At 51.9% G+C, this 66,000-nt stretch overlaps 14 protein-coding genes across 20 annotated transcripts in view; 7 read left to right on the plus strand and 7 right to left on the minus strand.

The window, feature by feature from the left end:
- The first annotated feature begins 846 nt into the window (after positions 1-846).
- On the plus strand, positions 847-7,115 carry LOC128275428 (delta-1-pyrroline-5-carboxylate synthase). The gene is made up of 6 exons (XM_053013920.1): positions 847-1,167; positions 4,062-5,052; positions 5,118-5,359; positions 5,421-5,904; positions 5,961-6,242; positions 6,315-7,115. The coding sequence occupies exons 1-6, from the start codon at positions 1,054-1,056 to the stop codon at positions 6,572-6,574; spliced, it is 2,373 nt and encodes a 790-aa protein (XP_052869880.1). The 5' UTR covers positions 847-1,053; the 3' UTR covers positions 6,575-7,115.
- Positions 7,116-7,237: 122 nt separating this feature from the next.
- Positions 7,238-8,285, minus strand: LOC128273365 (uncharacterized). The gene is made up of 2 exons (XM_053011309.1): positions 8,211-8,285; positions 7,238-8,127 (listed from the first exon to the last, which is right to left on the minus strand). The coding sequence occupies exons 1-2, from the start codon at positions 8,232-8,234 to the stop codon at positions 7,429-7,431; spliced, it is 723 nt and encodes a 240-aa protein (XP_052867269.1). The 5' UTR covers positions 8,235-8,285; the 3' UTR covers positions 7,238-7,428.
- Positions 8,286-8,887: 602 nt separating this feature from the next.
- Positions 8,888-12,519, plus strand: LOC128272125 (NEDD4-binding protein 2). The gene is made up of 3 exons (XM_053009872.1): positions 8,888-8,997; positions 9,075-12,105; positions 12,181-12,519. The coding sequence occupies exons 1-3, from the start codon at positions 8,898-8,900 to the stop codon at positions 12,260-12,262; spliced, it is 3,213 nt and encodes a 1,070-aa protein (XP_052865832.1). The 5' UTR covers positions 8,888-8,897; the 3' UTR covers positions 12,263-12,519.
- Positions 12,520-12,695: 176 nt separating this feature from the next.
- On the minus strand, positions 12,696-15,447 carry LOC128274854 (MAPK/MAK/MRK overlapping kinase-like). Its single transcript, XM_053013184.1, has 5 exons — positions 15,435-15,447; positions 13,889-14,093; positions 13,147-13,815; positions 12,954-13,074; positions 12,696-12,863 (listed from the first exon to the last, which is right to left on the minus strand). The coding sequence occupies exons 1-5, from the start codon at positions 15,445-15,447 to the stop codon at positions 12,696-12,698; spliced, it is 1,176 nt and encodes a 391-aa protein (XP_052869144.1).
- On the minus strand, positions 14,413-15,246 carry LOC128273718 (uncharacterized). The gene has a single exon (XM_053011747.1). The coding sequence runs from the start codon at positions 15,244-15,246 to the stop codon at positions 14,686-14,688; it is 561 nt and encodes a 186-aa protein (XP_052867707.1). The 3' UTR covers positions 14,413-14,685.
- Positions 15,448-15,766: 319 nt separating the features above from the next.
- Positions 15,767-19,256, plus strand: LOC128274564 (DCN1-like protein 4). Of its 4 annotated transcripts, none has more exons than XR_008269311.1 (7): positions 15,767-15,905; positions 16,211-16,586; positions 17,262-17,359; positions 17,514-17,767; positions 17,834-18,041; positions 18,118-18,398; positions 18,766-19,256. XR_008269311.1 is itself a non-coding variant. In XM_053012798.1 (6 exons), exons 2-6 carry the CDS (start codon positions 16,495-16,497, stop codon positions 18,183-18,185), a joined length of 720 nt encoding a protein of 239 aa, XP_052868758.1. In that variant the 5' UTR covers positions 15,767-15,905; positions 16,211-16,494; the 3' UTR covers positions 18,186-19,256. The 4 variants fall into 4 exon arrangements, 2 of the variants coding, with proteins under 2 accessions (XP_052868758.1, XP_052868759.1); XR_008269310.1 differs by having other exon boundaries at positions 18,118-18,378; XM_053012798.1 differs by having other exon boundaries at positions 18,118-19,256.
- A 46-nt stretch (positions 19,257-19,302) lies between these two features.
- Positions 19,303-21,232, plus strand: LOC128274565 (DCN1-like protein 4). 2 transcript variants are annotated; one of them, XM_053012801.1, is made up of 5 exons: positions 19,303-19,342; positions 19,497-19,750; positions 19,817-20,024; positions 20,101-20,381; positions 20,749-21,232. In XM_053012801.1, the coding sequence occupies exons 2-4, from the start codon at positions 19,508-19,510 to the stop codon at positions 20,166-20,168; spliced, it is 519 nt and encodes a 172-aa protein (XP_052868761.1). In that variant the 5' UTR covers positions 19,303-19,342; positions 19,497-19,507; the 3' UTR covers positions 20,169-20,381; positions 20,749-21,232. The 2 variants fall into 2 exon arrangements, with proteins under 2 accessions (XP_052868761.1, XP_052868760.1); XM_053012800.1 differs by having other exon boundaries at positions 20,101-20,361.
- Positions 21,233-21,622: 390 nt separating this feature from the next.
- Positions 21,623-22,589, minus strand: LOC128273734 (protein FRG1 homolog). 2 transcript variants are annotated; one of them, XM_053011764.1, is made up of 3 exons: positions 22,478-22,589; positions 21,827-22,408; positions 21,623-21,770 (listed from the first exon to the last, which is right to left on the minus strand). In XM_053011764.1, exons 1-3 carry the CDS (start codon positions 22,534-22,536, stop codon positions 21,623-21,625), a joined length of 789 nt encoding a protein of 262 aa, XP_052867724.1. In that variant the 5' UTR covers positions 22,537-22,589. The 2 variants fall into 2 exon arrangements, with proteins under 2 accessions (XP_052867724.1, XP_052867725.1); XM_053011765.1 differs by having other exon boundaries at positions 21,827-22,406; positions 22,485-22,536.
- A 451-nt stretch (positions 22,590-23,040) lies between these two features.
- LOC128273954 (uncharacterized) lies at positions 23,041-23,874 on the plus strand. The gene has a single exon (XM_053012027.1). It carries the CDS (start codon positions 23,041-23,043, stop codon positions 23,599-23,601), a length of 561 nt encoding a protein of 186 aa, XP_052867987.1. The 3' UTR covers positions 23,602-23,874.
- A 17,656-nt stretch (positions 23,875-41,530) lies between these two features.
- On the plus strand, positions 41,531-49,356 carry LOC128274857 (uncharacterized). The gene is made up of 7 exons (XM_053013188.1): positions 41,531-41,642; positions 41,925-43,031; positions 43,227-43,357; positions 46,831-47,338; positions 47,411-48,160; positions 48,222-48,310; positions 48,379-49,356. Exons 1-7 carry the CDS (start codon positions 41,531-41,533, stop codon positions 49,354-49,356), a joined length of 3,675 nt encoding a protein of 1,224 aa, XP_052869148.1.
- Positions 44,861-46,654, plus strand: LOC128273409 (cilia- and flagella-associated protein 157). The gene has a single exon (XM_053011363.1). It carries the CDS (start codon positions 44,861-44,863, stop codon positions 46,652-46,654), a length of 1,794 nt encoding a protein of 597 aa, XP_052867323.1.
- A 1,044-nt stretch (positions 49,357-50,400) lies between the features above and the next one.
- On the minus strand, positions 50,401-54,225 carry LOC128271724 (actin-interacting protein 1). Its single transcript, XM_053009346.1, has 5 exons — positions 54,083-54,225; positions 53,005-53,126; positions 51,504-52,922; positions 51,288-51,438; positions 50,401-51,213 (listed from the first exon to the last, which is right to left on the minus strand). Exons 1-5 carry the CDS (start codon positions 54,096-54,098, stop codon positions 51,101-51,103), a joined length of 1,821 nt encoding a protein of 606 aa, XP_052865306.1. The 5' UTR covers positions 54,099-54,225; the 3' UTR covers positions 50,401-51,100.
- A 503-nt stretch (positions 54,226-54,728) lies between these two features.
- On the minus strand, positions 54,729-56,273 carry LOC128272671 (peroxisomal biogenesis factor 3). 2 transcript variants are annotated; one of them, XM_053010533.1, is made up of 2 exons: positions 56,173-56,273; positions 54,729-56,094 (listed from the first exon to the last, which is right to left on the minus strand). In XM_053010533.1, the coding sequence occupies exon 2, from the start codon at positions 56,090-56,092 to the stop codon at positions 54,914-54,916; it is 1,179 nt and encodes a 392-aa protein (XP_052866493.1). In that variant the 5' UTR covers positions 56,093-56,094; positions 56,173-56,273; the 3' UTR covers positions 54,729-54,913. The 2 variants fall into 2 exon arrangements, with proteins under 2 accessions (XP_052866493.1, XP_052866494.1); XM_053010534.1 differs by having other exon boundaries at positions 56,180-56,260.
- A 1,558-nt stretch (positions 56,274-57,831) lies between these two features.
- LOC128274860 (protein lozenge-like) overlaps positions 57,832-66,000 on the minus strand; it is a 16,190-nt gene continuing 8,021 nt past the window's right edge. The window contains exons 3-6 of the mRNA XM_053013191.1: positions 65,375-65,488; positions 61,429-61,875; positions 58,965-59,126; positions 57,832-58,850 (exon numbers count right to left, since the gene is read on the minus strand). Coding sequence (XP_052869151.1) covers positions 58,105-58,850; positions 58,965-59,126; positions 61,429-61,875; positions 65,375-65,488 — 1,469 coding nt within the window. The 3' untranslated portion in view covers positions 57,832-58,104. The remainder of the gene's footprint in view (positions 58,851-58,964; positions 59,127-61,428; positions 61,876-65,374; positions 65,489-66,000) is intronic.

Below are 66,000 nucleotides of genomic sequence, written 5' to 3' on the forward strand. Positions count from 1 at the left end.
CACGCTGCGTGGTACGGTTCGGTCTCTTCCGGGACCATCCGACCCGAACCGGCTCCCGAAGCCACCGTGGCCCGTGCTGGGAATCAATCAATGCTGATAGCACCCGGGCGGGCTTCAGCGGGCTCGGAGTGGGAATTACAACGTCCCAACACTCGGGCACCCTCGTTTGTGGGTTATCAACACCCCCGTCCTATCGCGTTCAATTGGTGGGGCCGCGGTTCCCCCGTAATCATTACCACATCACGTGAATTTGAAAGAAATCGCATCAACGCGCGCCGTCGTTCGTGGAAGTCCGATCTCCCCGCCACTCCAAGGCCGACCGCCAGAACGTTGCTTACCCGGCACCACCACCAGTCTGAGGGTTGCCTGATAGTGGCTGTGTTCTAGACCTCGGGTCGCGCGCTCCAATGCGTCACACAGCATGCGTGTGCGTCATCGGTCGAGGATGACCCAAGGCACCAAGATCGTTGCTCCACAATCTCGCGGTCACCGTTTGGCCCAAGCCCCGATCGCTCAACCGCCGTGGTGTGAGTGCCAAAAATTAATGCCGACTAGCGAGACTGCGTACAAAGTTCACTTGAGAGGCTCCTCCTGTCAGGGTTGCTTACAAAATGTGGTCCGTTTCCCAAACACGGATCCTCCTCCAGCTGGGAAAGTGTGGGAAAGGATTTACAAGCGCACACCAGCGACCCAGGAACAGGGCTGATAAGGGATTATCTTGTCGGCGCGCGTTCGACCAGCGATCGCTTATCAGCGGCGGCTCGGGCTGACAAGGAAATAAGTTACCTCCTGAGCCGTCGGACCGGCCAGCGGTCAGTCGAGTGGTGTGCAATCGAACGGATAGACACGGTCTGAGTCGGAACACCCGGACAACGTAGTGCTTGTGACAATGCTGTGATCGTTCCCCCGTACCTGGACTTGGATCTCTTGCTCTCTCGCTCTCTCTCGCTCTATCTCTCTCTCTCTTCATTTTATCGTCTGCGATCGATAACAAATCAGTGCCATAAAACCCGGAAAGCGGTGACAAAAACAAAACAAAGAAACGTCACAACAATGAGCTATCTCCGGGCCGCCGTTCCGTTGCTGATTCGCTACGGCACCGTTCTGCCGAAACGTTACTTCTCCGTCGTCGGTAGTCCCAGCCTCGGTTCCTATCTGGTGCAACAGGTAAGCGTGTGTACCGCCCGGGAACCTTGGTATGCAAATCCGTCGGAACTTCCCGACCCGTCCCTACTTTCGCCTAATCGCCTAATAACCATTTCGTCTCCACATACGCCGTGCGTGTGCATCCACCGTGAAGCCGCGGCCGCGCTCTGCTAATCGCATTTGATTGGCAGTACATCAGGCTCGTCACCGGCCGGGTCCGCAGGGCGCAGGTGCTGGATATTATCACTCCCGATTACACGTCGACTGTAATTAGTATCCAAACCCCCGGTGCTACCCGTCCGCTCGATAGCCGTAAGGGTGTAATCGTGTTTACGGATTACCCTGTACGCAGCATCCGATTGGGGCTCCGCCGGCTTTGTGCCCCGTTAAGCCGCCGTGCTCGGCAGTCCATCGGCAGTGGTTACGGGACGATCCGCACCGCGCAGCCGATAAATCTATGCGCGTAATGCCTAGCCAGAAGCCAGGACTGTGTACCGCTGATAACGCCCCGGGCAGAAGCCAGAGTCCAGCGCCGCCCGTTCGATAGACGTTGAACATTGGACGCCCACCCGATTGATGTGCTGCTGTTTGAGGGGGGGAATGTTATTTGATTTGAAATTTTATTGAAAACAATGATCCGACACCGGTTGCACCGGTTCCCGGAGCACCGATTGATGTCCGATGTCTTATCGAATCGGGCATCACGGGCCCTGACGGGTGCTGCCGGATCTGGGTGAGATTTGTTTTAGCGGACAAGCAAAACAAGCAGTGCCGAGTCAGTCGTATCAGCGAGCAAGAATCTGCGACGGCCCTCCGCAGATACCCGTCCACAACCAGGAAGCCAAGCGTTCCGTCTTAACGCCAACCTGTTGTTGGCCCGCACTGTGCCTGGTCACGTTTGCAGACTTTGTTGATGCCACCCGATGCCCCGATGTTGTGCTAACCGTATGCTGTGTGGTAACCTTTGATTGGCCATCCCCCTCACTGCCTACCCCAGCGACACCGCAGTCCTGCGCCCGCGTAACAGACTAGGTGCTCGTGTAGATTTCCATTCCAACTTATTTCATAAGAGCGTCTTTGATGTGCCCGTGCCCCGAGAGTTGAGAATGGACGACCAATCGATCCGAGGGATCCATCTTTGAACTTCTTGGCTCGACGGAACGTGACCGACGGAATCAGAATCCTGTCCCACCGTTACTCCTCGCAAACACCGGGAACTGATAAAATTAAATTAATTGACATGCCAGCTTGTTGTTGGCAACTTGGGGACCAATTACGACGAACAGGTGGCAATTGCCAGCCGGAGCAGCTTCAATAACTTCTGACCGAGCAGCAGCAGAAATAACGAGATTCTTCCGTTCCGTCACCACCGCGTGTTGTTGTCGGAAATGAAAACCACAGCTGTTGCCAGGGGGAGAGACCCATCGATCCATTCCAATCATTAGACTATGGGTGCATTATTGAGTTTGGCTCGATTCGGTCTTTATTGATATTTGACTATCGGCGCACAGCTTAACCTTTGTACAACAACGAACATTTCAACTGAAATATTTCACCCGTGCAGCGGACCGAAAGTGACACGTTAACCGCGCGCGGTACGTGCGCTTATGTGCAACATTAATCCAATCAAGGTTCAATTATTTTAGTACACACTCTCCCAGTACAGCTTCCCGGTTGATGGCAACCGTTGTTCATAAACGTGGGACGAACATTCGCGAGAGCGAAAAATCGAATAATAATGGAAATAATTTCCGCCTTCCCGAAAGCGGAACGGGTGCACACAGGATTCCCGGACACAATCCCGGGCATCCTGTAGAATGACGGAAAGGCGCAGCACTCGAAAAAAAAAGCGCAACTGAACTCTCCCGGTCCCGGTGCCGTGCCGTGGCGATAATTAACTTTCGTGACAAAACGTGCCCAGCATAGCGGGCATTCAGCGTCAGAGCAGCGAACTGGCGAACTTATGGACAATTTTCCAATTAACTTTCAACTTTCAACCGAGCTGAGCCGGCGGTACTGGCCAGAGCATTAAGCGATCATCTGGCGACCTGCTCCGTGCCATCGTGTCATTATCGTTCGTCGTGTGACAATGTCGAACCATTATTTCACGCGGATGAACCCAATCGGAGGTCCCCCCAGGTCAGCCAGGTTTTCCTGTGACGGACTCCTAGACGAATTAACGACGGTTTTAAGTGTTTTTTTTGTCGCTTTTGGTGCCCGGAAACACTTAACCCCACGACACGACCATAAACAAATTGTCGCTTTTGCTCGATGGGCGGGGAAAAAATGGGCATGTTGGGGCCCAAAATGGGTCCCAATTTTCGCCGGGACCGAGTTCCCAAAACTTGAAGCTGATTGGAGGACATAACTATCTGAAACAACCGCTAGATGGTTGAAAAGCCGACGTCCGACCCGTTCCAGACGCAACCCCAAGCTGGCGGGTGGTGAACCAATGGCGAGACCAAAACCGAAACCCAGCAACAACGGAGACAACAAAAGTTTTCCATTGTCTTCCAATATTGCTGAGCCTTTTTTGGTGCCCGCCGGCGCACCCCATCAGAATATTAAACGAAGTTTCCAAAATCAAATCTTTTTGCTTTGGTTCGATGCTCCGCGCGTTAATGGCCGGCATTGGTATTGTCCGCCGCACATTTCGTTGGGGACCGTTGTTGGCTCCGACAGCTTTTCACCTTCATCCATCGACTTCGTGTTACATTATTCAAAGGGCCATTTTCCTGCTCGCGAGAAATGGGCGTCCACCCTTCCATCTGTGCCCCATTAGTGTTACTTTCCGTTCCTCGCCGAGGGTCACCACTTCCGGTGACGCGAGGGCCGCAAAACGGCCGAATAAGAATCGCACGACCGAAATGGTGCGACCCTTCTTTAATGGGACCTTCGCTTCGTTCGCGCTACAGGCTAATAAAGCGAAAAATGTGAATCGCACTCTGCACGGATTGCACGAGCGGAAGCAGACCACGTTCGGGGAGCGGAGTGAGCTGAAGTACGCGCGCCGGTTGGTGGTGAAACTGGGCAGTGCAGTCATCACGCGCGAGGACGAGCACGGTCTGGCCCTGGGACGCCTCGCGTCGATCGTGGAGCAGGTGGCCGAGTACCACGTCGAAGGGCGCGAGTGCATCATGGTGACCAGCGGAGCCGTCGCGTTCGGCAAACAGAAGCTCACCCAGGAGCTGCTGATGTCGCTGTCGATGCGCGAAACCCTGTCACCGACGGATCACACACGCCAGGACGCGGGCACGATGGTGGAACCGCGGGCCGCCGCGGCCGTCGGCCAGTCGGGGCTGATGTCGCTGTACGACGCGATGTTCGCCCAGTACGGCATCAAGATCGCGCAGGTCCTGGTGACGGAACCGGACTTCTACAACGAGGAAACGCGCAAGCACCTTTTTAGCACTCTCTCAGAACTGATCAGTCTGAACATTGTGCCGATCATCAACACGAACGATGCGGTCGTCCCGCCGATGTTCATCGTCGACCAGGAGCTGTCGGCGACCGGCAAGAAGCGGGGCATTCGCATCAAGGACAACGACAGCCTGGCGGCTCTGCTGGCAGCCGAAATTCACGCCGATCTGCTGATCCTCATGTCGGACGTGGACGGGATCTACAACAAGCCGCCGTGGGAGGACGGTGCCCGGCTGATGCACACGTACACCCACAGCGACAAGGATCTGATCAAGTTCGGCGAAAAGTCCAAGGTCGGCACCGGTGGCATGAACGCCAAGGTGATGGCCGCAACCTGGGCGCTCGATCGGGGCGTGAGCGTCGTCATCTGTAACGGTATGCAGGATAAGGCGATCAAAAACATCCTCACCGGGCGCAAGGTGGGCACGTTCTTCACCGAGTCCACCTCGGAGAAGGCCGCCCCGGTGGATCAGCTGGCCGAGAATGGTAAGTCCCTCGGGGCGGGAAAAGGGGGAAAAGGTGTCTTATCTCACTCGCCGTCCGTCCTGCAGCACGCACCGGCAGCCGGGTGCTGCAGAATCTCAGTGCCACCGAGCGAGCCCAGGCCGTCAACACGCTGGCCGAGCTGCTGATATCGCGCCAACCGTACATCCTCGAGGCAAACGCCAAGGACCTGGAGGAGGCGAAAAAGTCGGGCCTCGCCAAGCCGCTGCTTTCGCGTCTGTCACTGACCGGGCCCAAGCTGCAGAGTTTAGCCACGGGCCTGAAGCAGATTGCTGAAGACAGTCACAGGGTAAGCGGAAGGAAGACACACCGTAATAGGGTTCTAACAGAGTTCCGATTCTCTTCCCAAGAACGTGGGCCGTGTGCTGAAGCGGACGAAGCTGGCCGAAGGGCTCGAGCTGAAGCAAGTGACGGTGCCCATCGGGGTGCTGCTGGTGATATTCGAATCCCGTCCGGACTCGCTGCCCCAGGTGGCCGCCCTAGCGATGGCCTCGGGCAACGGGCTGCTCCTGAAAGGGGGCAAAGAGGCGGCCCACAGTAACCGGGCCCTGATGGAGCTGGTGAAGGAATCTCTCGCCCCGACCGGTGCGGCCAACGCCATCTCGCTGGTGTCGACCCGCGAAGAAATCAGCGATCTGCTCTCGATGGACGAACACATCGATCTAATTATCCCGCGCGGTTCCAGCGACCTGGTCCGCAGCATCCAACAGAAAGCGCAACACATCCCCGTGATGGGCCACGCGGAGGGCATCTGCCACGTGTACGTCGATCGGGAGGCCGACCTCGACAAAGCGCTCAAGATTATCCGAGACTCCAAGTGCGACTACCCGGCCGGTAAGTAGCGTCGCCGTGGCCACCGAACACCGAACAATTCCGAACCTCGCCCACAGCGTGCAACGCCATGGAAACGCTGCTCATCCACGAGGAACTCATGAAGGACGGTGCGTTCTTTACGGACGTGTGCAACATGCTGAAGCGGGAAGGCGTCAAGATCAACTCTGGGCCGAAACTGAGCCAAACGCTTACGTTCGGGCCGCCGCAAGCGAAATCGCTCAAGTTCGAGTACGGCGCGCTGGAGTGTAGCATCGAGACGGTGAAGGACCTCGAGGAAGCCATCCAACACGTGCACACGTACGGCAGCGGGCACACGGACGTTATCGTAACGGAAAATGGTAAAGAAGCAAGCGCTCAACGCGGGCGGATTTAAGTGATTTATTTTAAAACCGATTCTCTCCCTCCGTCAGCGAACGCGGCCAAGTACTTCCAGAGCAACGTCGACAGTGCGTGCGTGTTCCACAACGCCAGCAGCCGCTTCGCCGATGGGTTCCGTTTCGGTCTCGGAGCGGAAGTAGGCATTTCGACCGCCAGAATACACGCGCGCGGCCCAGTCGGTGTGGAAGGACTGCTGACGACGAAATGGATTCTCAGCGGTGTCGATCACACGGCCTCGGAGTTTACCGATGGAACGCGAGCCTGGGTCCACCAAGCGCTTCCCACCGAGTAGTCCCTGCGCCGAAGCAGACTGCCACTGCCCGTTTGAACTGTTCGTTTCTTTGCTTTCGCATTTGTTTGGCCACCGTTCTTCCGGTTCCGGTATAACAGAGTACCAGATGGAACAAAGTGCGCACCAAGTCAACAAATTAATGCCCATTGATTGCCGCTCATTGTAGTGTAGGTACGTGTGTGTGTGTGTGTGTGTGTGTGAGGAGAACTGTTAAATAAACTCATTCCATTATCCGTGTACTCCGTCCGAGGGGCCCAATGTGGGGCGGAAAGTAATCGTTTCATTTTCCGCACGCGCGCCGTGGCTGAAGGAAACCGAACTACGGAACCGCTTCCGATGGCGTTCATGTTCCGGCATGTACCGGTGTGCAAACAGTAACCGTTGTACCGTTTCCGAAGCGACAAAATAAAATTTTAATTAATTCCAACGGCCCGCTAATGAGCGAGCAATAAATTATTGGCCAACTGCATTGCCAACATTACGCACAGGAGTTTGATGACCCGGTATGCTGTTGCTGGCCCAATTTAAAGATTTTACAATTAACAGCCAACAGAAGTTGAAGCCTTTGCTTAATCATTTTGAGATTTATCATTTGCGGAAGCTGTGCTTAGTCATTCAAATAGCTAGTTTGACGCGCTAGTGACTTAGTTACGAACATGGTTTCATTTTATCTTTATTTGCGATGATTAAACAACAACTAACATATCAACCCCGTAAAAGGATTTCATCTACAAAATATTTACATTTCTAGAAGATCGTACATCGCTTGGGATCGCTGCTGCTGCTTCGGTCGTTAAAACAAACTAAGTAATGTTATCACACATCCTACAAAACGGAACAACTGGGCACCGGAATTAATGGGCTTCAAACTCGGATAGATCGAAAACGGGCATCTCGAGCGGTGCCAGTGCAGCCAAGTTGTCGTCCCTGGACGTCGAATCAATATCGCGCTTCGGCACATCGCGATCCTTACCGAGCGCACTGGCCGGCCCTTCCACCTTTCCCTGCGTGCCACTGTCCTTCTCCTTCTCGTAGCAACGCAACTTTTCCCGCAGCATTTCGTTCTCGGTCGCATACTCGTCGATGTTTTGGGCCATCCGCTGTATCAAGATGTGTAGCGAGTGATTGAGGCCAATCAATTCCCCGGCCGCCTTCGGTGCGGTGCCACCATCATTGCCACCGGTTGAAGTTAGGCTTTTGCTCAGTGTCTCCAACAAACCGTCGGTATCGTCGAGATTATGATAGATCGCCACCTGCAGCTCGTTATACTTGTCCATCTTTTCATTTTGCTGCGTCAGCCACTGCGGGTTCTTGCGTCGCTGATAGTCCATGGCTTTGAGGTACCGTTCGTACTGCTGCTTCTTGACACGCAATCGGTCGATCTGCTTCAGGTGATACTTATGCTGCAACTGCAACGACTCCTGAACCACTGGTGAGGCATGGATTTTGAGCGCTTCCTCAAAGTGAAACACGGCCTTCCGGTGGCATTCCGTGGCTTCGTCGTACCGTCGACTTCTGACATAATTTTCTGCCCTCCTACCGTACATGTGTGCCTGGGAAAGGAAACGGGGAACCGGAACATTAAAACGATATTGTGGCCAATAAATCGAACAACCCTCAGAGTAAGCACACTAACCGTATTAAGATGTGAATTTTCCATGTCCCACAAACTAAAAACTTCTGCTTTGTTTACGAACGGAACGTCACAACAAATCTGACAGAAAACGGGCCTGTGAAGCAACAGCTGATCGGAGCAGTGTTGCCAGACAATCGACTGCCGGTGCTGTCAGTTTTGTGTTTCGTATCCTTGAGCGCCGCGGACGTGTTGTCGCGTGGTGAAAGTTGGGACATTGTTAGTTCTACGATCGCGCGTTTCCCATTCTGTTGGTGGTAAATTATTGCACGGTTCCGCTTTTATCGATCTCCTTGTTTTTCTCGAGCCAATCTGACCGCGCAACACCGCCCGGACACGTTGTTGATTCGCGTGACACAGACAACAACACACGGCGACGCAATAGATTGGTTGGTTGGTACCCGTTTGTGTGTTGCGATAAGCGCCTGGGGTTCAGTAGTGTACGATTAAACGATTAGCCTGAAGTGTGTTATGTGCTGTATTCAAGTTTCCTACACAACCCAACACACTGGGCCGAGGACAGGGCGTTGTTATGCTACAACCTTCAGCCGCACACCATACGTAAACAGTTGACCAACGTACGGCCTTCACGGTATTGAGAAACGTTCCCGTCCCCATCCTTCGCCCGTTCGTGCCCGCAGCATAGGGGACTAAAATTGTTAAAACCACACGACGGGCGACGACCAAAAAATGTGTCGGGACGAAATTTTAGCTCAACTCACCGAGTTGTTCGGAGACTACATTGAACAGCAGCGCATTCTCAGCACGATTGACAAACTGGACGGTAACTGTGCGTATCAACTACTTTTACCTTCACAACACGTATACGTTAATGATCAAAGGCGTTTCTTCTCCCCCTTTTACCAGTGGATGCATGTATCGAGGCTCTGCTAGCGAACGACGGACAAGGGTTCCAGTGGAAAAAAGTGCAGGAAAAGCCTCTCTCTAATCTCAACAACCCGGAAAACAGCAATACCCTTCTACCAAGCGATGGGCCCGATCGGTCCACTGGTGCGACGCGAAAAACGAACGTGTCTCCGTCGAAAAGTCGCCGTGAAGAGATGCCGGCGAGCTTCGCCTCGCTTCTACACAAAGGAAGCTTTGCAACGGTTCAGCAGCCAGTGGTTACCAATAGCAACCAGCAGCCGAGCCGAGCTCAAAGGAAATCCCATCCGCCACCGAACCTTCCGAGCAACTTCGGCACCACGGTTGATATGGTGGCGCAAGGTTATCGGGTGATGGTGCTGATGCGCGGTGCCCCGGGCAGTGGCAAGACGCATCTCTCGCGCATGCTTATCGACCGCACATCGGCGGGCGATTATCGAAATCACATTTTCAGCGCCGACGACTACTTCATGGTTAACGGGGTGTACAAGTTTCAGCCCGACGCTCTCGACAGTGCGCATCGGTTTACGCAGAGTAGCGTGCAAGCGAAAGCCCGCGAAGGCTGGAGCCCTATCGTGGTGGACAACACCAACGTGCGGTTGTGGGAAATGTTCCCTTACGTGCAGATAGCGGCCGAACATGGTTACTTCCTCGAAACTCTCGAACCGACCACGCACTGGCGCAACAACAGTCGCAGTCTGGCCATTCGCAATACGCACGGCGTGCCAGAGCCGAAGATTAAGAGCATGCTGCAAAACTTTGAAAAGCTGTCGAGCGTACGCGAACTATACCGTTCGTGTAAGCTCGAGCACATGCTATCCATTCCGCCAAAAATGCGCCACTATCCCATTCTGCCACAGGACTTGGTAATACCGCCCAGTGACAGACCGGGAGACAACGGATCGCATAAAAGTGTCCCCAAATGGAACGAGGACTGGAGAGATCCGCTGGATGGTACCGTTCCGAAAGCGACCAACGGACCAACGACGACACTCGATCTGGCGGCAATTCCCGTACCAAAACCTCCGCGAGACGGACGACAAAGCATACTACCAGCAGCCGCCGCCCGTCAGTCGGCGGCGATGGACGAGGAAGAAGCCGGAGCCACAGGTGGCGGGACGCTGATAGAAGACTTTTCCTGGGACTTTACGGATGACTGGCAAAAGTCCGAACCGAACTGGAAACCGTACGATACGGAGAGCGTCCAGTTCTGGGGCCAACCATCGTCGTCACAGCGGAGCCAAAGTCCACCGAAAGCCTCGCTACTGAGGGCCGCTAATGAAACCAGCACGCCGAAGACAAAGCCAATGAAAAACGCCAGCTCTCGCACCGGTCCGGTTCTTAGCAAGCACCGGCGCGGGTGTGCGAACGAAAACGCGAGCTTTTCGGAAATCTGCAACCTCTATCCGAAGGTGCCGGAATCGTACCTGTGGGATCTGTTCGAAAAGTGCAGTGGCGATGGCGATTGGGTGGCGAACCTGTTGCTGGAAGAGCAAAAGCTAGAAAACTTTGAGAGTGCCACAACGGAGGAGGAAGAAAACGGCGGCGGCTGCACCTCGGCCGGTGGAGCGATGGCCTTGCAGGTGCTGGAGTGCAATTGTGATGGTGAACCGTTCGGGAAGGAAACTCCCAGAGCTACGATGGTCGTCAACAACGTGATGGAAAAGAGTTCCCCTTTGGCTGCTGCTTCGCTGCTGTCAGCTCGTGACTCGATGGCTCGCGACCGCGAGGGACGCGAAGCGGCCAAGAAGAAACTGGAAACACGGTTCGTGCTCGGTAACGAACACTTTTCGGAGCACGTGCAAAAAATACGCCTTGCGCGAGGTATCGTTACGGCGGACCAGCCCGAAAGCGGTTCCTCGCCGGCCGAAGAGGACCTGGAAGTCCTGGACGAGGGCGATGCAAAGGGTAACGACAGTGAGGTGACCGAGCTGCGCTTGGGAGTGGAATTAGTCGAGCAGCTACACTCCCTGTTCCGCGACAAACACTGTCCCAGATCGCTCGATCTAGACAACCTCCCACCGGAACGGACACGGGTCTTTATGGCCACCGAAATGGCCGAACAGCTGTATCTGCTCTTCCTTGACTCGATGTACAGCTACAGCGAGGAGGAGAAGTTGTTAAACATACGCCAGGACGCCCGTATGGCCCGGCTGATGGAGACTAAGGAAAAGTATCCGGCGCTGTTTAAACCGCAAGACCCTACCGCGGCACCCAATCTGCGCGACATTATCGAGATGGAGCAAGCGTTGGCGGCGTACCAGAAAGAAACGAACGAAAGCTGGCAGAAGGCTGGCAGCGCACAGGATCTGGCCCAGCAAATGTCGCAACAAAAACTGCGAGAACTGTATCCGCACGTCAACGGGGACGATCTGCTGCAGATACTGGCGGCGCACAATAATCACTTCGACGAAACGGTGCAGGTTGTGAACGCTTCCATCCCCGCGGACATGCTCCGCCAGATGCAAGAAAGCGAACAGCTCCTGAAACAGCGGGCAGAGAACGAGAAGCAAAAGCTACTGGAACTGTTCGATTCGCCCGTCCCGAGTTCACCGGAGTTGACGGGCGAGGAAGCGATCAACTTCCATCTGATCACGGCCGAAGAGTGTCGCAATCTGGCACAGCATCATCTGGACTTGAAAAACGAATGCCACCAGAAGTCGCGCGTGGCCATCCAACGGGGCGTCCCGGGACTGGCGGACTATTACTCGCAGATCGCCCGTCTGCACCGGACCAAGATTGACATGTACAACAGCCGGGCGTCGAACTGCATCATGGAGGTGCACAAGCTGAAGCTCAACAACTCGGACGTGCTCGATCTGCACTACCTACACTCGCAGGAAGCACTGCGCTGCCTGGAGCTATTTCTGGCCGAGCACGCCTCGCAGTTGCTCAAATCGCAGCAGCGCTTCCGGACACTGTACATCATCACGGGTCGCGGCCTCCATTCGGCCGATGGTAAACCGATCATCAAGCAGCGCGTCAAGGTGCTGCTTCGGGCGAAAAATATAAGGTAGGTCATCGGGGTAGGCTTCGACAATCAAAACCATCGCAGTAACCCTTCTCCACCCCGCGCACACACCGACAGGTACACCGAGCTGAATCCGGGCTTTCTGAAAATCAAACTCTACAACCGTGATGATCTCGAGCAGCTAATGGTCATGGAGTAGAGCACACCACCAACCACCGATCGATCGCGCACGATCAATCAACCGACGGCTGATCGGCAGTACCAGGAACAGCCAACAAAGTGTACTTACGCGTGCTCTAGACGCGGGAAATCGATGTACCTGACTATTTGGCCATGATTATAGGAATCGCGGTCGCGGACGGCAATCGGGGGGCGGTGGGTAGGACATTTTTTTTCTATTACATTCGAAAGGCCATAAAATATGTTAGTACGAAAGAAGCATAGAAAGACGAGCTCCCCGCACAAAGGGGAGGACCAACACGGTGGTGAGACACGGTCACTAACGAAGACGAAGGCGTCTTCGTTGATGCATAAAGTAACCAATAAATTTTTTTTTATATTTTTGAATTTTTACAATTGTTTCAAAAACAAAGAACACAAAAACGGCTGGCCTTCAAGATACGTGGGGCAACTTATGGGCGGTTTCTTTGGGAATGTATCTGTTTGCATAGATTCCTCTTCTCTACCGTGTTGTTCATGTCCCAGAGTCGCTCCAGGGTACGGTTTCGTGCCGACTGTCCTTCATTGGGGAAGTAGTGAACGATGTGTGCGGAAGCGATACTATCTCTACTCCACGTGGACTCTCGGGACAAAGATTTGGACTTGGAACGTAAGAAACAGTACGATTAAATTGCAACAAATTGGGTGTCGGTGACGGTGGCTTAACCTACCAGTTTTGGATTATCTTTCAATCCCTTCATCACGCCCAGCTCGGAAACCGATTCCGACTGCCTGAAGCCTTTGTCTAGGCATTGGAAACTTAAGGAAAATTTGGACAACTTCTTGTGCTTTCTACAAAGAGATTACGGAACAAAGGTTAATCATCGGATGTGTCCCATGATGCACCCAGGGCGTCTATTTTACGTGACATCTTCGAAGTAAACGTGCTTCATCAATCGGGCGGCACTGATTCGTTGATCCGGATGGTAGGCCAAGGTTTTCTTCAGCATATCCAATCCGTACGCGCTGAGCAGTGGCAACAGGAGCCGGAAATCCTCTGGGCAGTGCTTGCGAAATTCGAGCTTTCCAACGTTGAGGTGCTTAAACTTTTCCAGCAAGGCTTTCGACGGTGTCCCGAGCAGACCGTGGATCAGATCGAGCATGTGCACCTCGTTCCCGCCCGGGAAGAGCGGTTGGCGGGTGATCATCTCGTAGAAGCAGCACCCGACCGCCCAAACGTCCATCTTCGGCCCATAGTAACCCATCGTCAGAAGGCACTCCGGTGCCCGGTACCAGCGGGTGGCGATGTAGGCCGCGCGTGGTGATTGTTCGTCAATCCGACAGATCGTCCCGAAGTCACCCAGCTGCACCAGTTCCTTTTTCTCCACCCCTTGGGCCAGTTTAATTAGAATATTCTCCGGTTTAATGTCCCGATGGAATATGCCGTGCCGGTGCAGATGATCCAGGCCGCTGATGATCTGGAAAATGAAACGACGTGCCCGATTTTCCGACAGCGCTCGTTTTCGAGTCCGAATGAAATCGTGCAGACTCATGTCCATCAGTTCCATGATCAACGTGAGCCGATTGCCATAGCTAGATCGTGGTGGAAAATGGACAAAGTTGAAAGCATCCCGCAACCCGACACCCCCACCTTTCCCATACATACTGCATAACGTCCACGATGGTCAGAAGATTCGGATGGCTTGGGACTTGCTTGATCAGATTCACCTCCGAGCACAGCAGCGGGTCGTCGATATTGTCGCATTCTTCGCGAAGCTTCTTCGCAGCAAAGTACGTGCCCAGCACACGATCACGCACCCGGTAGACATCGGAAAATGCTCCCTCGCCGATTTTCTCTAATATTTTATAATCTGCTGTGAAGGAGAAACCAGAAACCGACCACTGACCACTGGTGGGTTTAAAAAACCGTTTAAAAAAGCCAAATATACTACCTGTTAATTTCGGTCGACTCATAACTGCATTGCACTCCGTCCACAGTTTGCTGAGACTTTCGCACAAAACCAACCATCGCGGAACATTTTTCACAAATCAAGGCGCACTTTGATATCTGATTTATTATCGCTTACAACACGTACGTCGACGTTGCGCGTGGTAAGAAACCAGCTGCTGGTTCAATAAAATTGCAACATTTCAACTACCTACAAACGGTCACCGAGCGAGGTGCCGACGAATTCCTAATTCCGAAAGTGGACGTAATATTTATGGAACAGCTGAGTGCGCAATCGCATTCATTCAAGGCACGAATGTCGATATCCGTTGAACTTATGGCTAATATAGATTGCAATAAAACTACCCATCGTGCGATTTTTCGATTTCTTTTTACACGCTTAGATTAGGAATAAAAAGAAGCCCAGCTTCGGCTTTCCTCTTGGTCTCTCTTTTGGCAACCCTTCCGACGTTCATTCATCGTCTAGCTATCTAACAGCTAGGAACACATGGCCGCTAGTTTGCCGTGGATTCCTTCTGGTCTACCTTTTCGAACTGTATTGCCCTGTTTTTGATCGACCGGCGTAGCAGGTTCCCCACGGATTGAAACTCTTTCTTTGGTGGAGTCTCCAGAAACACGCCCTCAAAGATGGTTTCTAAATTGAGGCGCGTCCGGGAGGCGTGCAAATCGGGTGGCGTCAATCCGATGCGGGCATGTAATTCGTCCAGCGTAACCCAGCCTCCAGCTTCCGGCGGTTGACGGCCCGACTCCGTGTCCTTCCCCACCGGCGTACTGCACCCGCTGTACTGCTCATGTCCCGATGTTGGGCTGCTCGATTCGAAGGATTCTCGTTCGATAGGCGACAACGATCGGGCCGATGGTGACAGAGATTCGGCAGTAAACGGTGGCATCTCATCGAGCAGGCCTGAGGCTCCCGTGAAAGGTGCCTCACCGTCCTGGGACGCGTTGAACGGCGATAAACAGCCATCCTCGTCCGAGGACGAATCGTACGAACAACCCTTGCCCAACGATCGGCGGTGGTTAACGGTCTTTGGTGGCGTTCGGACTTCACTCATCTCGCTCCACAGCTGCGTTCCGGTGCCAGAGTACTTTGCTGCCCCAATAAAAGGGCGCACAACGGCGAAATGTAACACTTGCTCAATGTCAAAATATTACGGCCACAACACAGGTACAAAATTGTATCAAAACGAGCATCTCACACAAATATTTCGCATTTTCAGGTAAACTTCGCGTTCGTTTTGACATTTCATTGACATTGTTTTTTTTTTGACATTTGACAGTTGGTGTAATTGTTGCCAGGTTTTCAACAAAACCTCTCCTTTAGTTTTTCATACAAAACCTCCTTTAGTTTTCGAATAAAACCTCGCCTTTAGTTTTTCATATAAAACCTCTCCTTTACTAGTTTTCTGACCTGGTGGATTCTTGATTTTTGTGGGAAAATTCTTGCTTGTAATCATCTTGCAGTCGTGCTGTCACCGTTTGACGTTCACTTTTTTTTGGGTCCAACCCAAGCAGAAGCAAATGCAGAAGCAGGCTGCGCATTCTGATTCCAACGTTTCGTTGCGTTGAAAACATGAAAGCATAACCATCGTTGTTCGCAGCACACACGAAAGCGGTTGAATATTATCCTTTCACACCCGCTAATCAACCATTGGCCGCGGAGTCCAGTTTCCATAGGATCGTGCAAGATATTTTGTTTTGTAGAATCAGACAAGTAAGTAATTGCCAGGTGGTCGTTCCTGTTCTTTCGTGTTCGCCCGAAAGTGGCCGTCAAAGTATCACGGAGCGTGGCGCTTCGTACTGGGGCAGGTGTGCTCGATGTTAATAAAATCATCAAGCACCACTAGTACCTGCCATACGAACGTATGGCCACCAAGGACCGAGGTGTGCTGCCCCGTGCAGTTACGGTCACTTCCGGGTACGGGCACGAAAAAAAACGCTCCTCCTTGATATTGATTTTTGGTCTGATCGATTCGAATTGCTGACAATAACGTAATGTTTTCTTCTGTCTCCTTCCAGCAATGTTCCGTTAGTTCCCAGGAGCTCCCAGGTTGCATTTGGTTGCCTTAAACACACTTTGTAGAAAACTATCCCGTCCCTAGTCCCGGGGAAACAGAACTGCTTAGAAAAGACTGAATTAGGACTGAGCGTTTACTAAGTTTTTGGGGTGGTGACTGATGTAAGGGCAGGTCTCAAGAGGACTACGATAGCAGCACTCTACTACTACTTCCCCGGTGCCCCCGAAGGGTCATCTTCAGTGTTTCATCTCGCTATCGCAAGGCTTCAAAATAGACAGACTACAAATGCCCAGAGGTAAACGTCGTGTTGCCATAGACATGCGGCCCAACGAGGAAGACCAACAGTCCACCAAACGGCAACGAAATAGTTATCAAAGGTAATTGGTCAATCGTGATCCGGTGTCCCCGCGCCGTCCCCGTGCCTCAAATGCAGCGGCGAGCAGTTGATAACTCGAATGAACAGGAAATGTGCTCTTCCCACGAACACTTTCCCAGAAATGTCTTCCACGAACAGGCCCCATCGTCACCATCGGCCATACGGTGTCATACGTTGGCTTTTGTGCCAGAAGTGAACAACAAGATTATTTTTAGCCCATGCCCCATGGCAGACAGGGGTTATCCTCTCATTTTCACTTTCCATTTGTCACCGAGACACCGACAGTGCAGCAACAAACCCCATCGAAGACTACTCTGATCCCAGGATCAGAAGTTTTGGGGGCAATTTTCTTGTCTTATTCAGCCGCCCGCCGATAAAATAACTCTCGACCCTCAGTGCGCAAGTGTTGTTCATGATCTCAGTGAGCTAATGATCTTTGGGGGCCTGAAAGTGTTCGAAAGAAAGCTCGTGTGTGCGCTACTGCTGCGTGTGTATGTGGAAACGGGAGCTTTGTGCAAGGCCAACTGTGTGTGATCAACTCAGCTGCGATGGGTGACGGAATGTAGAGTGGAGAAGCTGATAGCAATCCGGAATGCTAACCACCTCGGAACAGCATCTAATTGACGGTCACCTATTTTTGCCCTTTTTCTCCTTTTCACACTATCGGTGCGCGTAGCTCACGACGGTACAGCAAATCCGACGATGCATTTACCCAAAAACGGTGTCTCACCTGGTTCCGGGAGTACACGACACCGGATGATCCCGACACTTTAGGTGAGTGTGGTTCTGGCGAGGTTCGGTGTTGTTCCGGATGTTAAGTAACGGATGTCTTGCGGAGGCTACAAAAGCGCCGTACCTTGCACAATGAATCTAATTATAAGCGTAATGAAGAGATAACAACGTTTCGCCTTTGTGTCTTTTGTGACAGGTCCGGAAGGGATGGAAAAATTCTGTGAAGACATCGGTGTGGAACCGGAAAACGTGGCCATGCTGGTGCTGGCGTACAAGATGGGCGCCAAACAGATGGGATTCTTCACCCAGAGCGAGTGGGTCAAGGGGTTGACCGATCTACAGTGCGACACGGCGTCCAAAGTGCAATGCAAGCTGGACTTTCTCCGAGGTCTTCTGAACGATCCAAATAACTTCAAAATCATCTACAGATACGCGTACGACTTTGCGAGGGTAAGGTCCGAGGCTGAAAAAAGCCACTCCATCCGTGTTAATCGTGGAACCCCTTTTTCACCGCAGGATAAAGACCAACGTAGTATGGACATCGAAACGGCTCGGGCGATGCTGCAGCTGCTGCTCGGCAAGCACTGGCCACTTTATCCACAGTTCGCTCAATTCCTAGAGCAGTCCAAGTACAAAGTGATCAACAAGGATCAGTGGTGTAATATTCTAGAGTTTTCCCGCACTATCTCCAACGACTTGACAAACTACGACGTCGATGGAGCTTGTAAGTAGTCCGCCAAACACCGGAACCAGACGCATCTGGGAACGGATCGCTAAAGTCAGCCTGTTCCATGTTTTAGGGCCCGTCATGCTCGATGAGTTCGTAGAATGGCTAAGACAATTGCGAGCACAGCCCACGATTAGCTGAGACTTGCTGCTACACTAAACGCGTGCGGACAGGGAGCAGCCACCGTTAAGCAGAACACAAAACACGAAGAAAATCAAACAGAACAAGACACAGCAAACCAAATCCCATCCCCTCCAGCAGTGACAGCATCAGCTCCAAAATCCGCGTAGACCGAGAGACAACCCGGGGACCACGTAAAGGCCCGTGGGGGAATGTAAGCGTTGTAAATTATGTGTATGTATGTGCAGCTTTGTTTTGCGCCTTGCCGTCATCGATCGCGATCGCAAGCGTGTTTGATCGGTTAGCGTCTAGAACGTTTTGTGATTGTAACTGACTTTGTCGATATAGTTCTTTCGAGGTTCACCTTTCTGTCATAATCCAATCCACGCGATTCCGCACATTGAATTGATTGTTTGCGATTTCTTTTTCTTCTAAATTGTATGCCCCAACGTTTCGTGATAATAATTTACTTGTTCGACATTGTTCGTTTGAGGTTCACCCTCCTTTCGGAAGCCAATCCACGCAATTCCGCGTATTGAATTGATTGTTTGCGATTTCTTTCTCTTCCAAATTGTATTCCCCAACCGGTTGCGACCAACAGAAAGATTAAACAAAACGGAAACCAAAACCATCAGTGTTCTACTTCAAGCGATGCACAAGAAAGGGGCCAGCCAGCAGGAAGGCTCGGGTTAGCAGCGGGTACTCATTGCGTGCGAATGCGTGACATATTTAAATGCGACCGCGAGAGCTGAGTGAGACAGACGAATGAGAACAATAAGTGAAATTGTTAATGATAGACGAGAACAGAGACTATGGACATGGTCCGGGAGCCCCCGTCCCACCATGAGAGGAGTGTGGCGGCCACGCCTGGAGCTTCCTCGAACCTGTGTAAACTATTTATGATATTTGTCGTGCCGGACCCGGCCTCTGCTCGAAGGGTCTTGCAAGCAGTCTATTCTAATCAACAGTTCTCACAGACACAGCCTCTCCCGGAGGGCAAGGTTCTCCGGTGGGCCCGGCGTGTATAGTGTGTAGTGTGGAGGGCATGGAACGTAGGAATCAATATGTACGCAACACTAACTAACAAAAAAACAATAGGGTATACAGAGTAACACCGAAGCGGCAGTGTCTCACCTGGTTCCGGGAGTACACGACACCGGATGATCCCGACACTTTAGGTGAGTGTGGTTCTGGCGAGGTTCGGTGTTGTTCCGGATGTTAAGTAACGGATGTCTTGCGGAGGCTACAAAAGCGCCGTACCTTGCACAATGAATCTAATTATAAGCGTAATGAAGAGATAACAACGTTTCGCCTTTGTGTCTTTTGTGACAGGTCCGGAAGGGATGGAAAAATTCTGTGAAGACATCGGTGTGGAACCGGAAAACGTGGCCATGCTGGTGCTGGCGTACAAGATGGGCGCCAAACAGATGGGATTCTTCACCCAGAGCGAGTGGGTCAAGGGGTTGACCGATCTACAGTGCGACACGGCGTCCAAAGTGCAATGCAAGCTGGACTTTCTCCGAGGTCTTCTGAACGATCCAAATAACTTCAAAATCATCTACAGATACGCGTACGACTTTGCGAGGGTAAGGTCCGAGGCTGAAAAAAGCCACTCCATCCGTGTTAATCGTGGAACCCCTTTTTCACCGCAGGATAAAGACCAACGTAGTATGGACATCGAAACGGCTCGGGCGATGCTGCAGCTGCTGCTCGGCAAGCACTGGCCACTTTATCCACAGTTCGCTCAATTCCTAGAGCAGTCCAAGTACAAAGTGATCAACAAGGATCAGTGGTGTAATATTCTAGAGTTTTCCCGCACTATCTCCAACGACTTGACAAACTACGACGTCGATGGAGCTTGTAAGTAGTCCGCCAAACACCGGAACCAGACGCATCTGGGAACGGATCGCTAAAGTCAGCCTGTTCCATGTTTTAGGGCCCGTCATGCTCGATGAGTTCGTAGAATGGCTAAGACAATTGCGAGCACAGCCCACGATTAGCTGAGACTTGCTGCTACACTAAACGCGTGCGGACAGGGAGCAGCCACCGTTAAGCAGAACACAAAACACGAAGAAAATCAAACAGAACAAGACACAGCAAACCAAATCCCATCCCCTCCAGCAGTGACAGCATCAGCTCCAAAATCCGCGTAGACCGAGAGACAACCCGGGGACCACGTAAAGGCCCGTGGGGGAATGTAAGCGTTGTAAATTATGTGTATGTATGTGCAGCTTTGTTTTGCGCCTTGCCGTCATCGATCGCGATCGCAAGCGTGTTTGATCGGTTAGCGTCTAGAACGTTTTGTGATTGTAACTGACTTTGTCGATATAGTTCTTTCGAGGTTCACCTTTCTGTCATAATCCAATCCACGCGATTCCGCACATTGAATTGATTGTTTGCGATTTCTTTTTCTTCTAAATTGTATGCCCCAACGTTTCGTGATAATAATTTACTTGTTCGACATTGTTCGTTTGAGGTTCACCCTCCTTTCGGAAGCCAATCCACGCAATTCCGCGTATTGAATTGATTGTTTGCGATTTCTTTCTCTTCCAAATTGTATTCCCCAACCGGTTGCGACCAACAGAAAGATTAAACAAAACGGAAACCAAAACCATCAGTGTTCTACTTCAAGCGATGCACAAGAAAGGGGCCAGCCAGCAGGAAGGCTCGGGTTAGCAGCGGGTACTCATTGCGTGCGAATGCGTGACATATTTAAATGCGACCGCGAGAGCTGAGTGAGACAGACGAATGAGAACAATAAGTGAAATTGTTAATGATAGACGAGAACAGAGACTATGGACATGGTCCGGGAGCCCCCGTCCCACCATGAGAGGAGTGTGGCGGCCACGCCTGGAGCTTCCTCGAACCTGTGTAAACTATTTATGATATTTGTCGTGCCGGACCCGGCCTCTGCTCGAAGGGTCTTGCAAGCAGTCTATTCTAATCAACAGTTCTCACAGACACAGCCTCTCCCGGAGGGCAAGGTTCTCCGGTGGGCCCGGCGTGTATAGTGTGTAGTGTGGAGGGCATGGAACGTAGGAATCAATATGTACGCAACACTAACTAACAAAAAAACAATAGGGTATACAGAGTAACGGCCGATTTGGGTCAACGCATCAACAAAACCCCCTCTTTGGCTATTGTCTCCTAAATTATGGTAACCATATTTCTAATGGCAAAATTTAAAACACAATATTATCATTCTATCCATCGCGCGCCCCTTGTGTGGTAGCAGGATGAAAGATTAGCGCGTGGACGAAAACCGCGGGCCAGGAAACCAAAAGCAACCAAAACTATGCTCGAAAAAACAACAAAAACAAATGAAAAACAACCAACATACGCATAATAAAAGTGCAAACTCTATCGTGAAATAACAACACTAACCCCTGTTTTTGAGTGTTTTATTTGAATTCTGGGTATGAAGTATAGGGTCTGCCGGTGACTCGATAGTGTCCGCTTTACTTGCAGTACCGATCGGCCTTCATTTTGCTCCGACGATTCAGCAGCTCCTCGTGCAGCGTACCGTCATCCTTGGCCTTTTTAAGCACCACTTTGTCCTCCTTGCTGATGAGCAGCTTTTTGTCTTGAAACTTTTGAAACTTTTTCCTGCAAAATATCACAGCGTTAGCGCCAGTAGCGCGTTGTTCGGGGCGGCCACTTACACAAAATTAATTTCGACCTGGTCCAGATCTCCCGATTCTTCCACCGGCACTTCCTTGCTGGATATGTTCTCCCGATCGATGCAGCTCCGAATCACGCAGACTTCTTCGTTGCCAACCTTCTTCTTGATGGCCACCAGCGCGTCGTCCTCCGGGTCAACTGATACGAAGCACCCGTTGGCCGCCAACAGTGCCGTCTTGCCCTGCTCGAACACCGGTTCGAACTGTTCCAGGGCCGACACGGCATCGGAGCGTCCCGTGATCATGCCGTCTTTTTCCACCTTCAGATACTTTCCGTAGCCCGACTTGAACGCCACTTTGTCCTCGTTGATCAGCACCGCACTCAAAATTTCCTCCGGATCCGGCGGGTCGCCTTCGTTGTGTGGCGCTCCAAGCGTGAACAGCCCATTGTCGAGGGCTTTGATGTACGCCTGCTTATCGAACTGTAGCGCGATGGAGCCCGTGATTTCGGTCGTCTTTTTTACCATCCACCAACCGCCGTGCTTAACGGCATCGGTATCGACCACCAGCGCCCGTTTGGCGTCCTTTTCCTTCTTGTGTTTCTTGTGCTTACGTTTGGTGCCTCTACAAAGAGTTGCCAACGATTGGGATTAACAGACCTGATCGCCGATCGATAACCGCTGCGTTTCATACTTTGAACTTTCGCCCTTCAGGACAAGTTTGCTCGTCTTTGCCTTGCTGTAATCGGACATTTCCGAACCGAATTTCCGAACGAAAACAATGGATCACACAAGGTATCGGAATCAAAACAATCGTTCTGCGAAGTGTAAACAAAGCCTATGACAACAAACGCTTCACCAGTGCTGTCACTTTGCTTCAGCACAAGGCACACACCGTATGAAGTATATGAAAAACTAGAGGAGGTTTTATATGAAAAACTAAAGGCGAGGTTTTATTCGAAAACTAAAGGAGGTTTTGTATGAAAAACTAAAGGAGAGGTTTTGTTGAAAACCTGGCAACAATTACACCAACTGTCAAATGTCAAAAAAAAAACAATGTCAATGAAATGTCAAAACGAACGCGAAGTTTACCTGAAAATGCGAAATATTTGTGTGAGATGCTCGTTTTGATACAATTTTGTACCTGTGTTGTGGCCGTAATATTTTGACATTGAGCAAGTGTTACATTTCGCCGTTGTGCGCCCTTTTATTGGGGCAGCAAAGTACTCTGGCACCGGAACGCAGCTGTGGAGCGAGATGAGTGAAGTCCGAACGCCACCAAAGACCGTTAACCACCGCCGATCGTTGGGCAAGGGTTGTTCGTACGATTCGTCCTCGGACGAGGATGGCTGTTTATCGCCGTTCAACGCGTCCCAGGACGGTGAGGCACCTTTCACGGGAGCCTCAGGCCTGCTCGATGAGATGCCACCGTTTACTGCCGAATCTCTGTCACCATCGGCCCGATCGTTGTCGCCTATCGAACGAGAATCCTTCGAATCGAGCAGCCCAACATCGGGACATGAGCAGTACAGCGGGTGCAGTACGCCGGTGGGGAAGGACACGGAGTCGGGCCGTCAACCGCCGGAAGCTGGAGGCTGGGTTACGCTGGACGAATTACATGCCCGCATCGGATTGACGCCACCCGATTTGCACGCCTCCCGGACGCGCCTCAATTTAGAAACCATCTTTGAGGGCGTGTTTCTGGAGACTCCACCAAAGAAAGAGTTTCAATCCGTGGGGAACCTGCTACGCCGGTCGATCAAAAACAGGGCAATACAGTTCGAAAAGGTAGACCAGAAGGAATCCACGGCAAACTAGCGGCCATGTGTTCCTAGCTGTTAGATAGCTAGACGATGAATGAACGTCGGAAGGGTTGCCAAAAGAGAGACCAAGAGGAAAGCCGAAGCTGGGCTTCTTTTTATTCCTAATCTAAGCGTGTAAAAAGAAATCGAAAAATCGCACGATGGGTAGTTTTATTGCAATCTATATTAGCCATAAGTTCAACGGATATCGACATTCGTGCCTTGAATGAATGCGATTGCGCACTCAGCTGTTCCATAAATATTACGTCCACTTTCGGAATTAGGAATTCGTCGGCACCTCGCTCGGTGACCGTTTGTAGGTAGTTGAAATGTTGCAATTTTATTGAACCAGCAGCTGGTTTCTTACCACGCGCAACGTCGACGTACGTGTTGTAAGCGATAATAAATCAGATATCAAAGTGCGCCTTGATTTGTGAAAAATGTTCCGCGATGGTTGGTTTTGTGCGAAAGTCTCAGCAAACTGTGGACGGAGTGCAATGCAGTTATGAGTCGACCGAAATTAACAGGTAGTATATTTGGCTTTTTTAAACGGTTTTTTAAACCCACCAGTGGTCGGTTTCTGGTTTCTAAAGCGTTTCTGGTTTCATGCTTCGGTTCAAAGCGTTTCCACGTGTTCCAAATCTGCTGGCGCAACGACTAACGACTTCAAGGACTACAGCCAAATATGGCTACCGAAAATGGATACATAAGTAACAGGAGTACATAGCCAACCACTTTGCCGACCAACCTGCGAACATTTGTGCAATGTTTTTTCATGAACTTTTTCAAACTGGATCAAAGAAGTTCGTTTGCTCATGTTATCTTGTCCTCCTTGTTGAGCTCAATTATCTGATTAAAGACATGTTTTATCCCGGCTCTTCAATTCAATTTGCCTTCCAACCGAAACAAAACATTTTGTTTGCAAACTTTCCCAAGACAAAAGACTCTGACCAACCTACAGGCCTCAGCCCTCTCAGAAAAAGGATCTCACGATGTGTTATTTTTCAGCTTCAAACAAAACGCGGAAAGTACGCAAAAAAAGAACGGTAGACTGTCGTAATTTTCACGGATGCATTACGCACACCGCTTCGATGTGGTCTGTCGGAAAGCTCGGTCAGATGTTACCCGTTCCCGGCCCTCTCAATAACCCGCGACCTTTTGCTTCCCTTCATTGCCGCAACCGGTGAAGCAGAATAACAAAACATCCGTAACGGGTATCCAGCTTCAACCGGCCACCCCCGGCGAAAGCTGACCGAGGACGAAGAAACGCGCTTCCATTAATTTAATCCAGTTGGTCGCATCGTTTGAAGTGTGCGCCTGTTTTTGATTCCATCGTCCCTGACCATTCTGTGGCGCCCAGCGAGGCAGGACACTTTGACTTTCGCGAGGCTTCTTTCGCCACCACGCGAAAGGCTAGTGTGGCTCGGATGAAAGCATTATGCTTTCAGGCCCGGCCATTGTTCTTGGACAGTAAATATCCTCAAAGTGTGTCCCTCACGCGAACTAAAAAAGGCCCGGGCATTCATTATTGTGGCACGCGGCGAGCACGAAGGATGTGCACATCAAGGTTATGTACATACTTCAAGGATTTTATGGCTGCTCGATTATGGGACGACGACGGGGCAAGTGTCGACAAGTGGTCTTTGTCTTCGCGCTGGGCGTACCACTTGTTGCAAAAAGTTCGGTCTACGATGCTGCTACTGGAAGCCATCAGCAAGATAAACAGCGAGCGAAAAGCTGCGTAATCATCCAGAACTGCGATGTGGCGCGTCGATTTGTGAGGCAGGGCGCGCGAACAATCAGTCAAGAGGGTTGTTGCTATTTTCTTTACCACGTAACGGATGGTAGGAATTGATATGAAATATTACCATAACGCTTTGATTTATGCTGCATTCTCGGTTCTAATGCCCCGTTACAAAGTCGCCTCCATTACGGGCCTTCGGGTTGATAAATAAATGAAAAATGAACCAAAAAAGTAATAGGAGGACATACTCGAGCACATCGAGCCAGGGCGCTATGAGAATCTGGCAAAGGGCATGAAATATTCCACTCGAAATGTTTCATTATTGGTAATGGCTATTAAAATACTATTAGTCTGATGCGGCTCTGTTGTCGGCTAAGTTTTAAAACCCAAAGAGACGGCTAATAGGAGGACATAGTCGAGCGCATCGAGCCAGGGCGCTATGAGAAGCGGGTAGTTCATCAAAAAATGAGTAGCTATTTTTCGATGTCCTTACCCCAGGAGATGCCGTTGGACTCCAGCAATAAATCGATTGATGCAAGCGAAGTTGCCACGTATAGCGTTGTTGCCCAAAATGATCCCCCCCTGACCATCATCATGCCATACGACGCTGTCTGGCCGGCGGTGGTTGAGCTAGCACGCGATGTTTTCAAAGCTACCCATTCAAGCGCATAACGCTCTCTGGCCACACGCCCGAAGTCACCCTCCTCGGCGCACACACAACATGAAAGGACACACCGATGCCGGCAGGACGCCGATGCTTCCCGGCAGTCGGCCCCGTATAGTAGGGGTGTTAATGTCGGGCACATGCGCACCGGCACCCCCGCGTGTGCTACAAATTGTGTTAACTTTCGGCGGCGGCCCGTGGCCGCGGCCAGCACAAAAACGAGACGAGACACACGAGGGTACTTCCCCCTCATTCATAAATGCACGACGAAGGATGCGGCCCGACGCCGAACCCGAGCCACGCAAGGACGCCATGGCGCGCTCGGGACGGACGCAATACCCTTCGAAATAGTGCACATCCATCCGGCCAGCGTCGCGGTCGTCGTGTCGTCCGGTTGCCGGCTTTTGGTCGAGATTTGCCGGGATTCGGAACGACGGAGGCAAAACGCCACGGAAGCCACGGAAGCAGTGTTGCGCCGGAAGTGCGTCGGATCCGGTGCCGCGTGTTTGTTCTTCGCTTCGCTCCAACAACATTCGCGTGTGTCCCTTTCGGTGGCATTAAAACCAAGTACGCCATCGAGTCGCCCTAATTGGTGGGTAGTTGGCGGACCCCCAAAAGGCTTTCTACACGTTTTCGGATGCACCGGCGGTCCACGTTGCTAGGCAACCGAACGCGCCGAGAGCATTATTCGCGCGCACAGAATAAACAACCATAAGGGGAGGTTAGTGGTAAGAAGTGTCCACAAAACACAATGCCTGTTCCTCCTCTCACACACACACACACTCGGTCGGAATGCCGGAACCGTAGTGGCGGGCTGTAAAATGTGTGTTGTTTTTGTTCGCTACCGAAATTCAAACAAAGTAAATGCTAAGTAGAAGTACAGTGCGCGCCACGCTTGACGCGACAAATTCGTTGCCTAACTCTGAGTTAATATCAGCATTATTTTTAGTGCGAGACACTAGCATTTCGAGTGGTAAAAAACGCTAAAACAGTTAAACATGAAATAACTAGAGCGATGTCTGTCAGATTCGTGTAATTGGGTAACTGGTTTGCTAGCTTTTTTTGAATATCCCGCTTTAAAACTCGTGTTCTGTAAACGTGTTCGGATGTTTAAAAAAACGTTTCGCCTCTCTCACTGCGTTTTAGGACTACTAAAAATATGACAATTAGAAAAAAACGCAATCACCCACACCTAGCAGTGGAAAAAAAGACATTAAACACCTTTGATCAACATAATGCATCCTGGATGTACCCATCGCCCAGGGGGGATAATTTGAACGTGGAGTTTCAATTTAAGACCGCGAGCGCCCCTAAACGGCACATTACTGTGCGCCATTTCCCAACAAAGCTACTCGAAGCCGTTCTCCCGTCCAGCATTTGAAAAGCACGTAGCATGCCAAGTGTCGCTTTTATGCGGTTTTTGACACCGTGGACCCCGAAAAGCCTGCTTTATGCTGCCTGCGCCCCCGTCGGCCGATTGTGGCTTTGGCTTTGATTTAAAACATAGGCCAACTCTGGCGCTGCTGTTGCTGTTAAAGATTTAGCCTGAGAAAGCGTGTGAAAAGCGACCGCCGCCTGGTGTGTGTGTGTGCTCGTTGCATAAAATTCCATCATCAAAAAGGAGCAGCAGCATTCATCTCGCGTACCGTAATCGGGGCGCCGTGCCGTGCCATTTGGGGCAGTAATAATAATATTAAAACCATCAAACGGGCGGACAAACGACGACGACGACGACGGCGACGCCCCAGCCATCACACACAGCATAACGTGATTTCGTTTAAACAATTGGAAATTTGACACTACAGAAAGGCTATACGTCGGCGGCGGTCGGAGGCGTCCCTCCAACTCGTCGTCGTCGTCGGCCCAACTGTCGTTTCGCTTTCAAAAACACGCAAAGGAATGCCACGGTCCTAGTTCCATTGTGTGCCCACAGTCCGTGTGTGTGTGTGTTCAAAGCATCTCATTTCAGCATTGGTGGTTTGATGCGTCCACACACAGCGGTCGTCGTCGTGTTTCCATTTCGTTTCACAATGAATGAGTTGCCATTGCTTCTCGCACTCGCCATCGAACCGCGCCAGCCAGCAGATGGATCAAAGATTCTAGGGCGACTCAAGCAGTAGCAAGCGAGTGCTGGGAAAATGATGAAGAATTCTGTGTGAGATTATCCATTTTCCTCATTATTTTTCCCTCCCAGCCGGTGTTTAATGAAGTACAGCCTGCGTCAGTCAGTCGGAACGCAATCAAAGGAGCCTCCGCAACCGAACCGAGTGACTGTGAAGTGGAGTTTTAAAATTTACGCTTCAAATCCGTTGAGCAAGTGCAAGTGCCCCAACGGCTCGAAAGTTCCCCTCTGGGGTGATGCTCCTTTAGTGCCCTCTGAGTGAATCGTGATGAAAAATCAGTTTTAGTGGAAAAATCCCGCGCGAAAAAAGAAAACGCTTCCAACGCGTGTTACGCGTATTAGGTGCGGTTCGAGGATTGCCGAGGAAACCGAACGTGTGGCGTGCGTGGCCTTTTCTTCGAATTTTCAATTTGGCCCACACAACCGGCGGACCGGGAAAATTGGTTCGGTTTGGTGTGACAAAGTTTGCTAAACGAACGCGAAAACTGCGTGACGCACGCAGGACCCCTAGGACCGGGAGAGAGACCGCGATAGAGGGATAGCAAAGAAAGGTAAATAAACGTGCTTTTTCTCGGAAAAATGTATTCCACCTTCCCCACGACAGTGTTTGCCCACTCCTCCAGTTCGCTGCGCGGCCGCTGCCCAGCGGAACCGTTATCCTTTTTACCAGGAAATCACCCGCCACGGTAGCTGCTGCCAGCGTTTGACCCGAACGAGGCCCACACCAAGAATCCCGATAACTGCACGCTAAAAGGACCCCCTTCCGACCACCGCGTGCCCGAGGATTAAATCATAAAACCGGTGCGACCGCTCGGCATTGTTTTATTTACGTATTGCGTGGCACTTCCAGCGTCGGTCGGTTATCTCATTTCCGAAGCTCCTGCTCCTGCTGACGGGTGGTTGTAAAAATCGCACCACTCCGGCCAACTGGCCAAATCGAATTCGCGCACGAAATTACACGGCACACGCGTGAGGCCATCCATTATTCAGTGCATTTTATCTGACGATCCGCGGACCGTCGATTCCGGTTCCGGTGGAAACCCCCGGTAACCCACTTGAAATGGGTTACCGGGAAGCACCGGGCGCGATAGGATTAAAAATTAACACTCTTGAAGATGCGATAATTAAATGTAGCTTGGGTTGATGGCGTTGAGAACGGTTCCGCGGGGTCTTCCGTTTTACGTGGAGTCTGATGATAATGTACTTAATAATTGTGCGCACACTTTATCTGATTACTTTCGGTGGCGAGCGGGCCGTTTTAAATATTGTTTCGCCGAGGAACTCCAATTAAGTGAACCTTTAGTAATCACCGCCAGCAGCAGCAAATTAAAAGAGAACCGTTGTAACCGTTGTTAAATGATTCTTGTTAAAATTTGTTACTACGAACCTCGAGACCGTTGATGGACAATTTAGAAACGGCATACGGCTTCTATCGGGATACATCTTTTTCTTACATAGTTTTACGAATCCATTGTAATGAAACACCTTAATGCACTGACGAGTGTTGATTAAATTTTTCGTTAACATTTCCCGACCTGGGGCCCGTGCCCTAATCCTTGTCAGTGCACCAGAAACCTTCGTTACGTTCGTAGGAATCAAAGGGAAGCTCATGTTGAAACGACCGGACCAAAGTGGGTAGGTAGTTTGGAAAACAGAGAACCTGAAAACTAATTACTTCCTGTTACCAGGTCGCCGCCACCGCCGCGCTTTGGGTTGGGTGGGCTTTGAAAACATTAAGAAAGGCGCTCCGCGTGGCCGAAGCTCTTTAACTACGCGTCCCTACGGCGACACCCGGAGCATGCAGGGTGAAAACAAGGAGAAGCACCATTAATGCTTGCTAATCGCTCTGGCCACCCCACCCGGTGGACAATATGGTTCCCAGCACACACACAGACCGACCGTTGGTGTTCCCGTTGTCCGGGTTCCGGGACTTCAAACTGTCCAGCAGCTAGTGGCCGCCGTCGCAATGCAATGTTTACACAGCAGCTCGGTCATTGGAATGCAGAAGGAGGAACCTTTTTGACCCTTCGAATCCTTCTCGTCCTTACGGCGGCGGCGGCGGTGGCTTGTGTTATTGCTTCTCGACTCTTTTCCATTAGTGCGCGCGCGCCTCCATCGGCTGAGTAATTGGGCTGAGTGTGTCGGTACCCTTAAACCGAAAATTACTAACGCCACAATTAGATTAATCCCCTCTGCCTGGCGACGCGGCCATTTTGGGGAACGAAATGCTGGGGCTACTTCGAAGTGGCTTTACTTTAGAAACTTGCTCCATTGCTCGCTAATGTCACTACTTTTGAGGTGTCCATTATATGTTTGAAAACTCTTGCCCATCTTGCCAGCGGCACTCCACGTGCGCGTTCGTGCTCGAGTGGACAGCATAAAAATGTGAGCGACGAAACAAAAGCCCCGGCGTCAACGTCGAAGCTGATCGAGAGTGATGGAGAGCGCAAATTGGAGCTCGAAAGTAATGGAGTGGAAAACACGAAAATTACACCCCATTCATGACGGTCGCCATTCAAAACCGGAGGTGGTAATCGGCCGTACCACCGTTATGCCCGCCATCGGACATGATCATTTTCCAACCCCGAGGACGATCCAAGGTGCGGCCCCGTCCCGCGTCAATAATCATGTTGTCGAGAAGCGGTGACCGTGTTTTTCTTTTCTAGTTGTTTTTTACTGTCGCAGCCCTGGACAATCCTAGGATGGGTAAGGATGCGGACACTTTTCCCCGAGGGGGCAACTCGGGAAGATGCAAAAAGAAAACCTCACAAACCGGCTTCGTGATTTGTTATTTAAATGCAAAGTGCGATGCAAAATCACATTTATCTATGCGGTTTTACGGTCTATGCCCTCCCTTCAGGCACGGTTCCCAGCGTAAAGCGGACGACGATTGGCCCATACATTGGCCGATAAGTCTTGCGGTTGAAGCAGTTCAGGAACTATAACCTCCTATTAGAAGAGCGTGGTTTTGCGCAGTAATCTGGAATGGTAATGGTCATAGGCAAAGTGACAAACACTTTATTTGACAGATGTCATATCGATGTGCTATAAACTAAAGTTATTATGGACGCTAACGGTTGCTGTATTCCAACAGATACCTTCAAAAGTAAGTTTTACGTAGCTATAGTTGTCAATTAATTAAAGTAATTAAACAATCTGTTCATCAACAATCAAACAACGTTCATCTCGAGCTACGAGCTATACGTCTCGCCACGCTCCGGTGGGTTGCTCATGTCATGAGAATGGTCCATCCATATGAAGCCACGACCCATAAGAAGCCACGGCTACTGTCAAATCGTCCGCCTAAATCCGTTCATGGCTCTACATTTTTGAGGAGTCTCGGGACTGGTCGGCCCACGTTGCCAACCCACAGGAGTCCCATAAGAGCTGATTATCGCTCTCAGCGCCGGGAGCACCGGTTTTTACACGCCCCGAGCATCGGAGACTCATTGGGGCCAAGGCACGGCGGGTGAAAATGGATCGAGCGATAAAAAGAGGCGAAATTCATTACGAAAAACTCGTACGTGACCAACTTTGGGATTAACTTACGGCATCCCGAGCCCGTTTACATCGCGTCGGGGGTCTTTCGCCTAAATTGGTCGATAGTTTTCACGAGCTGTTGACTTACCGTCGAGCCGCGGAATGGGGCTCGTCTCGCTTCTTAACCCGATCGCCCGCGATCGGCGATAAATGAGAAACACTTTATCAAACATCGTGTGTTGGGGAAACGCGATACGCGGCGGGCGCGCTGTGGTTGACATTTTGCTCCCTGCTCCGTTGCGATGCAAAACTCCTGGAACTCGGCCGCGGTGTCGGTGAGACCCGACGTGCTCGTGCTCCAATTTTTACACGAACCTCCGGCACAGAGGCAAAGGGTGCAACCTAATACCTTCGGTGCAGGTGGCCAAGGGAAAGGGGGGCGGGTTCACTAAAAGGGCAGGCCCGTTTTGTTGGCCCGGTTCGGGTCGTTTAGAGGAAACATGATAAAATACGATTTATTTCCCGTACGCTCCTCCGACACTCAATACCCTGGCGGAAGTCGATTAATGGGAATGCGCGCGGATCGAACAACCGGTTCGAAGGGTAATCGACGTCCCGGCGCGACTTTTGCGGGGTTTCGCGGGAATCGCTTCCCCCCGCCCTTGGCTGGACGTAATCCGACGAGGTGGCCCCGATCGAATGACAAGAGCTGCCCGCCCGCCAAAGCGGGCACCGACTGGCCTTAGCCTTTTTAAGCCCATTTTATAAACGGACAAACCTCGCACTTTTTTTTCTGCCACGACCCCGAGAGTGTCACCCACACGGTCCCGGCGCGCCACATGCAAACGAAGGCGAAAGGGATGAAGTGGCCCGTTTCCCGTCGTCCCGTCGGATCGTTTGTTACGCCTCGGGTCCGACGTGTGCGATGTGTGACGGAGAGAAAGAAAATGGCCATTAAATGGCGGACCCACCGCCTTTTTTATGGGCTCCACCGGCGGAGAAATGGTGGCATCGGCTCCGCTCCACTCCACACGCCGTGTCCTGCGAGTTCCGGCAAAAAACGGAGGCTCCGGAATTGCAAATCGGTCGGTCGGTCGGTAACAAGGAGTGTGTTCGTAATTTGTTGAAACAGACACGGCCACGGTCCTGTGATGAGGCCCGGGGACCGGCCATAACTCGCCCGAGCACAAAATTACTTCCCCGGCCACCGGCGGCCTGTGTGTGAGGCTCGTTAGGCCCGGCCAGTTTGACAAACGCTGGACACCGCACGTTGGGCGTTCGATAATCCAGCGAAAATGAGAGAGGAATCCGGAATCGGTTTTGACGGGGAGTTTGTGGCAGGCAGGCAGCCGAGGCCGTAGTGCTCCCTGGGTACCAATTTTGGGTCGCAATAATTTCCACCCAAGACCACCGCACGAACGCACGACGACGGGAGCCCGCACCGGAACACGCACGGAGCCTTCGGGGACGCCACCGCTGTCGATAAGAAGCGAACGTGGGCGCCAACCCCGAACTGCGAGGAACGGGTTCTTAAAGCTTCGTCCGCAATGTGCAGTCGTTGCCCCTGCTCTGGTCCACTGGTATGTTGTCAACAACAGGGGCGCCCCCCCAACATGGGAGAGGAAGATATCTTTCCGTCCACGAACTGTAACGAATGATCAAACGCTCCACTCGCCGGTCAACGGCCGCTTCGACAAGAGGGTGTCACTCCACCGTCCAATCCGGCGGCGACGATGACGACGTCAACGACGTCCGTTTCCGCAATCTTTTCTGCAATTCTGCAGCGTAACACGAGGGCCGAGGCTGCCGATAGCCGGAGCCGGATGCAAGAGCGAAGATGTACACAAAACGATCCCCGTTGGTCCCGTTTTGTAGCGGAAGTTGTTTGCCAATACGCTTCAACTCAGCCAAAGTCCGAGGGCTCCCTTCTGGCGTTATTAGAACAAGAATTGATTGCTTGGACACGGGATTTCGAGGGACGCGCAGGGGACCAGTACGGGAATTCCCGTTACCTAGACAAGTGGAACGGCGATGAAATGCTGATGCAATTTGTTGTGCAATATTTTCAATAACGTTTGGTTAGCAAGTAGAATGAGATGTTTACGATTTGGAAATCGAACGGCTTTTGATTTTAATCAAACTCCTCCTTAGCAATTCTCTCGGTAATTTTGTTCTTCAATAAATGATCTGAAAGGTTCAATTGATACAAAACTCCAATAGATGTCGGGCTGTCAGTTGCCGCGCAGTGCGTTCAATGCCTTCTCCGATTGTCTGCTGAAGTACTGCACTACCAGCTACATCCGGGCAGGGTTGAGAGGCAAGCAAGATGGCAAAACGGTTTTGTTGTGATACCAGGGTCTTTTTTCACGATTGTTTTCCTTCAGCTGGTCTAAAAGATTACAAAAATATTCAGAGTTTATTGTTTTACCAGTTTGCAAGTAATCCACAAACAAAATTCATTCCGAATCTCAAAAAACTGACCGATTTATGGCCGATTTCTAGGCCGATTTCTGGACACGAACTCGTTTCAGAGCCAGGTTCACACCACCCTTTAGTCTCTTGTTTTGATTCAGGAACATGGTGATAGATCCGTGTCTCATCCATAGTGATGAGTTGACGCACCAAATCCACTTGATACTTTCGAAAATGTTGCCGAGAAAGTCGCTTTCGAATACCTTTTTTGCTTTCTGAAACCCAAAATACTTCAGTCAAAATATTACTTACACTGGCTTCTACTAAATCTGACTCAGTCACTCGACGATTTTCCAAAATGATATCTTGTATTTTCCCTACGATTTCAGGTGTTGTGTCTGTTTTTACCAACCCAATATTTTAAGTACAGCAGTTTAAAAGAGATTTGGTTATGATTTGATTCAATTTTCGTAGATGAGCATTTTTCAGTCAACCCAAAATAAATCAAATCAAATGGAGGTAAAGCAAATTATGGCAAGGTAGTCAACTGTCCTTTAACTTGGCAGCACAATAACCAACCAGCTGACACCCCTCAAAAGTCGCCCCCGGAAGGTCCCGCGTTGCCGCAAGCGGAACCAAATTCATCTTCGTCCTTTCCGGGGAAAGAAAGTCAGCCTACACACTTTGGTGACCACGCACCAAGAACCAAAGGTTGAACAAAGAGGCGCGCACACACACACACACTCCATTATGTGGTTGACTTTTTTTGGCAGTCCCCGTTGGCCATTGTGGCGTTTGGCACATCAATACTGCACGCTCCAGAAGCCCTGGGACATCGAGGCCTCGATAGCTTGCTCGATTGAACTCGGCATCCGGCTCGTCATCTCATGTTTATCCCCCCGGCGAAAGGGATGCTGGCGCTGGCGGACGGCTGGCGCCACCGACACAACACACCGCCGTTCATCCGCTCATCATCATTCATAGGAGCCGGTGGAGCGGGGAGGACAAACCCTTCGAAGTATCGATACCGATACCCCATAAACCAAGCCATCCTCATGATTTGCAACCAAACTACGTGGGTTCTGGAACTTCCCGGCAGCACAAGCATCCCGGAACTGGCACCAGACACACACACACACACACACGCCAAGTACTGTGAGTCATCCCTGACTCGCGGGGGTGTTGTTTTACCCATTAAAAATATATCACTCCAGTCAGACGAGCCCGACGAGAATATTTGGTTCGGATTGGCGGGCGGCCTGTCAGAGGGATGTGATTGCTCCGAAGCCGGAGCCGGGCACCGACAGCAGCAGAACGGAAAAAAAAACGGAGCCGAGGGGTTGAAGCCCAACCGTGGAACCACTTTCGGGCTTCGAAGCTCGGAGGGCACGTCTAAGGGCTCGACCGCCGTTCCCAGAAACAGGCGAAACCCTGACGAGGGTTGCATGCGGCGACGACGAGGGCTTCCTCGGCGTGACGTGTGTCTTCGTGTGTGTGTAGCGAAGATAAGGAAATTTGGAACACCTCTCGCTCTACCCCGCCCGGCCTTCCTCTCCGCTTGCGATTGAGGTGAACCCTGGTGGGTGGCACGGGAGACCGACTGTCATTTCTCCGGCCTTCGCTTCACTCTCGATTTTGCTTCGATTTGTTTTCATTTTCCCGCCCTTCCGCTTTGCCCAGCGGCCCCTCCAGTTGTTGTTAACAATCTGTAGGCCACCCGGCCTTTGGTTGCGGGGGCTATCAGGTGAAAATCTCCACTCCGCTTCCGACACCGACGCCGCTGTATATGAACACACCATTTTCCGGCTGTTTTGCGTTTTATTTCAACTGACACTTCCAATCCAGGATGCCCAGGTGTCGGTAGGCAGGCCGTTGGCTTCTTCCCTTGTCGTTGCCTTCTTTTGTGGCCGCTTTTGGGGCGGGCGAACACAGATATTCAATTTCGGGCCGCCCGAGAGCCGCAACAATACCAGGCCAGGCCGCTGATAATTTGATAAGGTTGCGCTGCCACCGTGGTTGGTTCTCGGGATGTGATTTTATCCGCCCCGAGAAGCCCGGCTCCAATTTGGCTCCATCTGACCTTTTCCGGTCCAACAAAGGAACAGCCCCGGCACCTTTCAAAACCGAAAGTTCTATGAAGAATCGGCTTCTTCCGGAAGCCCACCTGCACGGACCTGAAGATCTGGTTGGTTGCCCGGTGCTGTGGTTGTTGAGGAGCTCCGAACTCGGAATTAATCCTGCAGCGCGCTTTGCAGTGCCGCGCAAAGTGTTTTCTTATTGATTGCCGTAATTTTCTAGTTAATGATAGCTTCATTACCATTAGCGTGGCCATTGTACCACACAACGACCACACGGCAGCAAAAACACACAAAAAACGGTCTGGAACGTCACGATTCTTCCGCGCCCTCGTGGCCGAGGGCTGGCAACACGAGGACTCTTTGAAGGGGTTCCCGAGGACTCTTCCATATTTTATGCTTTCGGTTTTTTTATGTGTCGGACGAATTGAATCGAACCCAGCAGGACTCACCCTCGAGCGTGCCCCGAAAGGGAAGGGAACCGTCACTAACACACCCGTACAATTTGGGACACACATTACGCGGTGTCCTTACAGTGCACTGGTGCACTCTGCGTGGCGCATCGAGCACATGCAATCCCCGCCCGGACGCGAGTTAAAGCCGAACGACCAAATCCGAGCCATCGAGAGACAAAAAACCGGACAAAAGGACCAGAAAGGGAAATTACTCCTGCCTCAAACACACACACAGGCGCGCGGGCGCGCCCGCCTGTAAGGCAAAATGCAAACTTACCCTCTCAGGGAATAATCCTCTGATACGGAAGTAGAGTCACTGAGGGTTGGCGGCGGCGGCGACTGGCGCAATCCGCTCCCCCTCTCTTGTCTGATGGCCATTATTTTCCGGCAGCGGTTGTCTTCCGCTCTTCTACCACTACCACTACTACTACTGCGTGTCTGTGTCCGTTGGAAAAATCCCCCTTTGCAACCCTTGGACCAACCGATTGCCCTGGAGTCGGCAACTGGGTATAGCGGGTGTTCCGGTGCAGGTTTCACGGCACGGCGATACACACCGACCGACGCGCCAGACGGCGGTGGCGGAGCGAGCCCCTCGGTCTGGTCTAGTCTACTGGGGACGGGAGTCAGGATTTATAATTCGCCCGGTGGAGTCCGTGCGCCGTGTGATGTATGTGCGGCGCTGGTCCAGGTCCAGGTCCACGGGCCACGCCCGACGGTTATTGACGCAGCGACGGGACGCAAGTTATTGCCTGGAGCTCGCCCGCCATATCTTGAGGCGGCTTACGAGGCGGCGTCCCCCCGTCGATTCTGGAGACGGCCCTGGAGTGTATCCGTATCCTTCTAGGGCCATTTCATTTAATTTGCATCTCTTGTTTCTTGCCACGTGGCCCCGTGGCGTCGTTCGGTAAACCTACCTCCCGGTTCATTGGTCCCCAACCGGTTCCGGTGTTCCCGTGTGTTCGCGGAAACCCACCGCAAGGTGTCCAGGCCGCTTCCCCAATTCAGGGCCCGCCGATCCAGCCGAACATGGCGGGGCGTTATTTCATGTTATTGAAATCATCCCCACACACATGGACTGCGGGCGACCTTTTGACGCCACCAGCATTCATATGCCGCCCAGCCTGGATGTTGTTGCGAAGAGGCCGTCCTCCCCTTTTGTTGCCGGTGGACCATTGGAGTGGATAATAGCGACACACACAGGCGAGAGGCGTTCTCCTATTCTTGGCCGACACCAGACGCCAGCCTACAGCACACCAGAGGCAGATATTCACGCTCCACGTTTGTTGCCTGCAATCGGCTCCCCTTCGCGGTTGCTATGATACCTGCGACATTCCCGGATAGGGATGATTTCTCCCCCGAGAGGTGCTTTGACTTCGGCGAACGATACCATCCCCAAGATCACCACAAGCAGGTCGGCGGCGGCGGTGGTCGTCTCAAGCGAGAGGCATTGTAACGCAATATTTGTGTTAATTCTGGTCCCAAATTAATAATTTATTGCAGCAAACGACGGCGCCACACCTTGTCGCGGGCGCTTCGAACTGATGGAGTGGAGAGAAGTTACGTCTTACATCGTTGTCCCCGCCGTGAAGCCCTCTGAAATGGTGCCCCATTATCCCGGTAGCGGCCGCAGAGCTGCTGTAACCAAAGCGTCCGCCAGTATGGGGACAACCGAACCGAGTTAGTAACAAACAAAAAAAAGGAGACAAACAACAACACTGGCCCGGAAATTTACGAGCCCCAACCGAAAACTTTTTGGCCCACCCCAAATGATTGCACTCACTTAGCGCTCGGTGGTGGTGGTGTCACCACGGGGGGCTCGCGGTCCTCACGCCCTGCAAACGACAGTTCTTGGGCAGTTTGTGGCAGGAGATGATAATATAAAACGAATTACTTACGCTTCGGCATCGTCCCTGGCTCGGTCGGGGTGTCGGCATTTGGCTGTGGCTGCCGCCGAAAGAAAGATTAATGCAAGTCAACTCAAGGCAAGGAAAAAAGGAACTCTGGAAACATTCGGATCGGTATCATTACACGCGGAACACCAGGCAGCGACGACGGGAAATGGAATAGCCAAACTGTGTGTCTTTCGATAGTAGAACATAACCGAACTACCGTGGAACTTTTGGCCCAAGGAATCGCACTACTCCGTGAGCCGTGGCCTTTCTTCGTGTCCGTAGAGTGAAGCGGAAAAAAGGCCACATACACAGATTCCGATTGTAAACCAATTACATTGGCGCGCCAGAAAGTAATGTTTCCCCTGCCTTTCATGCTGCCCCGGGAATGTCCTTAATTGTCACCGCGCACAGGAATGTGCTCGAAGTTTGGAATAGTTTTGTTTTCCTCGGAATAACATTCAATAAGTGGAGGTTTTTTCTGCGAATTTTCCGGTTATAATAACGGTGGACAGAATTTTCGCCTTACACTTCGCTTTTCATTGCGTTTCACCGTTTCGAAACGTGTCTGAAAAGTTAGCCCATGAGATGGTAATTGAAGCATTCGCCGCCGCTGCAACCACGCTTCGACACTTGGTGCGGTGTTTGTTTATAAAAAGTAATCCGCTAATTGAAGATTATTCAAATGTTACTCTTTCCAGTCGGCTTCCAGATTATCCAATCACCATGAGTTGAAACAAAAAACAATGTGAATAAAGGTTAAACGACAATCCTCTTTTTCGCTCGAATGTTTTCAACATGTGATTATGCAAAGCAACGCACGAATCGCGCCCGATCAGCCGAAATTTCCTTGAAATCATTGAATCGTGTGCTTTGCATACGTTCCGCAGAAACGTTCTCGTCGTCTGGTACCAACAACCGAGCGACGGGCTAATCCACAAATAGGATTAGGAATCGAAATTTCGGATTAACCGATGCCCGGATGCTGCGGCTGCTGTTCACATTAATCAACGCATGAAGATGGCTAGGATCCTTGCATCATAAGGCTAAACAGCAATAAATTTCTTGAAGAATTGGCGAAACAATGGATTGGAAAATGGATTCACTGGTCTCTATGGTAAGGCCGGAGATGCATCCTCGCTGCTTTTCTCTGCATGCCTGTTGGAGCTGACCACGGCCCCAGGGCACCAGTTGCAGCCAGGGGATCCTGTAAACCCCTTCCCGCGAAGGTACTATTGGAAAAATCAGTGCCCCGAGAGTACCTGGGACAAATGGTAGTCCACGTGTCCATGTTTCCTGCTTCGACTTATTTCCTTTGAAATATTTCATTACACAAGAAGTTTTTCGTCATAGTTTCGAGACAGTGCCGAAGTAGCTTCCCGCGAACAGAGTAGGTCGTCGTTGTCACGCAGCTGGCAATGGGTTCAATTGCCGAGACTTGCGTGAGGATTCCAGATTGGCACGGGGCGAACAACTTCGCCCGTAAAAACACAACGTTGCAGTAAGCAACACAGGGATTAACACTATCTTTGTTGCAGGCCAAGACCGCTCGGACCGGTTGCCATTACCGGATAAGATAAGGTTCTTCTAGAAGTCTCCAAATTCAACACAACCCCAACTTTCGACTTGAAACATTGTAAGCCACAATTCTATGCCGTTCTCGGCAAATCGAATTCGAATCAGCTTCAATCGGACAGTGGCAAAAAGGGAAAGCTTGGCCAAACTTTCCACCGACGACGAGGCCGGCCGCCTTCTTCCGGTCAATTTCCTTATCGACCGATCGTGTTTAGTCAGAAAACTAGAAATCAATATTTGAATGATTTTCTATCTCCGACTAGCTGGGGACGGGCGAGCCTCCCAGATCCAGCGGGTTCTCTGCATAATTCATTGCGCTGATGATACGCATTTCGTTTCCTTTTCGATTTCTCGGAGGAACTACCATCGGAGGCTGACCTCGTGCGGTTTGTGGCTTTCTTTGGCAACCTTTTTCGCCAAAAAACTTCACATCCCGTTGACACATAAATAATCGACGAGCGTTTCGGGGCCACCGACTGTTAATTGTTGGCGAATATTTGGCCGATTAATAAAGATCTATTGTTTTATGGCGCGGTGGATTTATCGAACACTCGTAGCCCGACCGGTGACTGTTGCCACGGCGCGGCTCTACTCGGCATCGACCACCGCAGTGCCCACTAGTGGATACCAGTGAAGAATTAAATACATAAATCACGTGCCGCTCTCGTAGGGCCGTCCTCCCAACTCGCAGCAAGCTCCTCCAGCCTGGACCACCGGATGGAATTCTCCGTCGCAATGGTGTCGCCTGTGACTTTTGCAAAACTCCCAGCAGCCCCACAATGATAACAATGTTCGCCTGCCGGGCTGGCCTGTCGATGCCAATTCCGGTGGTCCTTCGTATTTTCTAATAATTCCCCAAGACCCGTACTGGACGTGGGATGGTCGGGGGCCGGTGGCCGATCCGATCACGTTCACACTCTGCACACCATCGTTGTGCCCGGGTTGGTGAGTGTTGTTGGTAAAGTGAGACCTATGATTAATTAATTCTACTCGGCCCAGCTCGACCCCCGGGTGTCGACGTGTCGTCGTTGTAAATGAAAAGTATCAATTCACGCAAGTAACACGCCAGTTATTGGGTCTTTGGGAGTGTTTCTTGTCGTGCCGGGGATTAGATTAAACTTGCGCTCTTTGCTAAGGATTCCGCCCTACCGTAAGCCGCTTCTCCGGTTACACACGTCGAAATGGTTCCGCGTTGCTAAATTAATTTTCTTGGCCCCACCTTTGCCCACCTTGGCCCAGGTTTAAACGAATTTACCGTCAAAAGACCTCGACTCAATTTGATTCTTTATGTTCCGTTTCAGGTCCCGCGTGCCAAATCTGTGCCTTATCGTGCCCCGGTTGGGGCCCGTGTGGGATTCTTCGGCCGACTTCGGGCCCAGGGATATCCCAGAAGTAGGATTCGGAGAGAGCGACATGTTGCAGCCCGGACAGCTAGCAAACGGTAGCCAGCTACGCCAACCAGCCGCCGGATATTGATGTGTCCGGATGTGTCCTACCATTCGACTCTGCTGGAGGGCTGAGCAGCGAGCATGCACGTTACAGGCCGACCGACGGCGGCGGCTTCGGTGGTGTGGAGGTGGCCACATACCACATTCCTCTACGTAAACACGCTACTCATGCTGCTGCTGCTCCTGCAGCACGGTAAGTCCGCAGCACGACCAGACCCCGACCGGCATTGTTGGTTGGTCGTAATTTAAAAATTTCGAAATGCGAGCAGAGGGCACCCCAAACGAGGTCATATAGTTTTGATTTATCACTTCAACGTCAGCTCCATGGAGCGCGGTGGCCCCCGCCGAGGATTGGGCGCCGCCTGTTTAAACATCCGCCGCCATTTTTGCTCCGGAATGAATCCTCCCGAGCAAAATGAGCGGGCGCGCGGCTCCCCTTTTTCATCACGCCTCCCATTTTATCCACTTTTTACAGCCCATTCGGTCCGGGGACTGCGCAAAGGCAAGCTGGTGCTACCGAGCTCCTACACGGCGTACGGGGACGATCTGGACGTTCAGCTGCACACGGAACAGACGGCAGAGAGCCTCGCTGGGGAGCCGCGGTTGAAGCTGCAGATATCGCGGTTCCAACCGGCGGCGGCACCCGGTGGTACCGTGGACGCGGTGTCGTCGCGAACCACCTTCGACATCCGGCTGGACGTGAATCACAACGTGACGCAGATAAAAGTGCCGTGCCACCACTTCCTGCACGGAGGCACCTACGAGTTGGCGGTGCTGGACGAGGGGACGGAGGGGACGTTGATCGATGAGCGGTTGCGACAGCCGCTGAACGTCAGCTGGCCCCCGGCACGGCTGTCCATCGTGCCGAACCGAACCGAGACCTACCCGGAGGCGGTGAAGATACGGGGAACGCTCGAGTTCGCCGACGCGCACTGTCAGCTGCCCGCCGCCGCCAACCCAACGCTGGACCTGCCCGAGCTCTGGCTGGAGTTGCTGTACTGCGGAAAGTCCGAGGGCTCATGCAGCGATGGGTCCGGGTCCGGGTCGCGGGCACAGATACTCTACACCGAGCAGGTCCGAGGACTGCCGCGCCACCGGGAGATCCACTTCCGGTGTGATCTGTTCGGATTGGCCGGGTTCTACGGGTTGCAGCTAAAGTCACGCGCCGCGTTCGTCGATCCGTCGTTGGGCGCTCTTCTGCAGCGCACCACCAGGGCGCTCCTGCAGGCCGATTGGAGCAAGCAGTACGTTTTCACGGTGCACACCCGCAGTATCTTCCCGTGTGATCCGCACGGACCAGGGATTCGCGTGCTATTCCAGTACCCGGCCTGCATCCTGCACCAGGCGGACCGGGTCCGCGTGTACGCCAAACTGCGGGCCGATGTCCTGTCGCTCGTGCCGCCGACATCACTCCACTACATCGCCGAGCAGCGCGTCTCCAAGGGCCAGCACTCGCTGTACTTCGAGTGCGACCTGTTCTACGAGAAGTTCGTCGAGTACTGCTTCGTCTACGTCAGCCAGGCCATATCCGGTGCCGTGGCGGACATTCGGATGGACTGTGTGCCCACGCTTCCGGTCACAGGTGACTATCATTAAATCGGTCCGGTCCCCGGTCGCCAAATTAAATTTTAATTTGACGTTTTCGGCCCAATTGAGTGACGCGGGTGAATTAATCAAATTTCGATGAAACCAAGCGATTTTTTGTGATGGATTCGCTCGGTTTGTATTGTCTAATAATTCAATTCTTTCGCCGCTCTCTCTCCGACCACCCAAAAAGCTTCCGACTCGGGCGGATGGGGTCCCTGGAGCAACTGGACGCACTGCTCAACAACCTGTCGGGGTGGCATCAGGAATCGCTATCGATTTTGTGACTCACCACCACCCCGCTACGGTGCCAAGTTCTGTGAGGTAGGTACTCCGTCGGGAGTCGGGCTCAATTGGTACTCGGTACTTAAAATCTTCGCCTTCGCCGCTTGGTGGTACCAGCTGCAGGTATCGATTTTTTTGTGCCGTGCTGTGCCCCTTAATGATTGCCCGACCACCGACATGCAACACGTCGCCAGTCGAGGTGTTCCTCTACGGTAGAAAAGTTTTCAAAGTGCTGCGCGGCGCAAAACATTTAATATCCCCGGGAACGCTCTTGCCGATCCAGTGAACAAAGGCAAGGCAAGGGCAGCAGCTTGTCAGGGAGCCTGGCAGGGAGTGGTGGATGTCGTAAAAATGGATTCTAATAAACTGGAGCTACGGCGGACGCACCGGCCTGTTTCTGCAATCTGGAATCCCAGGCCCCAGGTTGCTTTTCGTCAAAGCCGTGGCCGCTTGGCTTATGTGGCTCGGACGTGCTGCCCGGCCCGGGTAATCCATCGGGCGAAATGTAATCAACATCAGGCAAATACGGCCGGCTGCGACTACACAGTACGACTCCGTCACGCTACCACCGCAGACCGGAAGTGGTGGGAATGTCCAGAGGGCGACACCGGTGGGTCGAGTTGAAGGTTTGGCGCGAAAACGTAGAAAAGGAAAATCGTTTTATTATTATAGTATTTGGATAAGAAGTGTGCAGGTTGTAGCAGAAACCTGAAAGAACAAAAAGTAGTTCCGAGCTTTTTGGGTGAATTTAAGAATTTGCAACGAAGCTTTTTGTGCTCCTCTTGATTTTATCTCTCCTGCCCTTCTATTAAGGTTGTAAAGGACATCAAAAATGCTTTTGAAGCGCCCGATGGAAGTAAAGTGGTCGACAGTGAGTGGCTATTAAGCTTTGGCTGGAATAATTATCCCCATCGGAGTGAATTAAAACCGGCAAACCTGCCTTACCCGGTACTATGTCTTTGCGTCATGCCAAACAATATCAGTTTATTTGAGTAAAATTAAACATTCATTGTGAATCACGAAACTTCCAGCATCCTAAGTAGCCCAATTGTTGCCATGATCAATTTGACGTTACTACGTTACGGTACAATTTGGCACACGCGTTACTTGGTGACACCTTGGTGCACCATTGCAAGAAATAAACAAAACCGTTGCAGCACATTCTGGGAAACGAACTTTACGCATCACCTAACGACCGCATTGGCTTCGCACTGCCATACGGTTTTATGCAAAAAACAAAAGAAAATAAACAAACACCTCACTGAAGTTATGTAGACGTTCGTGTCTACGCTATCCGTACGAGTTCCGTGCAGACGCGAGTTTGCGTGCAAAGTCCGCGGTACGGCCGCCACCACCACCACCCGGTCCTGACCGCTGACGAGACAGAGTTTCCTCACGGGTGTTAGAACAGAAAATTTAATCAATACACCACCGCCATCGACGCGGTGGTTGCCAAGGCAAGGTGGATCAAAGTAGGGCTTGCTTGCTAGGTCGGCGCAGTCCCGCCGGGGAGCGAAATTGTCCGTGGCAGTGTACAGCGCGATGCCGAAGGAAAAGAAACCGAAGAAGCCGAAAAAGGCGGTCCCGGAGATTCAGCCCGTCGACGGGCTGAGCGCCGTGGACCGGCAGTTCTACGAGATCACCATCAACGATCTGAACCAGAAGCTGGCCCGCCTGCGGACGCACAACGTGAAGATCGAGGAGCGCAACGAGGAGCTCGAGAGCCGCCTGAAGCAGATCGAGGAGGACCGGGCCGATGTGACGGCGTACCTGGACCGGACGCTGCAGGAGAAGGTGGGCACCATCGTGGAGCTCGAGGACAAGCTGAGCGAGCTGTCGAAGGTGCGGGACCAGGAGAACGACGAGTGCCTGCGGCAGATTAACACGCTCGACGGCAAGTATCGGGCGATGCACGAGCAGCTCACATCCGAGATCAAGCTGCTGACCGGGAAGCTCAACTCGATGGAGGAGTTCCGGTTGCAGCGCGACGAGCTGATGGCCAAGTTTGACGCGCAGGACAGTGAGCTGAAGGAGCAGAACAAACGGCACAAGTCGACGCTCTACGAGATGGAACGGAAGGTGATCCTGGACAAGGACCGGCTGCGGAAGGACGTCGAGAACAAGCTGCTGCAGCTGTCGACGGAGTTTACCAAGTCGTCCGAAATCCGGGTGGCCGCCCACACGCAGCGGCTGGTGCGCGAGAACATTGCGCTGAACAACGAGATGGACCGGATGATCTACACGCAGGAGCGGCTTCAGAAGCAGCACACCGAGCTGCGGAAGCAGAGCACGGAGCTGCGGAACCAGGCCAACATCGATGTGGCCGAGCGGCAGCGGCTGATGCAGACCTGCCAGGAGCGGCTCGAGACGATCGAGAAGTTGACCGATCAGTTCGAGACGCTCGTGCAGAAGAACGCCGAACTGAACGCGTACCAGCTGCGGGCCGCGGAGCTGGAAAGCGAGAACAAGGCCACCCGCAAGGAGTACACGCACCTCCGGCAGAAGGTTCGCGTGCTGGAACAGTACATCCACTACATCAACTCGGATCGCCAGACGCTGCGCAGCGAATCGGAGCACCACCGGAAGGAGTTCGAGCGTATCGCGGACGTACTGAAGACGGTTCGTTATACGGTGCGGTCGGCGTTCAAGGGCGACGAGGAGGACTCGGACCTGCCGTACCAGGAGATCAAACGGAAGCGGCTGATCGCGGACCTACTGAACACGCTCAACGAGCTGGAGATGCAACCGCAGGTGGACCAATCGGTGGAGACGATCGTGGCGTCACTTCCGGAGCTGTACGATCAGGGCGACCTGGGCGTTATTCCACGCGAATCGATGGACACGATCCTACGCAAGACGCACGGCTACGACGACCCGGCCAGCGATTCACCGATCATCAGCTCCAGCACCGACCAGGCCGTGCCAGGCGCGGCCAATCTGGCGGGCGACGAGGCGGAAAAGTCGAGCGCCGTGACACTGGATGCCGAAGACGGCAGTCAGGTGGATGGTGGCGGTGGGGCCATCATCGATGTGGTCAGTGGGTCACGGCTCGTGTTTCACGATTCGAATGAATCGTTCGAAGATGCCGAGCAGCCCAGCGCAGCCGTCGACGGGGGCTCAGGGGACGATCCAGACGATGAGGAGTGGGTAGAGGAGGGTGAAGAGGAGGATGAAGGGGAGCTTGGTGATGATGAGGCCAGCCAGCAGAGACAGTCCCAACAGCAGCAGCAGCAGCAGCAGCAGTACCCGGACGGAAGCGTCGTGATCGTCGATGCACCGGAATCGATCGAGGATGAAACGATCGAGTTTGCCGGTTCCAAGAGTGATTCGGACTGAGGTCTGGTGGTCGGTTGTTCCTTTTTCGGCACAGGGGTGGGCCAATAATTGTTTCGATGTTGGTGTGTCTCGATCGCGATATTAAATAAACACGAAATTATAAGATGAAGGCAGGCTTCTTACTGGGTTACTCTAATCGACTCCGGGATGCCGTATCTCTCTCTCTCTCGGTGCAGGGTCCATCGGTGCAAACGGAGCGGTGCGGTCTGGAGAGCTCGGCCGACTCCTGGGAGTGTATGTTTAGTCCGGCAATCGGTAACATCAATCTGCCGCTGGAGATCGAGGACGTAAACACGGAGATTGGGCCCGGGTGCCGGTGCGGATGCGTCATCCACCTGGGGATGGTCAAACCGAAGCGGCTGCTCGGGTCTTCCTCGCACAGCTGCCCCGATCGGAGCCTGTGGCTCATCAAAGGCGACGACGGGTGCCGGATACGGTTCACGGTCGATTTTCACAAGTTCTCGTGCGACGGCCAGTGGCTCAAGATACGGGACGGTGATTCCGTGGCGGACGAGCTGATTCTACAGTACGGTGCCGGTGACCAGCCGGAACGCGAGGGCGGTGGGGCGAGCGGCGTAGCGGAAGCGTCCGCCAACATGCTGCTGGTGGAGTTCTTCTCCCGCAAAAGCGACGACTACGAAGACGCGTGTAACGCCGGCTTTCTGGGTCAGGCGGAGCAGATCAGTAAGTCCGTGGTGCGGAACACGGTTCCAGTGAAGTCAAGATAGTAACGTTTGTGCCATCTCCCAATTGCAGAAGTTACGCAGCCGTTGTTGGTCACCAGCAGCAACAGCACCACGATCGCGAGCAAAGTGATCATGCCCATCGTGCACAGTCTGCAGGGCTACGCACGGTTCACGGTGGCCCACGTCTGTGCGATCGTTTTCATCTGTTTCATTGTGATCGTCAGCTTTCTGCTCGTGCTGCAGTACATCTTTCGCTACCGAAAGTACGAACTGGCCACGCACCGGATGGAAGCGATGGATTCGCCGGCCCACACACTGTTCGGTTCGAGCCAATCGGTCGGAGGAGCGTCCGCACCGATCCAACCGCGCTCGAGGGCCGTATCGACGACCACCCTGATCTCGGAGATTGTTTCGTACGTCAAGCTGCGCCCTCGGACCATTACGACCGTCAAGCATGAACGGTTCCGCGAGAGTGTCGAGTACGCGCTGGAGTCTTCGGTACACAGTGGCCACTCGGTGGATGCGATTGCTTCCGACGGCAGCAACGAGGTGATCATGGAGCTGCAGATACGGAAAGCCGGCTCTCTGAAGCACGCCGAGGCGGAGGACGGCAGCGTCAGCCCACCGGCTCTGAACGATCTCGATCATCCCTCCGCGGCCTCAGAAGAACAGCCGGGTCCGGGGTCCGTGCGGACGGACCGCACCACGACCGAGCTGACGGATGACGAACGGTCGACGACGGAACTGAGTTCGGCCTACTCTTCGCTGAACCGCGAGAAGACGCCACTCGTCACGCGAAAGTTTGGTGACACGGCCCGCAGTAAGTTCCGCTGCGGTGCACCCAAATCGAATGCTCGTCTAACGTCTACATTTATTCGCAGGTGATCAGGGGCTCGTCAAGAGTGCCACCTGCCTGATGGCCACCAGCACCAGTACGGCTACGTTGACCAACGTGAGCCCTTCGGATGTGGTAGGTTTTATGCACCCCCTTGGCACTCCGGCATGTTGCCACTTTAATCTCTACTCATCGTTGCTCAGGAATGCTGTTCTCCGCCGGATCCGGGCGTGATCAGTCCGGCGCTGGTCCGCCGGAGTCTGTTCTATCGCACCCGCAACGCCAAGGACAGCAAAGAGAAGCGAAACCTACAGAAACTGTTGGCCGGATCGGACTTTTCGCTTGGCGCTCCCTCAGAGCAGGACATGGAGCTGGACTACTACGACTACAACGTGATCAATGCGGGTGCCGCACCCGGTTCGTACCTCGGCATGGATCCGGCCTTTCTCGTGTGGATCCCACCGCTCGACGACGCCGACGAAGAGGAGGACGGCCACGGCCACCGGCGGGACAGTGTGGACGGTGAGGACGATGAGCTAACGGAGCTGGCGGGCGGTGGCGGTGACGATAGTGGTGGTCGGCCAGATGGTCGTAGCGCCAGTGTTACGCCCAGCGAGGAACTGATACGGCAACTGGCGGAACAAAAGCGCAACGACTACATTATCGTGTCGAGCAGCATCTCCAAGAGTGACATTTGCTCGGAAAGTGATGGCCAATCGACAACGGCGCTGGACACCGGCCGACACCAGCCAGTGGAACGTCGGAGGCGAAGGCTACACGATCTGATTGTGGTACGCCGCGGTAGTGGTGCCAATGGAGCGAATGGAGGTAGCGAATCCGGCGGTGATGTTGGCGGTGGTGGGTCCGGAAGTGGTTCGTCCGCACGCAAAAGCTCATCCGACGAGTCGACGGAAGAGCGCGAAAAGGAGACCTCCTTCACCAAGTCGTCGCCGACGCTGGACAATAAGCAGATCAGTGATTTCTACGAAATGGCAGACATTGCGTTCGCGGACGATGAAGCCGACGAGGACGAGGATGAGGAGGAAGAGGGAGCGGATCAGAAGCGTGCTACGCTGTTGCCGGGGTCGGGCACTAAGCGCACACCGAGTTCTGGGAAGCTGATCGCCGGAAGCAAACTGGAGCCTGGTGAGGGCGACTATTGCACGAAGGTTCGAATCTAGTCCCAGTGATTGGGTGGTGTCTAGAACTGGCCGAGGACGATGGGACCGAGGGGTTTTATGGAAGTACAATGTTCAAATTTGCACCATATCGATCAGAATCATCAACATGTGGTAGAGTATGTGCCACCCCGAAAGAGGGCGCTTCGAGTGCTGTTCTAGTCAACCTATTCGCGAGGCGGCGGCGGCGCCACAGGCGTTGCCAAAGGCCGCCCCTACGATCGTGAAACTCACAATAGTCCACATCATTTTGAAACAAAGAACAACTCTTCATATATCTGTAGATCCGAGAGAGAGCGATACTGGCCCACGAGCCGCGCCATTTACTCAACGGCGGCACAGTTCGGTCACTGCCACTTTCCGCCACTCCCCCCAGCTAATTCCAGCAGATTTTCTTGCATTGTCCCCCGCTGGCGTAATCGTCCCGCGTAGAAAATTGTACCCTTGGCCGCGACTGACTACTGACCAACTGTAAATATATGTGCTGAAGGAGTGTCCCATAGCATCCCAAGGCTCAGCTGCTTTCTGCGGATTTCTCTAGTGCGTCGCGTGCTTGCGCTATCCCCACGGCGCGGCGCAACTTTGGCCGTGTGCTGTATTTAGGAGAAGAAAAACGTTGCAATTAACCTGTGCTTACTTTCGATGCGCTTAACATCTATATATACGATCGCCTCCACCTGTGTAGCTATGTAGTGTGTAAATGTGTACATTTTATTATTTATTTTGGCATTTGGCAATTGCTTGCCGGTAGTAGAACACAAATGTGCGGGTCAGACAGAGAGACAGTAAAATGCGAAGCCTTCTCTTTGGGCAAACTATAAATTGGGAACCAATCAAAAGCGGACGGGCGAAAATTTAGACAAAAAACACGTTTCGTTATGTTTCTGGGGTTTCTCCTTTTCTGGCATGTTTTGTACGCATAGAAATAAAGTATAAACAAACGAAAGTGAAGAGAGTTGTTTTCGATTTCCAACTTTGCTTTATGGCGGTCCTCTTTTGAGAAGACGAGTGCTTCGAAGTAAGAAACGCCACACACACGCTTCGGAATCATCGTAAAAAAGGTTTATTTGTAGAAAATGTTCGTTCATAGCAAATCACTAATAAAATAATCAAATTAGTATTACGACCGGCCCCCGATTAGTCAGCCGTTCGGTCTCTCTCTCCTCTGTCTCTCTGGCTCTCTTGGTTTGTTTTCGTTCCTTCCGTTTGATGGTTCCAAACAAGGACTGGCGCAAAAATGCGTGTTGGCAAAAGCATGGGGGCTAACAGTTAAATGCATTTGACTTCCTGGGAACTGGGGCAAGAAAGAAACGCGCGGCTGTGACTGTAGCGAATACCGGTTACTAATACCTTTCTGGGTGCTTCACGAGAAAACGGAAGCCATGAAGATCGAAACTGATCGGCGCAACACACACTCGCACACAAAAACACACAAAAAACGCATACTTTGTACGGTGACCTTAATGACGGAAGATCCGGCTCAATCAGTCGCCATCCTGTTTCACGCTTCCGTCTCGGACGGGTCGGACCAACGTGCGTGACCACAGCAAGGCAAGGTAACGAAAGGAACTGATAACAGAGAAATAAATACGACCATTGTGTACAGCGTAAAAGAAAAAAAATGGTGGTGGTGGTGCTGGTGGTGGGCTGCAGTTTGTTGTCCCGGGCGGCTCTGTCGATCACCTTGATGCTCGCTCGCTTTTTTGGCCATTTTCACATTTTCTCAACACTCAGGCGAATCGGAGGTTTAGGCAACGTTTTCAATGTTCCAAACCTTCGTGTTACAGTCTTGTCCGGTTGAAATCAGTGTTTCGTTGTCCAGCCATACCAGCCCGTTAATCTGTGACTGCGGATGGGCATCTGCAAGCAAACAGCACGTAGGGCAGACAATGAATAAAAGACGCCTAGACTGGGCCAGGTCGGTCGGCACTTACTCTTGATGATCGTGTGTTTGGCCGGACTGGCCACGAACCAGATGATGATAGTGGTATCGAGCGATCCGCTGGCCACCAGCTGCGAATTGGGCGAGAAGGCGACACAGTTCACTCGGGCATTGTGGAAGCCCCATTCCTTGTTGTGGGCCGGCTGTAAAAGACCCCGCATGGCTTATGAGTTCCCCCTTTGGATAGACTCCCGTAGCACTACCTTACCTTATACTCGTCCACACTGTAGAGGATCACCTTACGGTGCGCATCACAAGCGACCAGCAGCTTGTTGTCGGGCGAGTAACGGCAATCGGTAACCGGTCCGAGGTGTTCGAGATCAACCTTCGGCACCAGCTGGCTGCCATCGAACGAGTAAATGTGCACCTTGCTATCGTCCCCCCCGACCGCTACGTCCTTCGTTTCCGCGTTGATGCTCACGCAACTCGATTCGTACGCGATCGGAAGGGTCGACACCTTCTGGCGGTCCACCAGCACGGTCAGCTCCTTGACACACCCGACCACGATCGTATTGCTGCCACCATCACCTTTTTGAATGTCCATACCCCGCGGTTGGCATGCCAGCTTCATGTCCACCCCGGTGTACTGATTGCCCTCGACACTGATCTGCTTGATCGAGTCGTCGATGCCGGCCGTGTACACGAAATCTCCCGCTGCCCGGATGTCGTTGATCTGATTACCGTGGCCGATGCCACCAACCCGGTCGTTGCAGCCGCTACCCGAGTTCCAGTTCGTTACGGCTCCGTCGTGGCTACCGGTGTAGATCGTGCTACGATCATCGCTGACCGTCAGCACCGTGATCGGTTTGTTGTGACCCTTCACGATGCGCAGCGGCTTCGTCGGATTGTTCACGTCGAGGTAGTTAATGAACCCGGACAGGGACACCGAGAGGACGTGCTCGCCCTGCCACAGGCACGACACCTGCTGATCATCGACCGTGGCGCCCATCGGGAACTCACTGATCAGCGTGCGCGTCTCGACGTCCCACAGTTTGCAGGACTTATCGCCGGAACAGGTCAGCAGCTGCGTGCCGTCCGGCTTCCAGGCCACACCGTACACACCGCCACTGTGCGCCGGGGAACCGACCTCTCCCACCAACTCGGACGTCGTTCCATCGTACAGGAACACCTTCCCGTCGAACCCTGCGGAAGCGAAAAGATGGCCACTCGGCGAGTAGCGGACCGCCTGCACGAACCGCGTGTGGTCCTGCTTGGTCATCTTGAACTTGAACGGCGGGCCCTCGAACACGCCGATCGTATTGTCCTCGCTCCCGGTCACAATGCGGAACGGCCGGGCCGGGCGAAAGTCACACGAGTTGATCGGTTTCGATTGGCCCGAAATCTCGCCCACCGATGTGCCCGTTTCGGCCATAAAGACGTGCCCGAACCGTTCCCGACCCTCGCCCACGATCACGATCCGCTGGCTGTCCGGTGACCACGAGATGTCCTTGATCGGACCACCGATCGGTTGGAACTCGTTCTTCAGTATGTGCTCCTTGTTCACCGTGTCCCAGATCCGGATCTTGCCGGACTGATCGCCAGAAGCGATGTAAAACCCACTGGGGGAATATTTGGCCACATTTACCGCACACGAGTGCTCCGTGTAGATGTCAGCAATTTCCGGATTCTAAAAAGATAAGTTTAAACAAACAACGTCAACCTGGCAGGAGAAAAGTAGGCTCTTGAAGACTCGGCTCAGCCCGACTTACCTCAATGTTGCGGATAATGACCGAGTGACCGTTGGTGTAGAGGAAGTTTTTGCCCTTCGGATCACCACCCAGCACGATCGGTTGGCCTCGCTGTGTTCGGGGCAATGTCGCGTAGGTGAATTCTGTTGACGGTGATGGGAAAAGTTTTAAACACTAAAGTACAGTGCTGAGAAATGGAATGGCACCAAAACAGCCTACTGCCCACCCCACGCGCAAAACAACAAACATCCTAGCAAACATTGCATTCGCTGTGCTGCGCTCGAGTGACCACGCGTCGTTTATGGATTTTGGTCTCGCAGACAACACCACACCACTGCTGCCTCCATACGAGTTTCGTCACGCCAGCAAGCTTTGGAGCGTGCGATTCGAATTCAGCTCACTTTCGGCCAAAACGAGCGGTCTTGTAGCGTGTTTCGCAACTGCATCTCGAATGCACATGCCGATTCCATGGGACGCATCCAACCACCGGCTGCTCTGCCCACAACGGCACTCGAAGGTTTATTTATAAATCGTTCCCCCTTCTATTTTGGCGGGCGGATCTTTTTCTCGCTTTTCCGCATTACGACTGTGGCAATGTTGGGTGCTGGCGAAACGAATTTCCTCCTTTGGACACATCCATGCCTACTGCGATACGATAGTCTGCCGAAAGCTGATGCGAAAAGGTGACGATAAAACAAGAACCAATCAGTGAGTTCATTGCCTTTGTCGAGCCAAATATCAGAGCCCAGCCCAGTAAAATGCCGTTTCACAATCGATGACGAGGCACGCCGGCCGGGAAGCGCATACGTGCAATATTTTCGTTCACATTATTGGTTCCGCTGAAATATGGGCCACACAAAGTCCCACCACCATAGAAGGGAATTTGCACACCGGACAGTAAAGGAAATAACTGTCAGAGCCTGAGTAGAGGCGCGGTGCCATTGCCTTATTTGGTCACACACAAAACAGTGATTCCGGTTCTCCGGTGCCGCGGCCGCCGCTGCTATCACTCATTCGATTATGATTCGCTTCCGCACACAGGAAACGCTAAGCGGGGCGCGTGAGTCACAGCAATCGTACGGCCGCTTCGAATACTTACTATTGGAGTATGCCATGATTTTGCACAATCCAAAATCGTTCCGGAGCGCTTCGAAGGGTTCAGGCACACACGCACACGCAAAATTCTGTCGTTCACTCGGACACAGCGGAAACTATCGCTTCAATAAGTTACTTTCTTTGCCGACAACTCGAACGGTACTGGGCGATGACGTTTCGCCAAAAACGCGGAGCACTCAACAGTGTTCGCCGGGAGCGCCCACAGTTGAGTGCGCAGTATTAGCACATTTAATGTAAATCCTTGTCGCGCATATACGATTAGAGGGCGAAGAAAAACATCGAAGAAACATCATAGAAACATCGATTGTCGTTCACAGTAGAGTGCGCGGTTTTGGCACAAAGGATGTAAATAAAAGTCTGTTGGAAAAAAAATTCCGATTTTATATAAAGTAAACGTAAAGTAAAATTAAGTTTATATGAAGTAAACGATTTTATATAAAGTAAATGAAGTAAAGTATGAAGTGAGATAAAATATCTCAATTCTACTCATTCCATGTATGCAAGCGAGAGGCATGAATCGACTTTCCGATGCTCGTTCGCACGGCTGATAACGAACTATTGATAAAAACCAGCCCAGATTATGGTTTAAAAAAGAGAATTCATCACATTTATTCAATGATAGACCGGATCGGCCTGTTGCAACGGGCTACAAAATAAAATCTACACTTTAAACGTTTGCAAGTTGCCAACTGAACCTTGTTTAGGAAGTTTTACGGGTTGCGCCTCTGTTACTCTATTAACCACCACCGATACCCCGAAACGGTTCCGGTACTGTGTGGGCTCCCTTAAAAGAATGTTAGAGAATGTATGCGTTCTACTGACAGAATGTTTCGTACACGTTGGCGCCGAGTGTTCGCAGTTTCTCGGACTGCAGAAAGCGGCCAATCATCGACGCCATCATGTTGCCACTCAGCTCCGCCATCGTCGGTAGGCCGCCCGCGGTGCCGGGAACCAACGTAGTGCCACCGTTCACGGAAACCCGTTTGCCGGCCATCCCATTCACGATCGGTATCAGCTTGGCGAGGGAAATCGTAATGTTATTGATGTTCGCCAAACATTCCACGTTCAGGTTTGATTTTCCGTTTTCCGGCGCCGGTTTAATGGCCGCATCTCCCTCCATATAGTAGTCGGCCAGTGTGTCCACCACAAGCGAGAACCCGTTGCTAACATTCGCTAGGCTCACGTCCCTCGACTCGACACTCTCTAGGACGTCCAGCGTTTCGTCGAACATCTTACCCAGCACAGTTCCGGGCCGGGCCATTTTGCTGCATAACGACGGGTTTAGCGTGTACCGGGCGATGCACCGTGCCGGGCTAGCTTCCTCATTGTTCAGTGCCATTTGTATCGACCAGAGAAGCGTCTCGGTGTCGGCCAGCGTCAGTGGTTGCTTTAGGTTGTAGCGTTGCATTACGCTCCCCACGTTCTGGCGCACAATCTCGATCAGCTCGTACACGCCGTCGCTCATAAAGTGCTGTATCATCGACAGATAAGCAGTTTGTAGGTTGGGCGAGATTTGCTGTTCGCGTGCCATACGGCCCGTGCTTCCGTCCTCCTCCTCGACCGTATCGCGGTACAGGTACCCGCCGAGAATGTTGATCTGCACCTTCAGCGTCACGGAAAGCATGGAAGCAGCGTAAACGAGCGCCACGATGCGGGTGAATGCCACGATTTTCAGCTGCTCCCACAGCTCAAGTTTGTTCTCCGGATTAGAGCGTAACTTCACCAGAATGTCGTCCGTGTTGAGTCGTTCGAATAGTTTATCCGACAGGGCAGGCGCAAGGCCCGTGATCGTTTGATTGCACGTGCGATCGGTACACTCGAAGTGTTGCATTCGGCGCAGCTTTTCGCCTATCTCCTTCGCCTGGCGCTCCTGCAGCTCACGCAATTTGTACTGGATCCATTTGAGCAGAAACACGCTCCCGCCGACCACGATACCCGTCGTGATAAACTTCTTCCTGTGTCGGTACAGAAAATCTTTCAATCTTTCCAACATTGCTGCAAAAAAACAGATGAATGTCTCCTTACTGGATGATTGTGCATTAAATCAATACCGGCGACATGCGTGAATCGTACTTCTTACCACCCTGGTCTTTTGGTCTTCAAGGCGGGTCAAAGGCGACTTCCGAAACCGAAAGCGTGAGCTTTTACTTTTTCTTCGCTTCGCTTCAAAACACTGCGACCCTTCCTTTTTTTATCTTTTGAGCCGTTCTTTTTCCCTTTGTTTTTGTTGCTCACAGCTGTCACCGTAGAATGGTACGGCGTTACGTGATGTAACGCCTGTAACGTTAGAAGCGTTCGAGTGATTCAAATTTGCCGTTAAGGCTTGCCGTTTCAGCAACTTCTGCATTTTCGATTTCCCAAACACTAACACGTTACGAACATGGAGCAAAGGGAACTATTAATGAGTATGACAATACATATGCATATTTATAATTGCATCAAAACCGGATAAGGTTTTCGATATAGGGAAGCGTGCGGCTTATCCGTAGATCATACATTTGCGTTGCACCGATCGATCGACACTAAAGGCGTCAGATCGAACCCAACTGCGTCAACTTGAGTGCAAAAGTTGGTGCTCAATAAAACGATTAGAACTGACAGAACCATTCTAAAAATAAGTAAATAAAGTATACGGGATAAATAGCAAAAAATGCGTTTGGTTTCACCCATGTTTAAAACAACTGTGTTGAATTAGAAAAGAAAAAAAACACTATTTTGTTTGGCTTGGTAAACGAAAACATGGATGGCGCGAAAAGTTCAATTAACGACACAAACGTAAGGTCAACTGTTTTTAATACGGCGATTTTTGCTTACTCGCAGTACTCCTGGTATGCATTTCGGTGTCGTTCGCTTTCTAGTTATAAGACATTGCTTTTTAATTTTTTCGCAATACAATTAATAAACGGAAGGAAGCAGCACTGAGATGGATAATAGTTTTGATCATATACACCACTTCGGTCGCTTCCGCAACAGGTGCTCCAATACGGAGAAAGTAGGCGGAACCGACGACGATTAGATGGAGTTTTAATAATCGGAAAAATGTACGGACGAAATGGTCTATAATGGCGTGAAAGGTGCCAGAAAGTCTCTAGTGTTTTAGGGACAGAGTTAGGCCATTTTCGGTCATAAACGACTTTTCCTTTAAACAAAAAAGTGTGCGATTGAACACGAATGTCGTGGCGTGCACGAACACTGATGAGAAAATCCACCTTTTATATTATTATGAGTTTTCTATTTCTTATAAACAACTATTCCTGATGCTAAAACACACTTGAGTTCATTACATTTTGTGACACAATATCGCTCTCTTAGTAATCGTAAGGTGCCGTGAAGGAATCGTTAATATAAATAAATTCACTAGAAAGAGTATGATTTTCGGAGATGATACTGTTGTGATTGTCTTTCTTGTGCCTAACTTATTCCAGCTATTGGTCTAAATCATACTAGAGATTCGTATTGATTTCTGATAAATCATGTTTGTTTTTCGTCAAACGGAATGATATTTCATAAAATTGAAAACATTTCGTACCACTTGCTAAAACTAACCGCCGCTTCGCAATTGCCTAACTTTATACACAAACCTCCTCCAAACCTGCACCCTGCTACGAATGGCGCGACAAAGTTGCCTACGAACAAACTACCAGAGATCGTAAGTCGTTCGCAGTAGATCATTCTACACACTTACACACACACACGTCCAAACACAGAAGCAAGACACTCAATTCTCGACCTAGCCGACCCAAACAGAATAATGGGTCCACAAATTGAGATTGGAAACAAATCCTCTGTAAGGCACTGCGAGTCGACTCGAAACGAATGACCAAGTCCCAAGTTGATGAACCGGGAATCGGAGGGCAAACGAAAGCTGGTTTAGATGAAATCTAGTCCCCGTCTAGTCCGACTAATACTTCAACGCGTGCGCCGTCGTACGCCACAGGATAATCCGCATGCCAGGGGCCACGTGACGAACCGTGAGGTTTTCCTCAGCTCCGACTCCCCGATGGATCAATACGGTCGCCAAACGCTGCTGGGGTCTCCGGACACCGTGTCCTCGCTGCGCGCTTCTGCGTCCTGCTCGTGATCCGGAGGTCCCGACGGTGCCGATTGTGGTTGCTCCTCCTGCTGGTGCTGGTGGTGCGAGAGCAACGCGGTCAGCGTGTCGGCGGATCCACCACCTTCCGACGGGTGCGGTCCGACCAGACCCACATCGACCAGCGCCGAGGAAGGAACGGCAGAGGCCGACGACGGCACCGATCGAAGGCCCGACCCGGGGAACGAGTTAATCGTGAAGCCGTTGTCCGTGGAGCCGAAATAGTGCTCGAACTTTTCGCTCCCGGTGCCGTGCAGGTGCACGTGGATCTGGTTCTGGTTGACCGTGCTGAACATCTGCGGGCAGAGCACCATAGGCGGCGGGGCGGCCGGTGGGTGGTAGGTCGTGGGAGGCTGCTGGGAGGCGGCCACCGCCGCCAGCGACGAAGCACACGGTGCGGCCGCCGGCGTATACTGATGATGGTGGTAGCCCCCGTGATACCCGTTGGTAGTCCACTGCGGGTGCGGATAGGAGTAGGAGCCGGCCTCCACCAGGTCACCGGATTTGCCAACGTACGCCGCACTGACCCCAGCCCCACCGCCGGTCAGCTGGCCCCCTACCATCGCCTGCGAGTTGGCCGGAGTAACGGCGGCCACCGGGGGCGGAGCGGGTCCGGACAGTCCGTAGTAGTCCTGGTACGACTGGGTGTTATCTAGAAGTACTAAGACGCTATTAAATTCCGACCGACGATACAGTCTGACTTCTTCTTGTGCTTGGCTGACTGGCACCGAGTGCGTGTGGCCAACAGAAGCCAGCCCGGCCGAATGGAACTTACCTCCCGAAGCGGTGAGACTGTAATTGGCATGGTCCACCATAGAGCAGGAGTCGTACGCCACGTACGCCGGCGGGCTGGCCTGCAGCGGCGAGAAGGTGTTCATGTAGGACGTGCTCGACGGAGCCCCCAGGCCGTTGGTCCAATCGCCGGCACTCGTATAGTCTGCAATACACAGGGCACACGCAGCGACACTTTGTAAGCACCCTTCTGGTTTTTCCATCCCGATGCTCCGTCCCCCCCCGGGGCCCGTCATACCCATCGTCTCCGACCACCCATCTTCGACGCCCGCCCGCCACAGTGGAAGAACTTGGTCCACAATCGATAATATCCGTCTAATCGTTCCCCGTCATCATCGGCTCTCGGAGATAGATCATCCCGGCCGCCAGCTCATCAATCGAACGGACGCACTTTTGTGCCGCCCCCGACGGGGCCCGGTAATACCCTCGGTCCACCTCATTCACACACTATCCGGAGTGCACTTCCGGCCGACATGTCGACTTCCGGTGCATTCGATGATGTTTCGCAAATCGATTTCGGCTTACTTATTCATCGGCCCGAGATGTCCACAGTCGGGTTCCAATATTTCTAACATTTCTATTACACTCCGACGCCGGCTGAGCGGGCGGGCGGTTGGGCCCATGGAGGCCAACTAAACTAATGGAAAACTATCCCGGTCAGGTGTCCCCCACTGGGAGTCACTTTTTGTGAGTTGCCTGTGTGTAGACAGATGCGGGCAGAACAGAACCTTTTGGGAACCCTCGGAACACCTTGTCACCGACAGGCGACTACGTCGTGGCATCATCTGCCCGACCGAACGTTAATCACAAAATATGGCGCTGCTGTATGGCTGCGTTAATTAATTAGTAATTTTGTCGCAAATTGATTGACAATGTTTTGACATTTTGGCGTTACGTCAAAAAACGCGCGCTGCGAGCGCGTCACGTGCGTTTCGGCGGCGTGGTGGTGGGCGCTCGCACGCTCGCTTCTTTACGTTCGGTTTCTTGGATGATTAATTAGGGACTAAGACTAATTTACCCCGTTCGCTCGGGAAGTTTGACACCCCGCGGACCCCCAACATGGCTCGGCGACGATCGGCCCGCGCGCCGGAGCAGATTGAGCGCACGCCCGTCGCTAAACTATTTGGCGTGGATTTTGAGCAATGTGAAGCATTCGCTGCCTGTTGAGGACTGTGTTGTGCTGGGTGAGTTGTTTGTGATTGTTCATCACTTCGTCCATCGACCGCGATTGTGTTGCTTTTTTCCCCTTGTTTTGTTATTTAAATTTAATTTCCCAACCGGGGGCTCGGGGGCCAAGAGTTCAGGGAGCAGAAATTGATTTCGCTGCCGGAAAACGATGCCCCACAGTAATGATTAGTGTGGCAAATGGCAAACAATTTACGCGGCCATGTGCAGCGGCCAGCAGGAGCAAAACCCGCGCGCACACCGCATCATCATACGCACCGCGCGCGGGAGCATAACCCGTAGCTCATCACCTCATCCTTCTGCACATCATGATCACGATCAACATCATCGTCGTCGTCGTCGCCGGCGTCAGCACTTCCCGTTCGCCGGACACTTTCTGTGCTCCGGTTCTTCTCCTCCCGATCCCGGCCGAGTGGCCGATTTTGCGAATCGGCGATTTTTCAATTATTGTTTTCATTCTGTGTTTCGCTTCGTTTTGTGTATCGCATTTTCCCGATTCAATCACTCGGAACGCCGGTTTCTATAACTGATGAATGAGACACGAGCACAGTGGGATTCGGTGGACATAAAATGTAATTTTCAAAATTCCATCGCCCCGAAACATTCAGTTATGGCTACATAAAACGAAAAGCTTGAACATGTTTCAATATTTACGGTTAAGCTATCAAGTAACGTATGGACGTAGTTGACGATGGTTCTATAATTTTGCTGAAAATCTGCTTTTTTCAATAACCAAACGGCAGCTGGAGCAAAAAAATGGTTCTGGATTAAGTCTCCACAACAGTGCCCAAATGGGCGATGTGCCCAACAGTGCCCAAAACCGATAACAAACGGAGCCGACATAAAACAACAAACAACCAACAGTTGACAAACCGGATTCGGTACACGTGTACACGTGTAGAGGGAACGAAACACTGCCACAAAAGACAACCAGCTTCGCGGTAAGCGAAACCGTTTCCGGTGAACCGCGTGCGTAACCGATTAACAGTTACATCGATGCTGCTGTCCCCACGCAATGGCCCATCATCGTCACCCCAGCCAGCATCATCATATTTCCCCACAATTAAATTGTCCACCTTTTCAGGCGCCCAATTTCCCTGCCAAAACAAAGAGTCCAAGAAAGAGTCCAAACTAACAGCAACACAAACCTCAACCAACCAACCAACACAACCAGCACTGTTTTTTCGGCCAACGGGGAACCTGTTTCCAATTCCTGATCCCTGAAATGTCCTCCGCCTCTACGCCCGCATTACAACAGTTACCTGAGAGCGCGAGATTAGGTTTGTAATCGCTGCTCGATTCGGCACCGACGACGGTATTGATGGTCATATTGCCCGTTCCGTTGCCACCGCCTGCCGCCGCCGCCGTGCCGCCGTGGTGCTGCAGGTGGGGGTGATGATGATGATGATGATGGCCCGTCCCGGTGCTACTGTAGTTGACAGAGGATTTGCCACCACCAGTGCCGCCGCCGACTCCTGCTTGGCCACCGGGTGCCGCACCGTCCACCCCTGACGTCACTGACGCGGCGTTGGTGGTGGTGGTGGCCATAGCGGCCGTGGCCGTGCTACCGCTACCGTTATTTCCGTACGTCGAGCTGCAGCCGCCGCCACCGCCGCTACGGCTCTGGTACTGATGATGGTGATGATGGCTGAAGGCCGGTTGCTCCAAAAACCGGTGCAACGGCGGTGGACGCATCTGCGGAGTGTCCACTTCGAGAGAGAGAAAGAGAGAAAAAAGGGTATCGTATTAGATAAAGTTGGCAAGGCTTTTGGGGGGGGCTGCTGTGTGACGCGCGGCAGCAAATGGTGACTACGATGCCAGCAGCAGCAACGACGACGACGACGACGATGGGCGATGGGTCAAGTCATCACAAAATAAAGAGCTCTCATGTTACGACCCCCGGTGCACGAGGATGAACTGCCGCGCTGGCCGTTGGCCGGCTCATGGAAAGGGATCCACAGCCGGCCAGCCCGTCGCGTCCGGGCGGGCCATTTGTTGATCCATTCGAGGCGGCAAGGATCGCGTGGATGACGGAAGAGTACAAAATTGAGAATATAAAAGGGAATTCAGTTGCGGTTTCGCTTGCGGGAACCGCAAGAAGAGGAACACAAGTCAATAGTCGCCCGGAGTGTGACAGAGACCGATAGAGAGCGAGTGAGAGAGAGAGCCACACGAGAGTGAGTGAAGGGATCATTAGGTCCGAGAACGGGTCGCCCGTTCCCGGCGTGTCCTGCAAAGAATGCGTTTCGTAGCGAGTGCAGCGCGCCATCCGGACCTGCTCCGGTTCAGACCTGCAGTCTGAGCCTGAGCTCTGAGCCGCCCGCCGGGGCACGCCAGCAGCGGCCAAAGGATGATATTGAATGACTCGCATTTATTTTTACGTTTCCTATATATCTTGCACCACACCGTCTGCGCCGGCATGCGTGCTGGCGCACTGGGCTTCCTTCCGGGAACGCGTTGGAAAATCGCTTTCCACCCAAAACCGGCCCCCGGGTGGACCGGAAAAACAAATTCCAAACGGTTTTCGGGCGCACCGAATGGCCCGGCCAGCCAGGAACATTATGTAATTTGGTGTCTAATTGGCACCGAAAGGGGGACATTAGTTTCGAACACGAAACACGTCCGCTCGGGCAAGGATCCGAATTCGCAGGCCGGCACTGCCGGTTTGGTGTGCCGTCGTTAATGAACGTCCCGGCCGAAGAAGTCGGGCATACAGTTGCAGTTGTGTCCAGCGGGTGCGTGTTCACATGTGCGCGTTATCCTGGGGACACGTGTTGTCGATATACGTGCGAGTGCACCGGCACCGGACTGGGCCGACTTTTATCGAGCCCATCGATTCCGGCGAACCGATTCCGATGGAGCCGTGTTTGTTCCGTGAGGCCAATAAATATTTTTATTGCTGCCACACATCCACTCGGTTCACTCCCGAGGCTCGCCCAAGGCTCGTCCAGGACTGGCCATGGCCCTTCACAACACTACAACGTGGCGGGAAAATCGAACGGAAAATTATGTTCACTCGGCAAACGGCACTTAATTTTACTCACTCTCTCTACCGTTCGCAGTTGCAGTTGGCTTGGCCGGCCGGGCGCGGCTGTGAAGAAATGCATTGTGTACACTCACGCACACACACGCACATACGGTACACGATGTCCCGAAGGACATTAAAGAAAATTGCAGTCCAAAGTCCCTGGCCATCGGCAGCAACCTACATTCGAACATTCGGTTCCAGTCGGTCGGACTTTGGCCCAGTATTTTAAACGACCGGCGCTTCTGGGCCTTCTTCGTGTGTTGTTCTCGATTGTCTTCAATTTACTTTCTGCTATTTATCTTTTTATGCATTTTTCTATTTTTCTTTATCTATTTTTTAATCATTTTGACATGGGACAATTTTAGTGAACTAGGCCTTGTTACTGCTTAAAGCTGGATAAACATTAAAACGATTGCACGGTACGAGGCTGTTCAATATGTTTTGCAGTTCGATAAGAACAACACAATGTTACGGTTTGAAATACACTTTATTATACAGTATGGTCTCCCTGAACATCAATACACTTGTTCCAACGAGACTTCAATTTATGAACTCCATCCCTGAAGTGAGAATCTGAAAGGGCTGCAAAATATGCTTCCCCAGATGTTATAACCTTATCATTTGATGGAATGCGCTTTTCACGCATGAGTTTTGTTAGGTCTGGAAACAGATGGAAGTCACTAGGAGCCAAATTGGTGAATACGGTTAATGTTTCAACAATTCGTACTTTAATTCATGAATTTTTACCATTTTCAAAATGCTGTTGTGACAAGGTGCATTGTCCTGAAGAAGGCTTAAATGACCACGTTTAAATTTAGCAACCCATCTTTCTACTGTATTAAATGCAGACGAAGAGTCCTTGTACACTTTCAACATTCGTGCATAAATTTCCTTTGCTTTTAAACTTTAAAAAACAATTCAATCACTGCACGATACTTGATTTGTTCCATTGTTAAAAAATACTGTCACATGTCGATACTCAAGGGTTGCAAAGGGTTCATATGAAAGGTGTACCAATATAGCAAAATTTGAGGCCAGAAGCAGCGCCCTCTGTTATTGAATCGCAAAATTTATTGAACACTTTTTTTTAATTTTATAAAAAAAATGGGTCAAACTATTGCTTGTGTGCTAACTGTCACTTGTTTCGCTGATTGTTGAAATCTACTTCAAATTTCCAAATAACGGAATTCATAGACTTGTCCACAGGTGGCTTTATGCGTGCCTTCCGACAATATCAAAAATCCACGTCAACAGGCTAAGCATATTACGTAAAAGCATTATTGGAACTAAAATAAATGGTCCCATGAAGGATCGAAGGATGTCTAGGAAACATTCTGTCATACAAAATTGCACATCGCGGAAGCCGCCATATGCCAGGCGTAGCAAAACCTTAGGATAATTGAATTCGCCCGGCCACGGCGCCATCAACAGCGACGCCTAATCAACCTGTCAAAACAACGCCTCCACGATGGTAATTAAAACAATTTTCCACAATCGCCCGGGGCCCGTTGCTAACCCGGGCCATCTCGAGAGCTGAGCTCATTTCCTGCACATTCGGGAACAGGCGAAGGCTTGTTACTGTTTCGCTGCCTTGCGCTGATCGCGCTAAAGATCGCGTGTTACAGATCGGACCATATATCGCCGCCGTGAGACCGTGAGAATTTTTTCCTCGGTCCAACACGAGGCGTTGAGAGGCCATCAACAGCACCGAGCGGCCAGAGAAGGCCAAGACTCTTATCCCGCCACCGGGACCGTCGGAGAGCCGGTCTTAACTGATAACCGCGTACGGTCCAGGCCGGCATGGCGCATTCGCGCGTACGATAAGAATACGAAGCGATATCAGGGCCCCTGTGTATACATTCGCCTGAAAGGAACCTAACTTAGATTCAGAGCTCGATGTTGATCGCTTTTATGCTATTTAGCCTGTGGTTAACGTCCGGGTGAGCAGAGAGTGTCGGAAGATTAATGTTGATAATGAGAAATTGGAGGCGATGAAATTGAGGCACCCGTTGCAGCGTTCAAACGAGAAAATGGGTCTACAATCTCCAAAGTTTATCAAATCGTGGGAAACGGAATGAGATCTTATTTTAGTAACACTTTTTCCATCAAATCCAACTACCAACAAAATTACAGTTCCTCAAACATACTAAGGGTAAGGGCCCGTTTCGGCCGTAACTTACTCGTTTTCGACCGTGGCTCCCGCGGTCCATCCACCGTCACCTTGATGGCCTTGCAGTACGTCGTGACCTGTGGCAGGGTCGTGCAGATCGTGATGGTGAGTGTAAAGCTTTTTCCTGCAAAGCAGATCAAATTTCGAAGAGTTTAATTTAGCGTTACTTAACTACTTTGAAAGAGTGTGTCGAAAGAAAAGTCACATCAAAGTCCACCCGAAACGTGCGTCATAGAGATGTTGCCTGGCAGTTGTTATTATCCTTCCAAAAGGGCCAGTTTAAAAAGTTTCCCAAAAACAGACGACGCGGGTACCGGCGTTAACCGTTTTGTTTTTTCCTTCTAGCGGTTCCTATTGTTTCGTACGGCGCGATTATGCTTCTAACAACAAACCGGCTGCTCCCGGTGTACCGGTCAAAGGTAATCGGATTTATGCCTCCCAACCCCCCCCCTTCCAGCCCAGGTCCCGCGCAGGGCATTAAATTGAGAGATAAGTATTTGAGATGCCTTCGTTTTTCAGTGTGGACCGCAAGGATTGCCAAGGACCGCTCAGGGCCACAATGGGCGACAATGATGAAAATTATGGTGAAAACATTAAAGCAACTGAGCGGAGCTGTTAATGAACTTATTCCGGACC

The sequence above is a fragment of the Anopheles cruzii genome, chromosome 3 (genome assembly GCF_943734635.1).
Source record: "Anopheles cruzii chromosome 3, idAnoCruzAS_RS32_06, whole genome shotgun sequence".
Taxonomy (NCBI): Eukaryota; Metazoa; Arthropoda; class Insecta; order Diptera; family Culicidae; genus Anopheles; species Anopheles cruzii.

Coding starts and splice junctions, on each gene's coding strand:
- LOC128273734 (XM_053011764.1), bottom strand. CDS start 22,536: ATGTCCGATTACAGCAAGGCAAAGACGAGCAAACTTGTCCTGAAGGGC. Junction 22,409..22,477: donor CTGAAGGGCGAAAGTTCAAA/GTATGAAACGCA, acceptor AACTCTTTGTAG/AGGCACCAAACGTAAGCACA. Junction 21,771..21,826: donor CAGGTCGAAATTAATTTTGT/GTAAGTGGCCGC, acceptor GATATTTTGCAG/GAAAAAGTTTCAAAAGTTTC.
- LOC128274564 (XM_053012798.1), top strand. CDS start 16,495: ATGCCCAGAGGTAAACGTCGTGTTGCCATAGACATGCGGCCCAACGAG. Junction 17,768..17,833: donor ACGCGTACGACTTTGCGAGG/GTAAGGTCCGAG, acceptor TTTTCACCGCAG/GATAAAGACCAACGTAGTAT. Junction 18,042..18,117: donor CTACGACGTCGATGGAGCTT/GTAAGTAGTCCG, acceptor TCCATGTTTTAG/GGCCCGTCATGCTCGATGAG.
- LOC128273718 (XM_053011747.1), bottom strand. CDS start 15,246: ATGAGTGAAGTCCGAACGCCACCAAAGACCGTTAACCACCGCCGATCG.
- LOC128274565 (XM_053012801.1), top strand. CDS start 19,508: ATGGAAAAATTCTGTGAAGACATCGGTGTGGAACCGGAAAACGTGGCC. Junction 19,751..19,816: donor ACGCGTACGACTTTGCGAGG/GTAAGGTCCGAG, acceptor TTTTCACCGCAG/GATAAAGACCAACGTAGTAT. Junction 20,025..20,100: donor CTACGACGTCGATGGAGCTT/GTAAGTAGTCCG, acceptor TCCATGTTTTAG/GGCCCGTCATGCTCGATGAG.
- LOC128273409 (XM_053011363.1), top strand. CDS start 44,861: ATGCCGAAGGAAAAGAAACCGAAGAAGCCGAAAAAGGCGGTCCCGGAG.
- LOC128274854 (XM_053013184.1), bottom strand. Junction 13,075..13,146: donor GTTTACTTCGAAGATGTCAC/GTAAAATAGACG, acceptor ATCTCTTTGTAG/AAAGCACAAGAAGTTGTCCA. Junction 12,864..12,953: donor TGAAAGATAATCCAAAACTG/GTAGGTTAAGCC, acceptor TTGTCCCGAGAG/TCCACGTGGAGTAGAGATAG.
- LOC128273365 (XM_053011309.1), bottom strand. CDS start 8,234: ATGGAAAATTCACATCTTAATACG. Junction 8,128..8,210: donor AAAATTCACATCTTAATACG/GTTAGTGTGCTT, acceptor TTCCTTTCCCAG/GCACACATGTACGGTAGGAG.
- LOC128272671 (XM_053010533.1), bottom strand. CDS start 56,092: ATGTTGGAAAGATTGAAAGATTTTCTGTACCGACACAGGAAGAAGTTT.
- LOC128275428 (XM_053013920.1), top strand. CDS start 1,054: ATGAGCTATCTCCGGGCCGCCGTTCCGTTGCTGATTCGCTACGGCACC. Junction 5,053..5,117: donor GGATCAGCTGGCCGAGAATG/GTAAGTCCCTCG, acceptor TCCGTCCTGCAG/CACGCACCGGCAGCCGGGTG. Junction 6,243..6,314: donor CGTTATCGTAACGGAAAATG/GTAAAGAAGCAA, acceptor TCCCTCCGTCAG/CGAACGCGGCCAAGTACTTC.
- LOC128272125 (XM_053009872.1), top strand. CDS start 8,898: ATGTGTCGGGACGAAATTTTAGCTCAACTCACCGAGTTGTTCGGAGAC. Junction 8,998..9,074: donor TGACAAACTGGACGGTAACT/GTGCGTATCAAC, acceptor CCCTTTTACCAG/TGGATGCATGTATCGAGGCT. Junction 12,106..12,180: donor CTTCGGGCGAAAAATATAAG/GTAGGTCATCGG, acceptor ACACACCGACAG/GTACACCGAGCTGAATCCGG.
- LOC128273954 (XM_053012027.1), top strand. CDS start 23,041: ATGAGTGAAGTCCGAACGCCACCAAAGACCGTTAACCACCGCCGATCG.
- LOC128271724 (XM_053009346.1), bottom strand. Junction 51,439..51,503: donor ACAGTGTGGACGAGTATAAG/GTAAGGTAGTGC, acceptor GGTCTTTTACAG/CCGGCCCACAACAAGGAATG. Junction 51,214..51,287: donor CAAACACACGATCATCAAGA/GTAAGTGCCGAC, acceptor GTTTGCTTGCAG/ATGCCCATCCGCAGTCACAG.
- LOC128274857 (XM_053013188.1), top strand. CDS start 41,531: ATGCACGTTACAGGCCGACCGACGGCGGCGGCTTCGGTGGTGTGGAGG. Junction 41,643..41,924: donor GCTGCTGCTCCTGCAGCACG/GTAAGTCCGCAG, acceptor CACTTTTTACAG/CCCATTCGGTCCGGGGACTG. Junction 47,339..47,410: donor GGGTCAGGCGGAGCAGATCA/GTAAGTCCGTGG, acceptor TCCCAATTGCAG/AAGTTACGCAGCCGTTGTTG.